This window comes from Triticum urartu, chromosome 4A (genome assembly GCF_056163025.1).
Source record: "Triticum urartu cultivar PI428250 chromosome 4A, HENAU_Tu73, whole genome shotgun sequence".
Taxonomy (NCBI): Eukaryota; Viridiplantae; Streptophyta; class Magnoliopsida; order Poales; family Poaceae; genus Triticum; species Triticum urartu.
This window is the reverse complement of record NC_141876.1, coordinates 448,507,307-448,579,395: the sequence shown is the minus strand read 5'-3', so window position 1 is coordinate 448,579,395 and position 72,089 is coordinate 448,507,307. Positions and strand designations below refer to the sequence as shown.

Sequence of the window (72,089 nt, the reverse complement as noted above, 5' to 3'; positions counted from 1 at the left end):
GTCTTTTAGCTAGCCATAATATATGTGAAATGTGCAATGCCATCCTGTTTAACCAGGCATCATATATTTGAATGATATCTTGCCCATCCTTTTCTTCATTACATTTCCATTTGTCGACAATGTTTGTACATTAAACTACTCTTCCTATGAATCAGCCATTTGGGTGGGAGAAGGAAAAATCTGGAGTGAAAACAAGGCCTTCAGAGCAGACAGTGCTACCTGTCGAAGCATATCTCTTGTTGGGTCCCGATAGCTCCTCGGAGATGGATTCAGAGACAGATGACTAGTCCTATTCCCCCACTGAGGTGTATGCTCTAACTTGGCACGGTTATACTGCTCATATCATGCATACGGTGTCTTGCATTGCATAGTTTAGACATCATATACACAATATTCAACACCATGTTCTTAGTTCAGACATCATATCGAATGCCCTCTGTTTAGCATATAAATCACATATGTGAATTAAATGATGCGATCTTGATTACTCAGATAACATGTAGGTGAATTATGTCATGCGATCCTGTTTAGTTATGCATCATATCTTTGAATTATGTTATGCTATGCTATCCAGTTTAGATAGACATCATATATGTGAAATTATGTCATGTTATCCGTTTTAGTTAAACAATATACATGTCAACTATTTCATGCCCTCTTTTTTCCACACTATCTATTGCATCTGTCTCTCATACAATGTATGTACATTCAACTATGTTTCCTGTTTTTCAGCCATTTGAATTGGAGCGGGTGATGCCAGTATGTAGCGGACTAAAAACACGATCTTCAAATAAAACAGTGCTACCTCTTGGTGGAGATAGCACCTCGGTTGTAGATGCACAAGAACCAGCCCTACCACACATAACCCAAACTCTCGCATATTGTACCCCTACTAAGATGGACAGAGAACCAGCTTCACCCAATCTAACCCCAACCCCAGCCGATAGTAACCCAGTTCCTGTTGACACGGCACCATATCCACCACAGAGCTCCCAAACAAGAGCAAATAGTAAGGCAGCTCCAGTGCCCATAGGTCCAGTACTATCACGGTGAACCCCAACTTCACCAGTTAGTACGCCTATTCCTGTGGAGGAAGCACAACCAACTAGTCGTAGTTTAGCATCTATCGCATTTGATGTTGTTAAATCGTATGTTGCAAGTGTTTGTCCAGGAGTTATGTGTAAGTAATGTTATTCATGGCAATTACTTTGCTTTGTCCCATACATCCTACCTCCATGATGGTTATAATACAACAAATTTTCCCATTTTTCACTATAGAGAAGAACCGATTTGGCAACTCAGGATGAGGTAACCTGTGCTAATACCTCTGCTATCTTCAAGAATGCTTGGTGGCAGTATCGGAATTACCTGAAGAAAACGTACTTCATCGGCAAAGAAACTCATCAAATTCCCTTACGTTCTCCTGAGACACATTTACTGGACGATGACTGGGAACGCCTTGTTCTGTACTGGTCCCGAACCAATAATGTGGTAAGGTCTATGAGCTAATTTTTCTATTTTTAAGTATTATATTCTTGCGTCTTACTGTACTCTGTTAATGTAGAACAAGTACCTAAACCTGAAGAACAACTGTTCTAATTTAAGATTCCATTGCTACCATAGGACATAGATATATGTTTGTTTGATGCTTTTATTATGTACTAGTACTTGGCAATAGAAGACTTGGTAGTTTAATCCTGTCCACCTTACTAATGAACTGGTTCACCAAAATGAGTTTCATATACTAGTACATGCTAAACTTGTTATGTGTCTGCTTGTTTCTTCTTTCAGAATGCTGACAGAATATTTGGGAAGAGTGCCTTATTAAGCAACGGTAAAGGAAGTAATGCGGATAAGTTTCAGGATAGTGACACATCCTGTCTTGGTTTAGTGTTGGAGTTACTGGCCACTACCACTTGCACAAGCTATTCAAACTCACTGTCTAAATCAGTTCGGTTTCTTCAGTCTCAACTACAAGCTGAAAGACATCGATCAGCTATGCTGCGACAAGAAACGGAAGGACTGAGGAAGTCCATGGAGCATTCAGATGCATACTTTCTGGTGCAATAGCAAGCGTTGGAGGATTTTAGCGCCAAACAGGACAAAGCTAATCAGCTTGCTAAACTTATTGCCAGCATGGTGGATACCCAGGATAACGTTTCTTAAGCTCTTCTGAAGTTGTTTCAGTTATGCTCTTGTTTTGCTGCGGCGTTTATTTGCACTGGTGGCCAATTTTGACGGCCAGTGTATATGATATGCTGCTTTGTTCCCTATATTTGCACTGGTGGCGAACTTTGATGCCCAATGGATGTAATATGTGTAATAGCCGTGATAGCCTAGCGTTAGTTGCTTGCTTATTTATTTCCTTGTTGTCTTGTTTATTTGTTTGCTTGTAGTCATTGCAGTTCTTTTTCCACGGTTAACTAGTGGCTGCAATAACCTATTTTTTAAAACTAGGCCACAATAACCATGGGCTAATATTTACTGTAGTGACACTGGGCCTCCTATGGGCCGTGGAAACAGTGGGCCTTCTACGGGCCGTAGAAATAGTAGGCCTTCTACGGGCCGTAGAAACATTGGGCCTTCTACGGGCCGTATCATCAATGGGCCTTATACGGGTCCTATGATCGATTAGCCAAACATGGGCCAATAACAGGCCGCATTATGGCCGTGAACGGGCTAGAGTTGGAATCATCCGTTCATGGGCCGACCGTAACGGGCCATCGTTAATAGGCCGTATTTGATGACGCTATGAAAACGGCCCAACGTATTAACGGACCACAAACAGGCCGACTGTAACCATGGGCTGAATTTGGCCCACAAGTAGAAAATGACAGTAACGGGCCGTAAGTAAACGAATGCTGGAAATGAGACCAAGAATAAATGGGCTCTGAGAAGGCCGAAAAATAACGTGGGCTGGAAACGGCCCAACGGAATAACGGGCCGTTAATGGGTATAAAGTGATACACTGTTCATTACGGGCCAGTTTCACCACGGGCCGTTAATGGGTGTAAAGTGATACATTGTTCATTACGGGCCAGTTTCACCATGGGCCGTTAATAAGCCAAGAGTTACATAGGGCCTCATATGGGCCGAAAGACGTCATGGGCCATACATGGGCCAGAAGTGAAAACGGGCTGGAATCATATTGGATGGCCCAGATGACGCTACTGGGCCTAATTCGGATAGGGCGTAACGGGCCTTGGGTTAGCGGGCTGTAAATGGGCTATATGCGAACAGGCCGTTAACAGGCTTTCCATGGGCCGGCCCACCACCTTTTGACCAAGTCAAACGGGCCAGCCTTTTCACAGGAATGGGCCTCTGTTGGGCCGTGCCACGTGTCGACGTATCATAGGCGCCTTCCCTCCAATGAGTGGTTGACATCTGTCCCAACGATGAGCCGACACGTGTTTCCTCCAGCCAATGATGATTTTACATGTGGAAAATCCCCATTGGTCGGGGCTGTTAACGGGTTATCGGATCCAAAACCCGACCCGATAGCTTAACGGTGTTCCGTTACGGTGGATGCCACGGGTCGGTCACCCTTGACGAAAGCACTTCTGTGATGCGCGATTTATCGTCATGGAAGTGGACACTTCCATGATGATAATTTTGGTAATCTCATGGAACACTTCTACGACAGCACAGGTATGACTATCTTGATTCTATCATAAATTTGTCATGGATGTACATGCACGACAAAAAAGCGACCTACTATGACAAACACGTATCATCACGGAAGTGTATTTTTTTTAGTGTACATACACGTTCGCAACCAGAATGACAATGCTACGCACGCTTCGACCAAGTGGGTCCCGGCTGTCAGGGAGGATGAGGAGGCACTTTCTTACGTATGAAGTTATTGATGGTGGGTCCAGATACGTCTCCAACGTATCTATAATTTTGATTGTTCCATGCTATTATATTATCAACCTTGGTTGTTTTATATGCATTTATATGCTATTTTATATGATTTTTGGGACTAACCTACTTACCTAGAGCCTAGTGCCAGTTTCTGTTTTTTCGTTGATTTTGAGTATCACAGAAAAGGAAAATCAAACGGAGTCCAATTAACCTGAAACTTCAAGAAACTTATTTTTGGACCAGAAGAAGGCCATGGAGTAAAAGAGTAGGGCCAGAAGAGTCCCGAGCTGCCTACGAGGGTGGGGGGCGCGCCCACCCCCTGGGCGCGCCTCCCTACCTCGTGGATAGCCCGGAGACCCCCCTGACTTGTTCCCGACTCCAACACCTCTTATATAACCCAAAACTTCCAGAAAGAAACCTCGATCGGGAGTTCTGCCGCCAGAAGCCTCCGTAGCCACCGAAAATCAATGTAGACCCGTTCTGGCACCCTGCTAGAGGGGGAAACCCTCTCCGGTGGCCATCTTCATCATCCCGACGCTCTCCATGATGAGGAGGGAGTAGTCCACCCTCGGGGCTGAGGGTATGTACCAGAAGCTACGTGTTTGATCTCTCTCTCTCTCTCGTGTTCTTGATTCGGAACGATCTTGATGTATCGCTAGATTTGCTATTATACTTGGATCTTATGATGTTCCTCCCCCTCTACTCTCTTGTGATGAATTGAGTTTTCCCTTTGAAGTTATCTTATCGTATTGAGTCTTTAAGGATTTGAGAAGACTTGATGTATGTCTTGCATGTGCTTATCTGTGGTGACAATGGGATATCACGTGATCCACTTGATGTATGTTTTGGTGATCAACTTGCGAGTACCGTGACCTCATGAACTTATGCATAGGGGTTGGCACACATTTTCGTCTTGACTCTCCGGTAGAAACTTTGGGGCACTCTTTGAAGTTCTTTGTGTTGGTTGAACAGATGAATCTGAGATTGTGTGATGCATATCGTATAATCATACCAACGGATACTTGCGGTGACATTGGATTATCTAGGTGACATTAGGGTTTTGGTTGATTTGTGTCTTAAGGTGTTATTCTAGTATGAACTCTAGGATAGATTGAATGGAAAGAATAGCTTCATGTTATTTTACTACGGACTCTTGAATAGATCGATCAGAAAGAATAACTTTGAGGTGGTTTCGTACCCTACAATAATCTCTTTATTTGTTCTCCGCTATTAGTGACTTCAGAGTGACTCTTTGTTGCATATTGAGGGATAGTTATATGATCCAATTATGTTATTATTGTTGAGAGAACTTGCACTAGTGAAAGTATGAACCCTAGGCCTTGTTTCCTAGCATTGCGATACCGTTTTCGCTCACTTTTAGCATTAGTTACCTTGCTGTTTTTATATTTTCAGATTACAAAAACCTATATCTACCATCCATATTGCACTTGTATCACCATCTCTTTGCCGAACTAGTGCACCTATACAATTTACCATTGTATTGGGTGTGTTGGGGACACAAGAGACTCTTTGTTATTTGGTTGCAGGGTTGCTTGAGAGAGACCATCTTCATCCTACGCCTCCCATGGATTGATAAACCTTACGTCATCCACTTGAGGGAAATTTGCTACTGTCCTACAAACCTCTGCACTTGGAGGCCCAACAACGTCTACAAGAGGAAGGTTGTGTAGTAGACATCAAGCTCTTTTCTGGCGCCATTGACGGGGAGGTTAGTGCTTGAAGGTATATCTTTAGATCTTGCAATCGAATCTTTTTTTCTTGTTTTATCACTAGTTTAGTCTATAAAAGAAAACTAAAAATGGAATTAAGGGTACCTCATATGCTTCATCTTTTTAATGTCTTCCATGAAAATAAGGATTCCGATAATTGTGCCAAAGTGTTAGAAGAAGAATGCATTAGAATGTTTGGCACTAAATCTTTGAATGATGATCATGATTGCAATGTTGTTTGTATGAATTCCTTGAATATCCATGGTACTAATGATGATTGCACTAGTCATGATGAAAACGTCTCTTATAAGCATGTCAATTTTTGTGGAGTGCATAGAGTTTGCAAGTACACACCAAATAGGGAAGATATATTTTGCAAGAGGCATAAGTATTTAGAAAATAAATGGTTGCAAGAAAGGCTAGATGCTTGTGCTGAAGATTTAAAATGTCTTTGCCATCCTTGTGAACTTTGCAATGAATGTGATCATTTAAATATCCAATGCAAATTGTTTCATGAATGAATCGTGTCCAAAAATTGTGATGACTTGATTTCCCTTCCACATCATAATGAACTTAGTTTGCTTTTGGGTATGAAGAAATGAAACGTATAACTAAGGATATTCCAGAATTTGCCCTTAATGAAGTTCTTGATTTTGATCTAGAGGAAATTTATGTGTATTGTGCGGTGAATTTCATTGAGAATCCTTATATTGCCAATTACATAAAGTCTATAAAACAAATAGGAGATGAAGAGAATACTAATGAAAGGGAAGAGATTGTCGAATACCCTCCTATTATTTCTTATGGTGAATCAGGGAAGGATGAAGAGCCTTCTATTGAACCAATCTCATTAATAAGGAGCTCCAAAAAGAGGGATAAACCCATACTTAATGTGAAGAATAAAAATAAAAGACGGAGAAGTAAAGGTAAAGAGGTATCCCTCCCAAATGATGTTGCTCCTTTCACTCATTGTGATGATGATAATTGCTATACTATTGGTGCTATCCATACTGTTAACGATGAGAGTGATTATGCTTATGATACTAAAAGGCACAAGCTTGGGGATGCTATGTTTGATGAAGATGACATGTTTGAGAATTTATTTACTGAAATTAATGTTTGTCCCAAGCTTGGGGATGCTATGTTTTATGAAGATGATATGTTTAACCTCCCAAGTTTTGATATGACAATTCGTTATGATGATAGCATGCCTCCTATTTATGATAGTTATATTGATGAAAGTGGGTTTGGAAGAGTGTCAACTTTAGGAAGTAATGATCCCACTATTTTGGAGGGTGTTGAATCTTATTGTGACAATTATGAAAGTGGATTTGGAGAGGTCATGACTTTATTTAGTAATGATTCCACTATCTTGGAAGAGGTTTCAATTGATTATGATGAGAACAAAGTTGCTACTTATGATGATTATTGTGATGACACGTATGCTATAAAAAGTAGTGATGATTATATTAAAACTTATCATGATTATGATTACCCTTTTCCTGAATATTACTCTTTTAATGTGGAAACAATTTGTAGTATTCGAGTTTCTTATGTTACCCCCACTATTCCGAATGAGAAGAATTTTGCTAATGTGGAGAGTAGTAAATTTTCTATGATTGTAGATCATGAGAGAAATGCTTTATGTGATGGTTATATTGTTGAATTCATTCATGATGCTATTGAAATTTATTATGAGGGAGGAATATATGCTTATAGGAATTGCAATAATATCAAGTTTCCTCTCTATGTGCTTAAAGTTTTAAAGTTATCCTTGTTTTACCCTCCTATGCGAGTTGATTCTTGTTCCCACAAGTTGTTTGCTCAAAAAATCCCTATGCATAGGAATTGTTTTAGGCTTAAATGTGCTAGTCATATTCTTCATGATGCTCTCTTTATGTTACAATTATTATCTTTTATGTGAGCATCTTTGAAATTATCATGCCTAGCTAGGGGCGTTAAACGATAGCGCTTGTTGGGAGGCAACCCAATTTTATTTTTGTTGTTTGATTTTTGCTCCTGTTTAGCAATAAATAATTTATCTAGCCTCTGTTATGGTTGTGTTTTTCGTGTTTAATTAGTGTTTGTGCCAAGTAGAACCTTTGGGAAGACTTGAAGAAAGTCTTTGCGATCTTGCTGTAAAAAACAGAAACTTTAGCGCTCACGAGATTAGCTCCCATTTTTTACTGGGAGTGCTATTTAGTTGATTCTTTTTGAAGATTAATAATAGACAAATTCCTCACGTCCACAAATTTATTTCTGAATTTTATGAATTCCAGAAGTATATGGTTGATACAGATTACTACAGACTGTTCTGTTTTTGACATATTCTATTTTCTATGTGTTGTTTGCTTATTTTGATGAATCTATGAGTAGTATCGGAGGGTATGAACCATAGAGAAGTTGGAATACAGTAGATATTACACCGATATGAATTTAGAATGAGTTCATTACAGTACCTTAAGTGGTGGTTTGTTTTCTTATACTAACGGAGCTTACGAGTTTTCTGTGGAGTTTTGTGTTGTGAAGTTTTCAAGTTTTGGGTAAAGATTCGATGGACTATGGAATAAGGAGTGGCAATAGCCTAAGCTTGGGGATGCCCAAGGCACCCCAAGGTAATAATCAAGGACAACCAAGAGCCTAAGCTTGGGGATGCCCCGGATGGCATCCCCTCTTTCGTCTTCGTTCATCGGTAACTTTACTTGGAGCTATATTTTTATTCACCACATGATATGTGTTTTTCTTGGAGCGTCATTTTATTTTATTTTGCTTTGCTTGCTGTTTGAATAAAATACCAAGATCTGCAATTATTAAATGTTAGAGAGTCTTCACATAGTTACATAATTATTCATCTACTCATTGATCTTCACTTATATCTTTTGGAGTAGTTTGTCGTTTGCTCTAGTGCTTCACTTATATCTTTTTAGAGCATGGCGGTAGTTTTATTTTGAAGAAATTTTTGAACTCTCATGCTTCATTTATATTATTTTGAGAGTCCTTTAGAACAACATGGTACTTTTCTTTGGTTATGAAACTAGTCCTAATATGATGGGCATCCAAGAGGGATATAATAAAAACTTTCATATAAAGTGCATTGAATACTATGAGAAGTTGGATGCTTGATAATTGTTTTGTGATATAAAGATGGTGATATTAGAGTCGTTCTAGTTAAGTAGTTCTCTAAATTTGAGAAATACTTGTGTTGAGGTTTGCAAGTCTCGTAACACGTATGGTAACCGTTGTGTGACAAATTTGAAGCATGAGGTGTTTCTTTGATTGTCTTCCTTATGAGTGGCGGTCGGGGACGAGGGATGGTCTTTTCCTACCAATCTATCCCCCTAGGAGCATGTGTGTAATGCTTGATTTTTGATGACTTGTAGATTTTTGCAATAAGTATGTGAGTTCTTTATGGCTAATGTTAAGTCCATGGATTATACACACTCTCACCCTTCCATCATTGTAGCCTCTTCGGTACCGTGCATTGCCCTTTCTCACCTCGAGAGTTGGTGCAAACTTCGCCGGTGCATCCAAACCCTATGATATGATATGCTCTATCACACATAAACCTCCTTATATCTTCCTCAAAACAGCCACCATACCTACCTATTATGGCATTTCCATAGCCATTCCGCGATATATTGCCATGCAAATTTCCACCGTTTCATTCATGACACGCTTCATCATTGTCATATTGCTTTGAATGATCATGTAGTTGACATCGTATTTGTGGCAAAGACACCATGCATAATTTATCATACATGTCACTCTTGATTCACTGCCCTTCCCGGTACACCGCCGGAGGCATTCATATAGAGTCATATTTTGTTCTAGTATCGAGTTGTAATAATTGAGTTGTAAATAAATAGAAGTGTGATGATCATCATTATTAGAGCATTGTCCCAAATAAAAAAGAGAGAGAAAGGCAAAAAAAGGAAGGCCAAAAAAAGAAATAAAAAGGGACAATGCTACTATCCTTTTTTGTCCACACTTGTTCTACAAAGTAGCACGATGATCTTTATTATATAGAGTCTCTTGTTTTGTCACTTTCATATACTAGTGGGAATTTTTTATTATAGAACTTAGCTTGTATATTCCAACAATGGGCTTCCTCAAATGCCCTAGGTCTTCGTGAGCAAGCAAGTTGGATGCACACCCACTTAGTTTCTTTTGTCGAGGTTTCATACATTTATAGCTCTAGTGCATCCGTTGCATGTCAGTCCCTACTCCTTGCATTGGCATCAATTGATGAGCATCTCCCCAGCCCGTTGATTAGCCGCGTCGATATGAGACTTTCTCCATTTTGTCTTCTCCACATAAGCCCTTATCATTATTCTATTCCACCCATTGTGCTATATCCATGGCTCACGCTCATGTATTGCATGAAAGTTGAAAAAAGTTTGATATTACTAAAGTACGAAACAATTGCTTGGCTTGTCATCGGGGTTGTGCATGATGAGAGCATTTTTGTGTGACGAAAATGGAGCTTGGCCAAACTATCTGATTTTGTAGGGATGAGCTTTCTTTGTCTATGTTATTTTGAGAAGACATAATTGCTTAGTTAGTATGCTTGAAGTATTATTATTTGTATGTCAATATTAAGCTTTTGTCTTGAATCTTATAGGTCAGAATATTCTTGCCACAAAAAAGAGAATTACATGGATAAATATGTTAGGTAGCACTCCACATAAAAAATTCTGTTTTTATCATCTACCTACTCGAGGACGAGCAGGAATTAAGCTTGGGGATGCTTGATACGTCTCCAACGTCTCTATAATTTTTGATTGTTCCATGATATTATATTATCAACCTTGGATGTTTTATATGCTATTTTATATGATATTTGGGACTAACCTATTAACCTAGAGCCCAGTGCCAGTTTCTGTTTTTTCTTTGTTTTTGAGTATCGCAGAAAAGGAAAATCAAACGGAGTCCAATTGACCTGAAACTTCACGGAACTTATTTTTGGACCAGAAGAAGGCCATGGAGTAAAAGAGTTGGGCCAGAAGAGTCCTCGGCAGCCCACGAGGGTGGGGGGCGCGCCCACCCTCTGGGCGCGCCTCCCTACCTCGTGCACAACCCGGAGACCCCCCCTGACTTGCTCCAGACTCCAACACATCTTATACAACCCAAAACTTCCAGAAAGAAACCTAGATCAGGAGTTCCGCCACCAGAAGCCTCCGTAGCCACCGAAAACCAATCTAGACCTGTTCCGGCACCCTGCCGGAGGGGGGAATCCCTCTCCGGTGGCCATGTTCATCATCCCAGCGCTCTCCATGACGAGGAGGGAGTAGTCCACCCTTGGGGCTGAGGGTATGTACCAGTAGCTATGTGTTTGATCTCTCTCTCTCTCTCGTGTTCTTGATTCAGAACGATCTTGATGTATCGCGAGCTTTGCTATTATAGTTGGATCTTATGATGTTCCTCCCCCTCTACTCTCTTGTGATGAATTGAATTTTCCCTTTGAATTTATCTTATCAGATTGAGTCTTTAAGGATTTGAGAACACTTGATGTATGTCTTGCATGTGCTTATCTGTGGTGACAATCGGAGATCACGTGATCCACTTGATGTATGTTTTGGTGATCAACTTGCGAGTACTGTGACCTCGTGAACTTATGCATATGGGTTGGCACACGTTTTCGTCTTGACTCTCCGGTAGAAACTTTGGGGCACTCTTTGAAGTTCTTTGTGTTGGTTGAATAGATGAATCTGAGATTGTGTGATGCATATCGTATAATAATACCCACGGATACTTGAGGTGACATTGGAGTATCTAGGTGACATTAGGGTTTTGGTTGATTTGTGTCTTAAGGTGTTATTCTAGTACAAACTCTAGGATAGATTGAATGGAAAGAATAGCTTCAATTTATTTTACTACGGACTCTTGAATAGATCGATCAGAAAGAATAACTTTGAGGTTGCTTCGTACCCTACAATAATCTCTTCGTTTGTTCTCCACTATTAGTGGCTTTGGAGTGAATCTGTGTTGCATGTTGAGGGATAGTTATATGATCCAATTATGTTATTATTGTTGAGAGAACTTGCACTAGTGAAAGTATGAACCCTAGGCCTTGTTTCCTAGCATTGCAATACCGTTTTCGCTCACTTTTATCTTTAGTTACCTTGCTATTTTTTATATTTTCAGATTACAAAAACCTATATCTACCATCCATATTGCACTTGTATCACCATCTCTTGGCTGAACTAGTGCACCTATACAATTTACCATTGTATTGGGTGTGTTGGGGACACAAGAGACTCTTTGTTATTTGGTTGCAGGGTTGCTTAAGAGAGACCATCTTCATCCTACGCCTCCCACAGATTGATAAACCTTAGGTCATCCACTTGAGGGAAATTTGCTACTGTCCTACAACCCTTTGCACTTGGAGGCCTAACAACATCTATAGGAAGAAGGTTGTGTAGTAGACATCAGGTCTGAGCTGTCAGGGGGAGGATTCATATTTTTCGCGCCTAATATGGAGGCACTTCCTTGCGTCCAAAGATATAGCTGGTGGGTCCCACCTGTCAGGGGGGAAACATTTTTTTTGCAAAATACAGCTAAGCCAAAATACAGAGGCCCTTCCAGTAGGTCCCCGCTGTCAGGTGGAGGAATCATTATTTTGCGTGTAATAAGCAGGCACTTCCTTGTTGCGGCCATGGACCCAACTATCATTATGTCCACGTACATTCCTCTTCCGATGTAAGTTCTTCCTTGACGACATTGACCACGCCACATCGAGAGCACCAAGGCGGTGGAGGACGGCGAGGCCTAGGAAGGGAATGACTCGGAGCCGGGGAAGACATGAAAGTTGTTTCCCACGTGGAGGGGAGTACAAGGGTTTACTGGTTGGGCTGCAGTGTGAGGCTGTCATTGCCGGAGAATAATAGGAGGTTTGGGTGAGTACAAGGATGGCCAAGCCAGCAATGGGAATAGGGTGGGTGGTGAGGCCTGTGCGGCATCAGAGCCGGCCACTGGAGGCAGGAGTAGGCGGAACGACCGACGCTGGTTTGGGCGGCTGGTGCAAGAAGACTAGAGGTTGAGGAAGGACTACAGTTGTTGGATGGACATCGTACGATCACTGGAGCTAGAATCATTCATATTGACTAAGTTGACAAAGCCCTCTGTCCGCGTCAACTTGGTAGGCCCACAACTCAGGCTCCAACTATGGTGGGTCCCAACTAGCAGGGGAGTATTCAATTTTTGTGCGTAATAAGGAGGCACTTCCTTGCGTGCGAAGATATAGCTAGTGGGTCCGAGCTGTCAGCATGAGGAACATTTTGTTCATGAAATACAGAGGCCCTTTCGGTGGGTCCCCGCTATCAGGTGGAGGAATCATTATTTTGCGCATAATAAGGAGGCACTTCCTTGCGTGCGGCCGTGGACCCAACTGTCAGCCTCTCCATATACAGTCATCTTCCAATGGATGTTGTTCGTTGACCACGTTGACCACGCCACGCCGAGAGCACCAGGGCAATGGATGACGACGAGGCCTAGGAAGACAATGACACGGAGCCAGGGAAGACTCGGTAGTTGTTTCCCACGTGGAGGGGAGTACGAGGGTTTACTGGTTCGTCTGTCATCGCCGAAGAATAACAACAGGTGTGGGTGAGTAGAGGGATGGCCAGGCTAGCGATGGGAGTAGGGTGGGGCAATGAGGCCTGTGCGGCAGCATAGCCGGCCACGGGAGGAGGGAGCAGGCAGTCCCGCCGATGCTGGTTTGAACGGCTGGAGCAGGAAGAGCGGAGATTGAAGAAGCATGATGACCGTCTGATGGACATCCAACAGTAATTGCTCTCATGTGTTGACTAAGTTGACAAGGCCTTGCCTGCCCATCATACTTTTTTTAGGAAAGCATACGCGTCAACCTAGTAGGCCCACAAGTCAGCCTCAAATATGTGGAAAACATCATACTACCCATCTGCCATTATTGCTAATAAATGTACAACCCATTGGCTAATTCTTAAGGAATTTTTGAAGACCACATTCTTTTTGTTATCATTACAACCCATATTCTGGCAACGGTTAAAAATTCAACCAAATTTTCATATTTCGGTGCGGTCCAAACTATTTTTAATCCCAAAATTTTGAATCACGTTCAAACAAATTTAAAAATATTAAATTTATATCAATTTAAAATCCAACATTATTTTCCCTGCAAAAAACAATTAAATTCGAAATCTCAAAATAAAAAAACGATATTTGAAAATAATTGCCGGTTTGCTGTGTTTTTAAAATTTACATGCCATTTCTTACTACTTCATTTTCTGGGCAAGTGAATATATCGCTCTCGTCTTGAAAGATTTGTAGTCCAGCAGGGCTGAGAAAGCAAGTAGGCCTCCGTTGGGTATTTCTTTAAAAAAGCAAAACTGGGCTAGCCATTTCCAGGAAGAAAAAAACATAACTGGGCTCATCATGTGGTAAATATAAAATAAAACCCTGGCTAGACGGGCCACAACCTCCGAACAACCCCGTTGTTACCTTGATCTGTCTCTAAAATTAGTAAATAACAACTGCTTGTTCCTAAAAAAGTAAATAACAACTGCGTGACCTGTTGGGTCCCTGGTGTCTACCGCTCGTTGTGTAATTCTCTCGTTTATTGACTACGTTGACAATAGCGTGGGACCCAGATGTCCAACCATTAGGTGGAACCTTTTTTGGTCTTGTAATAACGAGGCACTTGCTTGTGTACTGCCATGACCCTGGTGGGTCCCTACTGTCATCCTCTCCACGTATAGTCCTCTCCTTATTCCTCTCGGTTATTGACCAGGTTGACAACGCCAAACGGCGGCGCACCCCACATAGTGAGAGAACCAAGGCGGAGGACTACGTCGATACCTCGGACAGAATGAACAGGAGTCGTGGAAGATGCGCCAGTCTAGTCGCACGCGGATGGGGGTACAAGGGTTGACTGGTTCAGGTGTGGGTGCATGTTGGGGCTGATGTCGCCGGAGAATAAGAGGACGTGTGGGGGAATAGAGGGATGGACTAGCCAATGTTTGAGGGTATGGTAGGGCGGCAGAGGCGCAACAAGCCGTGGGAGGCAGGAGCATGTGGAACTGACTAGGTGGTTTGGTTTGGGTGGATGGAGGAAGAAGTCGAGAGATAGAAGATACACAACAAATGTTGGATGTCAATCAAACGGCTAGTAGGTAGAATCGTTTGTTGACTAGTAAGTCGACACCACCTTGGATAGGCCTTTTCCTCATGGGTCCCAAATGTCAGAATCCAAATCTGTCATGGCCATGCAGCCTTTCTTATGAAAATTTACAACCCATTTGGTGCGCTCGTTCAAAATAAGTTTGTGGGTGCTGGTGGGGGCTAATCACTTGGGTCCTGTAATGCACAGTGAGGTCAAGCAGCCGGCAAGAGTGATGTTATTTCCCTTGGTTGGGATTTGTTACAATATTTCTCTCTTTAATAAAATAAATGGCAAGCCACTTGCCTTGTTTCAAAGAAAATTTGACAGTCACAGCCGAGTTGAAAAGGGAAACAACATCTAACTCAAGCTTAAAAACGGTACAAAAGCCCAAGGATTAATTGTTCATTAGGTTTAGACAAAACCCAGACTGAACATGCATGGCAATAACATCTAACCCAACCACTGTTTTTGGAAGTCACAAAGAAATGGGTCAGTCTGATCCATAAAATCAACATCCTGTGCCAAAAAGTTTACTGGCATATGATGACAAGTTGTTGTAAATAGAAGCCGAGCATGTACAGAAGCCCATTTGTCGACCTGAAACTTCTTCTTTTTTGTTCAACATATCCATCCGTGAGAAATTTCTTGTTGAAAAACTTAAGCCTCATGGACAATAGTAACCTCGCATTCAATAGGAAGAATGTGAAGAAGTTTCTATTTGCCTGATTGGATGCATAACCTTCCATCGTTATTGTCCTCAAACAAATGTCATGAGTACCGAGAAAATCCCGGTGCTTATTATGCCACCGATTGGTTATATGTTTTTCTCCATGTGTTACTCCCTACGTAGACATGAGGATTGAAAACAGTTAAGGTCTAAAAAATAGTATGTTGATGGAGCGACAACCGAATGGTAATTCTAGTAGAATATATATGGGCTTTCAATGTTCATGAAATAATCACCTCTATATACAAATTATCCAGACATGGAAAGCATCGTAGCAAGCCAATAATTTTGTTTAGATCAATACTAAACATTCCAATATATAAGATCTTGACAGAATCCAACACCATTGATAGGCTATCAATGGACGAACTCTTCATTGAGAATATAACATAATATTAGTAACCAAAGTGTACTCCAAGATGATACAAAACTTATGCACACAAATGAAAAATGCAGTTTGTGATTACAAAAGTGTAGATGATAATATACAGCACTTGAATAAGTGTGGAGTCAAACAGCATGTCGTGATGTTCAAATGGATTACGAATTGCACCCAAGGCCTCAAGTTTAGACGCAGAGACGACAATTGTTTGCGAAGGTTTATAACAATAATCAAGGAGCAAACTTTGAAGTGAAGGGGCATCTTCGATGATGAGCTGCCGTCCTTCAAAATAAATTACAATGCTTTTAAGGTGAGGTGACTTTATTTGGAGACAATGGATACAAATTTCTAATTCGAAAACAAGCAGCAAGCGCTCCAAGGCAGGGCAATCGGATTGGATGATGCTGTGTAGTGAGGCCTTCGACAGATCAACCACCACATGCAAAAGTCTTTTTAGCAATGGGAGTCGAATCATTAGTACCAGATTGTCTGGTAGATGGCACCGGGCTATGGTGAGGGTGTGGAGAGAGGAGGAAAACCATGAGATGGACAGTGGTGGTGTGGGCACAAATACATGGAGTTGGGATCGCGACATATATTTTTCATAGTAATGGTAGAACTCAAGCTGCTGGAGTTTTTCGAATTCAATGGATGTCATCAAGGCATCCACCGTGCAGGGTATGGACAATAGGTAGCATGTCGAGATGCAGAGGCGTTGAACGGCTGGGCCCTATTGGAAGGAGACGATGGCTCTGAGTAGTTCAAATTCAGGAAGGACAAATATCCAATGATAGTCAAGATTAAGAGGCGCAGTGCGCCAGAGTGTGCACCACCAAGATGCGAGGACTTGTGTGCGGAAGCCATCCTTGGTGTGGGGAGAAGGGTGATGATCTCCGCAAGGATGTTGTCCAGGAGATCGCTGATGCAGTCCACCGGAGATTCTATGGGTTCCTCAGATCCAGGTAGGGGGCACGCCGCTTCTCCCCGCGCTGCCGGGTGCGGGATCGACAATCGACATTGCCGCTGGTGGGAGCCCCATTTTCTTGGCGCTGGGGCCAACTGACTCCATTTTCCTTGCGGGCATCGCGTTGAGCTCACGGGTTTGATCAGAGTAGCAAGAGACGAGCCTAGTGCCAGTGTGAGCGGGGAAGAAGGATGGCTGGGGTTTTCTGTAGGAGCGAGGAAGAAGAGGAGCAGGTGCTTTTGTACGAGTGGGGAAGAAGGTGAGCGGGGGTTTTCTGTATGAGTGAGGAAGATGGGGAGCGCGGGCAATTGAGGGGAGACGGAAGCGGGAGAGTCCAACGAGCTGCAGTAAGTGGAGGCGAGGAGGAAGGAGAGTTTTTCTGGGATCGCCGCTCTTCAAGAAATATGGGCTTTTCCTTGCAAAAAACAAAAACAAATGGGCTTTAAGATGGATAGGCTTTTGTATCGACCTATTCGGCTGCCCGTGTTTCGTATTGGACGGCCTTGTACTAGAGGCAGCCCATTAGAGACACTCTCCAGCTTATTTCCCATTCGAAAGAAAAAAAGAGATGCCTCCAACTTATGGCTACTCATGAGTAACCTTTTTTTCAACTTGGAAAAAGGTTCTAGCTCCTTCTCTGGCCGGCTTGGCATCCACCAAATTAGCAGATGCGGTACTGCATGCATAAACTCACATTGGTCGTAGCGCGACAAAATTAGGTGTCAAATAACATGCCTTCAATATACTTACTAGATTGTAAAGGTTCACAGGCTAGTTAACATTCACATTAAACTAAGCTTCACAAGATACAGTTTGCATACTAACATTCACAAGCACAAAAGTTCAACATGTTTATGCATCTCAATGATTCACCGTACTATAACCAATACAAAGGTGTGAGAAGGTGTAGAAATAAAGAAAAACAATCGATGCTTCTCTGAGCAAAGGGCCTCCCTACGCACACATTAATTTCCTGGGCATGCTTGTTTCTTCTCAATGTTGCGAGCACTTTGAGCATGTTGGCAACTCCACAGCTAGCTGGCTGCCTCATCTTGCAATTGATCCTAACACATTTGTAGCAAACATAGGAGGCAATAGAGATGACTCAACATCAGACCATATTGTGCAGTTCCCCTGAAATCATCTGCATTGTCCTGAATCTGAAAAGATTGGAAAACAATAGATACACTTAAATGGTGATGAAAAATAGTAGCACATATCAATAGCTCGGCATGACAAAACATGATCATCTGGATGAAGAGAATACTGACTTGCCTAAGGAGGCATTTCTACCTTCAGGCTAGAGATGAGACTTGTATCGACCTATTCAGCTGCCCGTGGAGGCATTTCTATCCAATCGATCAGTGCAATTCCTTCCGTGTGGATGTAGAAAATTTGTGACACACCCCGATATATTTTTTATGCAGTTCCACTAAAATTATGCACCGTTGTTTGCACGAACCCTACTCGCCGGCCAGGCTGTATATGACTCGAGACTCTTTTATCTTGCGTTGACCTTGCAGCTGCACTGCTTGTTTGCTCCTCCAGACATGACAAGATCATCCCGCACTGCAATCAGCAAGTCAACATACGAATAAGCTTATTTCATCTTGCGGTGGTCATTGTACCTAGTTACGAGTGTAGGAATACCCGGAGCACCATGAAGTTAGCTGACAGCAGGTAGATGCAGCCATATAATTTTGTGCGGTGCTACCAAAATTGAGGTTTGTGTCCCTTCCCCTTCTTATGAGAATTCCTCTTGAAGTTGGTAGAATGTGACAGCTGGTTCTTTGCATCAAACTTGCCTTTCCCCTGAGATTTGTTCTTGTTGTTTTTGGGCTTGTTGGGTAGGAAGTTCTTCTCGTGTACCATGTGGTCACTAGAAGCTCCCTCAGCGACTCGAGCACGTGTTTCTATTGCTCTCTCCTTCTCCTCAAAATCAAGAGTGCTAATGAGATCTGAAAAAAGGAAAAGTCATGTCTCTTTTTTTCAGAGAAGTAGCAAAATTGTTCCACGAAGGTGGAAGCTTGGCAATGATGGTCCCAACAACAAATTTGTCTGGAAACACACAATTAAAGTACTCAAGTTCCTTAGCGAGTGATTGTATCTCATGAGCCTGCTGAACAATAGAGCACTCATCAGTCATCTTGTAATCACATAATTGCTCCATGACGTACAACTCACTGCCAGCGCCCGAGGCCCCAAACATGGCCTCGAGCACAGCCGACATGTCTTTGCCGTTGTCAAATGACATATATGAATCCACAATGGAATTGTCAAGAACACTCAGAAGGGCGGCTTTGAAGAGGGTATCTATGTTCTCAAAAGCTTCTTGCTGTGCAATATTAAGATTGCCCTCAGGCTTGCCTTTAGTGGCGTCATAGTAGTACATGATCTGAAACTAGTATACTGCTCTCGTGCGCCACCTTTTGTATTGCACCCCCTTAAAGGTAGGTGGCTTCAAAAGCGCAGCAAAACCACTCGGAGTAAATTGCCTATAATCAGGTTTTTGGATTGGATTGTTGAATATATGAGTAATTTACTATGAGATTTAATCTGAATCAACAGTAAATAGATCAGCATGACAATTGCATAGATCAAAGTAATGATGCGGACTAAACCAGGAGGACATAATCACCTACTGTGCAGTGGGAGCAAAATCACCGTGGTTGATGTTGTCACTCATGTCGTTGATAAAGAGGTTACCGAGGTAAAGGAAGAAGGTTGTCATTGAGGAAGTCATCGCTAGCAGCAGTCGCACGAGTGTGCTCCCCAAAAACCTGACCTCCTCTCTCCCGTACAGGATCATGAAAGGAGGGGTTCCTGAGGACTGCTGTCCCTTCCAGCGGTGCACGCCGGAAGGAGGGATTGAGAAGACTTGCGTGGTGGCACTATGATATGGAAAGGTGCGAAACCATACGATATAGCAACGGCTAGGGTAAGAGCAAGTATAATAGTAGGCCTTTGGCCCAAACCCCATGTCCAAGTCAATAATAGCCTCACTATCCAAAAGAATCGGAAACGGCTGAGTAATTAAGGCGTCCGTTATAATGACTTAATAAATTTTCCGACCAACAAAAATATAGACCACATACATAGCTTTTGTCCTTGGATAGGCTCATTCCCGAAGAGTGCGCGAGTAGGTTTCCTATTACCATGCTCATGCAAATGCTAGAATAGATCACATTATAAAGTGGTGCAACTCACACTCACCTAGCAGTATGGGACTAAACTTTAGTCCCACTCACACCACACCATGCTCTAAGAGCATGGTTAATAGTACAACCAACATCCGGCTATATGAAGTTGACACATCATCTAGAGCCAACCTAATAGCCTACTAGTACAATAATTAGTCCCTTTAGTATACTATATTATTAATACATGGCCCCACATTTTGTCTCACAAAGTATGTTGGAGCTCGTGCTACAACCGGCTACAAGTTTACAGTCCACTTCTCTTCTCTCTCCTCTTCTCTCTCCTTCAACTAAGCATAAATACTATAGTTTAATCCTTATAGCCTGCTTATGTCACCTTATTGTACTTGCTCTAAAGTTACTCTCCATTGTGAGTAGTCTAAAATGTCGGGCGTGCAGCGGGAGACGCCCTCGGCCGGTGTGCCGCTTCAACGGCGGATGCAGTGAGAGGTCGTGTCTCCTCGACTTGCCATCAATTTGGAGCGGCGGGCTGAGCTGGTGTCGGGCGGGAAGCGCCCGCGAGAGGGGGGAGGGGTTTTTGGTGGACCAAGAAGGTGAGAAGCCAGCTTGGGATCGGTCCAGACGGGGAAATATCAGGTGCTCCCATACTCCAACTGCTAGTACAATAAGTGTGGGCGATGTGGAGGGCGTAGTAAGCAAGCTTCTCATCATTCTGTGAGTTGACTGGACCCATCAAAGTAGTAGTATTTTTTAAAACGTACATCAAAGTACTAGTGTAGCAGTCTCCAAAAAGGCCCAACCATGTCCATGGCTACCGTCCCATCCCGTGCTCTGTCATTGAGTACGTGCACGATTCACGTGTCATTCAAGAAAAAAAACTGTTTATGTGCCATTGAAAAAAAACGCCACTGCATCATGGTCGAACTTTCATTCGTTCATGTGTGGTTCCCGACCCTCCACTAAGTGAACAACTACTACACGCGTCAAATTATCACGTGAGCTGCCTCTTCATCCAGAAATGAGCTCCACCGTGTACCTGCGCGTGCGTGTTAGTGAATGAGGCACAGAGTATGTGCCTCCATGCATGCAATTTTTCTCTTCATGAACATACTCCTTTTTTGCGAGTGATTCGTGCACGTACTCAGCCTACGTTGGTGACCGTTGGTGATTCTCACTTACTCTACATCTCTACATGTACATCTACATCTGCATCTACGTCTACACTACAATACATCTACCTCTACTATAGTACAACAAGTTTTAAACATGAGACCAGCCATTTTCTTGCACGACACGACCAACTGTATCACTTCTTGCTCCTCGTCTCTCTCAAAGTGCATATGCTAGGCGATTTTGCCATCAATTGAGGTCGGTTTGCTCACACTCGTTCCCACATGTTATAAATCTAAAAATAACAGTGATATGACAATAGGAAGCGCTCTGACCGGTGGACCAAACACGACAGGCGTGCCGTGAGTGGGTCCAGTTTCTCGTTAGGTGACTTATGCACCTCGATGGAGGAAGCACCTTGCTCAAATTTGGCACTTTTCCATGCATTCTCTGGACATTTATTAGCCCAGATACTCCCTCCGTTTTTATTTACTCTGCATATTAGATTTGACTGAACTCAAACTTGATAAAGTTTGACCAAGTTTATAGAAAAAATATGAACGTTTACAATAGCGTATCTATATGATGGGAAAGTGTATGCAATGATGAATCTAATCATATTCATTTTTTATTATATATGATAATATTTTTTCTATAAAAACTTTGTCAAAGTTTCCAAAGTTTGACTTTGGCCAAAGCTAATATGCAGAGTAAATAAATATGGAGGGAGTACATCAAAAACCCAGCTACAGCTACACGGGTGTGATGAGAAGGATGTGGATTGTCGTTTGATCGCGGTGCATCCTATGGTGCACACGCGCGATCTGCATGCCTGGGGTTCCGGGCAATCACAATGCAACCCCGGTCGAGTGAGCACACATAGATTCCAGAGGCGAGGGAAATGAAGCGTGTGCAATAGTAAAGGACCAAGATTGTAGGGGAATCCGAATTTCGTGCGTCATTTGTCCTTGAGCTCTAAAAAGCCACCGCGCATGGTTAACCTTCCTCTCTCAACCCCCCTTTCCGGTTTACAATCCTACGAATCAAACGAAGCACATAGGAAAAATTCCTAAGGATTAGAATCCTCCAAAATTCCTTTAAGAATCCTTTGAATCAAAAAAGCCCTTATACAGGGCTCAATTAACAAATCTCACCAACCATTGGCACCGTCTACATATGGTTGCTTCGTCCAAGCAACTTACTCTTGGAATATTGGAGTACGAGCGCATTCAACGAAGAGTGAAATGATGGTTGCTTCGCCTGAGCAACTTTTACTAGTACCGCGGGAAAGGTGGGGCTCTGTGATTTGACCGCTCATTAGTCATTATTACAACGGCGCAATGAGCAGGGTGAGTCTCGCCAGTGGTTGTGCACTCAATATTGGTGCATGGCACGTTCACCCGGATTTTGGCTATCCCACATGTGGGTGAAAGGAAGTTTGAATGATTTGTGGCACTGCTATCAAGCTTCCGGGATATGTTTATGTGTACACATAATTTTCCAGCATAATGAAATTGTGTTGTAATGCTATGAAGCTTTGAACTTCGGTTTCACGTGTCCTCTTGCCTCCAAAGTTGTTTCGTTATATTAATAGTAGCACCAGTAGTGGTTGATGAAACATACACACACAAGTAGAAGCCGGTCACCTTTGCAAAATATCATAAAACTAACCACTTGTTGGAGAAGATTAGGCTCGGAGTTAGATGAGGAGGATAGCAAAACCAATCTCCCTTTGTGCATTCTCACTGAAATGTAGAGACGTTGTCCATGTGACATTGTAGTAGAACTGCACAAGATACTTTTAAGAAAAAAAAGGGATTTGTGCAGTTCACCAAAAGGTCACGATAGCAACAAATTGAAATGGATAGCCCCGTTTGCAAAAAAGAGGTAGAAAGGAAACAATTACTGGCCAGTAACAGTTGATGAGACATACGCCGACCAAAAAAGAAGCACATTCCTTGTCCTAAGGGAAGATAGCAGCACCGTTGTTTATGTAAAACGGTGTGACGACAAGATTGCAACATGGAAAGTACATCGGCCGAGCAACGTTTTGGGCAAAGAAATAGGGAAGATCCACATGCAGGATTTTCCACATGTAGCAACGTGGGAAGATGGGAAGTGGAGCAAGGCCGGAGGAAGCTGTACCTGAGGGTCATTGGGATATAACTAGGAGGGCGCTTGCGGCCGAGATTTGCCCATACTGCGGCAGCGAGCAAGTGGTGAAGGCCCTACCACGCCCGAGCTTCGTCAGAGAGAACGGTGGGTACCGCAGATCGGGACGTGCTACCTCGACACCGTCGAACGGAGGAATGATGCACATTCTCCCTTTTTGCCGGCGGACGGGACGCGATTGAATCAGTGACCAATGGTGAGAGAGAGAGGTCACCGCCTTGTGTGAGATAGTGTGACGAGAGACAAACCCCGGCAGGCAGGCTCCATTGTATATAGTGGAGTCATACGTCTCCAACGTATCTATAATTTTTGATTGTTCCATGCTGTTATATTATCATTCTTGGATGTTTTACAATCATTTTATAGCAACTTTATATCATTTTTGGGACTAACCTATTGACCCAATGCCTAGTGCCAGTTGTTGTTTTTCGTTTGTTTTTTACATCGCAGGAAATTAATATCAAACAGAGTCCAAACACCGTGAAACATTTTGTGGATTTTTTATGGACCAGAAGACCACCAATGGGCCAGAGAAGCACCTGGGGGGTGCCCCGAGGGGGGCACAACCCACCAGGCGCGCCCAGGTGGGTTGCGCCCACCTTGGTGGCCTCCCGCACCCCCTCTTTGCCTTATAAAATCCCAAATATTCCAAAAACCCTAGGGCTAACCCTAGATCAGATGTTCCGCCGCCGCTAGACTCTGTAGCCATGAGAAACCAATCTAGACCCCGTTCCAGCACTTTGCCAGAGGGGGAAATCATCACCGGTGGCCATCTTCATCATCCCGGTGGCCACCGTGATGAGGAGGGAGTAGTCCACCCTCGGAGCTGAGGGTTTGTACCAGTAGCTATGCGTTTAATCTCTCTCTCTCTTTCTTGAGATGTCACGATCTTGATGTTTCACAGATTTGTTAATATAGTTGGATCACATGGTGTTTTCCCCTCTCTATCTTGTTGTGATGAATTGAGTTTTCCCTTTGAGATTTCGTTCTTATCGGACTGAATACTTTTATGGATTTGAGAACACTTGATATATGTCTTGCATATGAATACCCGTGGTGACAATGGGGTATTATATTGATTCACATGAGATATGTTTTGGCAATCAACTCGCGGATTCCCAAGGTGACATTGGGGTAATCTATGCATAGGGGTTGATGCACATTCTCGTCTTTTGTTTCTCTGGTAGAAATCTTGGGGCACTCTTTGAGGTTCTTTGTGTTGGATTGAGTATTATGAATCTGAATTTGCTTTGGTGTTATTTTAGTACGAACTCTTGATAGATCGATTGGAAAGAATAAATTAGTGTTATTTTAGTACGAACTCTTGATGGACCGATCGGAAAGAATAACTTGGTGTTATTTTAGTACGAACTCTTGGATAGATCGATCGAAAAGAATAGCTACAAACAATTTCTTCTAACGTTCCCAGCTAGATAGGAACTTTGGAGTGATTCTTCATCGCACATTGAGGGATGGTTATATGATCGAATTATACTAGCATTGTTGAGAGATTGCACTAGCGAAAGTACGGACCATAGGCCTCATTTTCAAGCATTGCAGTACTTGTGCTCTGTTTTATCAATTACCACCTTGTTGTTTTTTATTATTCTTATTAAAAAATCAATATCAACTATCCATATACACTTGTATCACCATCTCTTCGCCGAACTAGTGCACCTATACAAATTACCATTGTATTTGGTGTGTTGGGGACACAAGAGACTTTTTATTATTTGGTTGCAGGATTGTTTGAGAGAGACCATCTTCATCCTATGCCTCCCTCGGCTTGATAAATCTTAGGTCATCCACTTGAGGGAAAATTGCTACTGTCCTACAAAACAGTGCGCTTGGAGGCCCAAAATGTGTACAAGAATAAAGTTGCGTAGTAAACATCAAGCTCTTTTCTGGCGCCATTGCTGGGGAGGCTAGGTAAGCGGCACTCACACCCCGTCAACGAAGCTCTTTTCTGGCGCCGTTGCCGGGGAGGTGAGTATTTGAAGGTATATCTTTAGATCTTGCAATCGAATCATTTAGTTTCTTGTTTATCACTAGTTTGGTTTATAAAAGAAACTACAAAAAATGGAATTAAGGTTGCATCATATTATTCATCTTTATAATGTCTTTCGTGAAAATGATGGAAAGGAAAATTGTGCACAATTGATAGAAGAAGAATTCAATATAATGTTTGGTGTAAATTATGAGCATGATTGCAATGTTGTTATTATGAATTCTTTGAATATCCATGATGCTAATGATATGCAAAGCCATAAGCATGGGGATGCTATGTTTGATGAAGATGATATTTTTAGTCACCCAAGATTTGATGTGCAAATTTGTTAGAATGATTGCATGCCTCCTATTTATGATGATTATAATGATGAGAGTGGATTTGGAGAGGTCATGACCTTATTTAGTGATGAATCCACCAATTTGGATGAGGCTTCAATTGACTATGACAAAGTTTCTATCTATGATGATTATGGTGATGACATGTATTCTATAAAGAATAATGATAACCATGAAACTTGTCATCATGATTTTAATTTTCACTCTCATGATAGTTATTTTGTTGAGTTTCCTCCCACTACTATTGTTGAGAAAAAATTGCTTATGTGGAGAGTAATAAGTTTTCTATGCTTTTGTGTCATGAAAATAATGCTTTATGTGATGGTTATATTATTGAATTTCTTCATGATGCTACAGAAAATTATTATGAGGGAGGAACTTATGCTTGTAGGAATTGCAATAATATCAAGTTTCCTCTCTATGCATTGAATGTTTTGAAGTTGCACTTGTTTTGCCTTCCTATGCTAGTAGATTCTTGTTCCCATATATTGTTTGCTCACAAAATCCCCATGCATAGGAAGTGGGTTAGGCTTAAATGTGCTTGCCATATGTTTCATGATGCTCCTGTTGTGTTTCAAATCTTATCTTTTATGCGAGCATCATTGAAATAATCATGCCTAGCTAAAAAGGCATTAAAGAAAAGCGCTTGTTCGGAGACAACCCAACACTTTTACCTACTGTTTTTGTGTGTTCACATGATTATGCTACATTATTAATCATGTTTTATAGCTTATGTTTCAATAAAGTGCCAAGCAAGACCTTTGGGATGGATTACGATGATAGTTGATTTGATCTTGCCGAAAAAACAGAAACTTTTGTGCTCAGAAAAACAATTCTCATTTTTAACAGAAGCGTGATAAAATGCTGAATCTTTTTGTAGAATATTAATAGACAAATTGCCCAGGCTGTCGTAATTTTTCAGAATTTTTGGTGTAGCCTAAGTATGGTTGGAGTACGGATTACTACAGACTGTTCTGTTTTTTTAGGGGAAGGACAGTAGGAGAGGCTGAGATTCTGTTTTCAATGCATAGTTTTCTTGTTTCCTAGTTTCTATGGCTTATATTGCTCAATATAAATTGTGGAAAATATATGCTATAGTAGGCATTGTGTGGAAATAATTATGTATCTTGTCTTTGATAGTACCAAAGTGTCGGTGGGAACGACACCTATGGGATCACTGGGATCGCTTCTACGGTTGGCGGGCGCGGAGTTGTGCAAAGAGCGGGTCTAGTAGCCAGCACAAAGATCGTTTACCCAGGTTCGGGCCACAAGGATGCGTAATACCCTAGTCCTGCTTTGGTGTATATTTGAGTGTTCTTGAGCTTCCGAACTAGCTGCGGTGCGTGCGTAGTCCAAAAGATCCGAATCCTTCTCCAGTACGCCTCGGGCCTCCTTTTATAGTCAAAAGGGGTCGCCACAGTGGCACACAGGAGGTGGAAAGGTAAATAGTTTACAAGCTTATCGCCTGTCATTATGGGACAAGGCGCATTAAATGCACTTCTTAGGTGTCCCGTTGCTTTATTGGGGACGGTAACGAGGCCCGTCCCATCCGTTGTCGTTCCGTCTCGCTCCGCCGCGCGTCCGGGCCAACGAGGCATGCAGCGCCAGGTAAGCTGGCAGGCTGCTGAGATGGCGTGGTGGTAGGGTCTTCACAAAGATCTGCATGCCACCACATAGGTTCTTGCTGAGTTGGCCTGGAGGCTGCGCGTCGCCATGCAGGTGCCTGCCTAGCTGGTTAGGCTGGCAGCTGCATGGGAACGGCAGTGCGGTCTTGGCAGGCATGGGCCTGGCTGTGGCCCCGCAGGTGTCCTCGGCAAGGGTCTTGCCGGGCCCCCGACAAGGGTCTTGCCGTGGCATCGCGGTCTTCCCCAGCAAGATCATGGATTTCCTCGGCAAGGATCTTGCCGAGGATCATCGTCTTCTGGTCGTCATCCGATCTTGTGCGCCTATGATCTTCTCGAAGATCTGCATGCCACCATGGAGGTGCCTCCCGAGGCTTGGTTCCAATGTGGTTGATGGTGTTGGAACCCTTGGGCTCAAGGGTAGTGCACTCTGTTGGCATTGGGCAAGTTGCCCCGGCAAGGCTCCTACCAGGGCTGCGGAGGCCGCCCTGGCAAGGGTCTTGCCGGGGGAGTCCACCTCGCCCTCTTGCTCTTTGTGTCTTCTAGTCTAGGCATTGTTCTGGTTGCCTTGTGCTTTTGCTTCCTCTGCCCCGCTAGGTATGGCCGTAGGCGCCGCTCTAACTATCCACGCACAAGTAAAGGGGTAGAAAAGAGAGCCCTTACTTTTGTGCACCGACAGGAGCCCCCGGGCATGGGCCATACATAAGCACGGCGCATTGTTGGGCTAGGCCCAAAACGGCGCACGGGCATGCGGGGCAGTGTTTTACTGCTCTAACTTCCTCGCCCGCTGCACTTCCCCATGACCCGTGTTAAATGTGTGACATGGCGGTCATGTGTGACGTGGGGGTCATGTGTGGGGCGGTTGCTGCCCTCATGCATCACATCGTAGTAAAGAGGCAGCTCGCGCTTTCCACTTAAGAAAAAGGGGAAACTGCGGGCGTGCTGCTCATTTACCCTACGCATCTCTCCAATTTCGGAACCGCCGTCCCCCCTCCTTCTTCCTCAAGCGAAAAAGCCCAAACCCCCGCCTCCATTTGCCGCTGCCATGCCCCCTATTGCCCCAATATCTAGCTGCTCCAGATTCTTCACCTCTTTCCCGGCCGCCATGGCACCCAAAACCAGTAAGGGCAAGGGAGTGGCCAAGGACGCGGAGGAGAAGGAGATGTCGGAGAGCGAGTTGGTGGCGCTTCGGATGCAGCTTGCCTTCTTCCCATCGATGGTTGGTGCAGACCACCTCAGGGACTACTTCAAGCCTCTATGGGGGGGGGGGTGAATGCGACGGGGCATCCGGCTACGCACATCATCCCCGCCGATTTTGCCAAGGCCGGCCCGAATCGGTATCCTTTCTTCGTTGACTACTTCTCCTGCGGGCTTTGCCCCCCTTTCTCCGACTTTTTCAATGATAACATGCACATCTTTGGCTTCCATCTTCTTGATTTCACGCTGAATGCCGTGGCGTGTATGTCCCTCTTCGCCAACCTCTGCGAGGGCTTTGCCAAATTCTTCCCAGCATGGCGCTTTTCCGCCACTATTTCTTTCCCATATCCAGGCGGGGGGTGCCATCTCCGGCTGCGTCACATGGATCCCACAGACCCAGGAGAAAGGCACGTATCCAGAGGGTGCCTAGAAGGAGAGGTGGGAAGAGTGGCGGGGCCGGTGGCTATGGATCGAGGAGGAGGATCCATAGGAGTTCTGTCATGTTCATCAGAGCCCACCAGTCCACTGCAAGGATTGGAGCGACGCCGACGTCAATGACAAGAAGCATGATATTTCTACCACTAGGATCCATCGGCTCACTATGGCCGGGCTCACCCTTGAGATGATTGGGGCCGATTTCATCCGCCGCCGCATCGCCCCACTACGTAACAAGGGGGGGTCGGCCTGGCTCTTCAAGAACGCGCCGATGTCATGAGGCTTCGCCCCGGCTTGCAGCACAACTTCACGGTGATGGACACGCTCATTTTTGTCAGTGGCTTTTCCAGCTCGATGTGGGTGACGACGGCAGGGCTGAGAGAGCCGGCAAGGCCGCAAAGGCCAGCAAGGTAGTCAAGGGGCCTCTGTTCGGGTTGCCGGTGGGAGTGGTCCCACTGAGAAACAATTCTTGCCAAGCCGACATCATCGCCATGATGTTGGACTTCAACACGCATGGCCTTGACCCAAGGTGGGCAGAGCCGGAGGAGGAGCGGGTGCAGGAGTTCTTTCACAACTATCGGAGAGGTATGTCCGCGATGAGCCACTTCTTATCAAGGACACCACTAGGGAGGAGCTAGACTACATCGTCGCTAGGGCGGTGGAGATGGCGCTTGCCAGGGAAGCTAGCAGCGTCGGCCACGTGGAGAACCAGGACGAGGTGGCCGCGGAGGAGGAGCAGCTTGCCGGATGGGCAGAGTCTACTGGGGAGGCCAGCAATGCTGGCACCGAGGCCCCTCTCATCAAAGACGTGGTCGAGGAGTCGACCAAGGGAGAGGCCGGGGCTGACGACCCTCCGGCAACGGGGAGAAAGCATGTCCTCCAGCGAGCCAGCTCTAGTGAGCCAGTCCGGCCCGGCAGGATAGTGCAGTGGCAAGAGGCCCAGGAGGAGTCCGTGCGCCTGACGAGGGCCGTGGCAGCAAGGAAGGTGGTGGAGGCCGAGGTGGTGAAGAAGAAAGCGACCACCTCTTCTTCGTCCAAGCGTCGCTGGACTCCATCCCCTTCCCCTCCTCCTGCAGACGTCGATACACAGGTCACCTTAGATCTAGGGTCTCTCAGCCCAAGGAGGAAGTGGAAGGCGGCGGAAGAGGAGGTGGAGGATGAGTAAGCATCTGGCCTTTCATCATCTCCGTTCCCTCAGACTGCGCCGGTTTTGTTGACTTGTTTTTACTCTTTGCAGGGACACAGAGACGCTGGCCTAGAGGGTGGCGAAGAGGGCCAGGGCCTCGACGGGCGGCCTGCCCCCGACGGGCACCTCGAGTACGCCGCCGGTGGTGGAGATCAGCCCATATAGCAGCCCTCGGTGCAGTCCCTAGCGTGAGCTCACCACTCGCTCCCCATCAACATGTGTTGGGGTACGATCCCTTGGCACTGACCTTGCCATGGTTGCAGGAGGAGGACGGCAGCGGGAGGAGCCGCTGAGGGCCACCCACAACACGCCGCCCCCATCGACCACGCCGCCCGAAGGGGCGTCCCTGGCAAGGGTGCCATGTACCGAGCCCATGCGCACGGAGGAGGAGGAGGAGGTGATCCCGGGCGCCGATGGCTCAGTCCCGGCACCAAATATCGGCGAGGAGGGAGCCACTTCTTCCCAGCCCGGCGCGGGTAAGTTAATTGCCCTATGTCCCTGTTCTTGCTTTCTCTTTTCAAACCTTGGTCTTGGAATTGCCTCATTCCCCTCCACGGTATCCAGACCCTTCCCCGGTGGACCGGGAGGACATTGACATCGTCATTGAGGAGGTCGCCAGGGACGCTGAGGCCGAGGCCGCCAAGATCGCCGCCGAGGAGTGTAATGCCCGGATAATTAAGCGACAGTAAAACTCTGCTAATGATGCCACGTCACCTTTGTTATTGTTGCTAATCTCTCGTTAGTTCAAAACCCGTTTAAAATTCATATTTAAAAATATGGCAAATGATAGAAGTTTACAAACGTTGAAATAAAAATGTTCGGGTAGTGCCTAATATTACATAGGTAATTATAGTGAAGAGAACTCATTTTTAGAAAATGCCTAAATATTTTAAAATAATTTTAAACAGAAAAAAACAAAAACAAAAACAAAAACTAAAAGAAAATAAAAGAGAAAGCAACCCCCCACTGGGCTCCGGCCCAACTGGGCCACGACCCACTAGGCCGGCACAACCGTCCACTCACCCGCTCCCCCATTCCCCATATCCCCCCCGTAACCCTAACCCAGCACCCACTCCCCCCCACTTGCGCCCCCATGTTCTCCTCCTCCTCCCCGATCCAAATCTGGATTGGGGGAACGACCGCTCGGCGCCGCCGAACGCCGTTGCCCCGACGCCGTGTTGCCTCCCCGTCGTCCTCTACGTCGTCGGTCTGCCTCCTCTCCGTCGCGTCGTCACCTTCCTGCCCCTCGACAATCGCTGCCCGTCCCTACACCATCCCGTGAGGCCCCCCTTCCTCCTTTCCCCGCGGTCACCGCCGCTCACGCGTGCGCGCTCACCGCGCCCGCTGCTCACCGGCCCCCGCGCCCACAACCCCCTTCTCGCTCGCGTGTGACACCGCATGCTCCCGCTCCACCGTGGCCTCCCCCTGCCACACGTGCCCGAGCCCCGCCTCGCCCTGTCGGTGCCAAGCGAGGCCGCCGTCGCCTTAGCCCCCTGCTCGCCATGCCCGACCTCCCTCCTCGGCGTCCATCGCACCGCTCCGGCCTCCCCGCGTGGCTGCCCGCTGCTCCGGCGCCGTCCTCACCCGGCCGCGCCACCGCGGCCTCCTCCCGCTCGCGCCTGCTGCAATGGCCGCGCGCGCCCTGCGCCGCGCGTGCCTGCCCCCGACGCCCCTGCACCTCGCGCCGTCGCCCACCTAGCGTCGTCCTGCTTCCGCCGCCACTGCTCGTCCGCGCCGGCCCAGCCTGTTGCTACCCCGCACCCCGGCGCCGCCCCGCCGTGACCTTGCCACTACCGCCTCTGGCGGTTGGCCTCGCTGCGCCTATGGCCGACCCCTCTGTCGATCTAGGCGAGTGCCGTCTCGGGCTGGCGCCCAACGCCCGTCGCCCGCGCCCGTTTGGCCCCATGGGCCAATGACATGGGGGACCCACACCCCCTGAGAACGATTAAAAAAGAAATTAAAAGTAAATAAATAAATAATAAGTAAATAAAAATGTTAATTAATTAATTAAATTAAATTAATTAAGTTAATTAATCCTATTTAATGAAACTAATTAAACATTAGGTACCTAATTAACTAATTAAACTGATTAATATGTTAATTGGGTTATTCTACCTATGACGAACGGGACCCACACGTCAGTTTAACCAGTCAACACCCTTGTTGACTGCTGACGTCATGCTGGCGTCAGCACGCTCTGTTCTGGATAATGTGGAATTAAAATAATTAAATAAATCCTAAAAATGTCTTAAATTTTCTAAAATTAATATAAAATAAACCATAGCTCGGATGGAAAAACTTTGTACATGAAAGTTGCTCAGAACGACGAGACGAATCCGGATACGCAGCCCGTTCATCCGCCACGCATCCGTAGCATCGCGAACACGCAACTTTCGTCCTCCGATTCATCTGTCCGAAAACGCGAAACACCGGAGATATTTTCCCGGGTGTTTCCCCCCTTCACCGGTATCACCTCATACCGCGTTAGGGCACACTTGCCACCGCTACTTGTCATGTTATGCATCATTATGCATCTGTTTGCATTGTATTCATTGTTTCTTCCCCCTCTTCTCTCCAGTAGACTATGAGACTGACAGCGCTGCTGGTGCCCCGTCCGACTACGTTGTTGACGACCCCTACTTGCCGGAGCAACCAGGCAAGCCCCCCCTTGATCACCAGGTATTGCCTACTCTTCTCTATACTGCTTGCATTAGTGTAGTGTAGCATGTTACTGCTTTCCGTTAACCCTATCCTGATGCATAGCCTATCATTGCTGCTATAGTTATTGATACCTTACCTGCAATCCTAAATGCCAAGTATAGGATGCTAGTTACCATCAGTGGACCTATGTTCTTGTCCGTCTGCCATGCTATACTATCGGGCCGTGATCACTCGGGATCACAGGTATATACATATATACATTTTATATGATACTTGTGGTGACTAAAGTCGGGTCGGCTCGTAGAGTACCCGCAAGTGATTCACGGATTGGGTCCGAAAGGACGTTTGTCCCGACGGCCCTCTGAGTGGATCTTTATGGCGGAGCAACATGGTAGGTTGAGACGACCTAGGAGAGAGGTGGGCTTGGCCCTGGTCGGCGTCCGTGGTTATTTCAAAATAACACGCTTAACGAGATTTGGGTATTTGATCTGAGTCTGGCCATTGGCCTATACGCACTAACCAACTATGCGGGAACAGTTACGGGCACTCGACGTCGTGGTATCAGCCAAAGCCTTCGTGACGTCACCGACTGAGCGGCGCATGCCAGATTGGACTAGAATGCCTGCTCTTGTATTAGGGAGGCTAGGTCTGTTTCTGGCCGCCCACGCAACGTGCAGGTGTGCAATGGGCGATGGGCCCGGACCCCTGCGCCATAGGATTTAGACCGGCGTGCTGACCTCTCTGTTGTGCCTAGGTGGGGCTGCGACGTGTTGATCTTTCGAGGCCAGGCATGACCCAGGAAAGTGTGTCTGGACAAAGGGGATCGAGCGTGTTGGGAAATGTGGTGCATCCCTGCCGGGAAGTTTATCTATTTGAATAGCCGTGTCCCTCGGTAAAAGGACGACCCGGAGTTGTACCTTGACCTTATGACAACTAGAACCGGATACTTAATAAAACGCACCCTTCCAGGTGCCAGATACAACCGGTGATCGCTCTCTCACAGGGTGACGAGGATCTCAATAAAAATGCCAAGGATAGCCTTTTCCATGCTTGTTTTGCAAGTCTACATGTTGCTGTTTCAAAACAGAAAGTTTATTGCTGTTGCAAAAATTCTCTAGAAAAGTCAGAAAGTTATAAAATGTTGAAACTTTTTGCAAAATAAGCTCTGATAAATTTTCGACAGCGTGGTAAATTTTCATAATTTTTGGAGTTTAAGAAGTATTGATAATCTTGCATTCTTTACAGACTGTATTGTTTTGGCAGATTGCTGTTATGTTTGCATTGTTTGCATATGTTTGCTTGTTTAGTGATTCTATTTGAGGATAGGAGTATTTATGACAGCATGGTTTTTGCCCTCTTCTGTTTGCCTGATTTTCATTTGGTTTGATTTTGAAATTTCGAGTTTCGAATCTTTTCAAGTGGACTTAAACACTTGGGTACCCCTTGAATTTCACCCAAGTGCCTCATTTCCCTCCCTAACTATCATTTCCTCTCTGGTTCACCACAAAATAATATTATGAATATTTTTCTTAAATGAAAAATATTCATTTCCCTCTCTCCGTAGCTAGCTCAATGTGCTCCAAAGCAACCCCAATTTTTCTTGCCCGCAAAAATTTGAGAAAATTCCCAAAGATTCTTTGAACCCTAGGGCACCTTCCTGAGGAAAAATATTTCATGACTTTTTGAAATATTTTTGCTACAGAAAATATTTTATGTTCTGGACAGAAATGGTGGTTTCTACAGCAACTACCATTTTACTTGCTCCATTATGGATGATTTTTCTTGCGCAGCATCACCTTAGTAGATGATCGCTAACCTCCAAAGCCCAGCTCCCAACTCTCAGTAGTTTGACCACAGTAAGCTCTCAAAGTTACTGACCAGAAACTTACCAGGGAGTTGAAATCCATTCTACTGCGTCTGAGCTCAAACCAAAGCGTGGTAACCACTCAATCTACCACGAACTACACGCCAAACATGAATTTTAGGCTTAGGTCAGCCTGATGTCAGAGTTCACGCGATGACCACGCGTGTGCACGGTGCCAACCTGCATGTCGCCGCGCTCTGAGTGGCGCCGAGCGCTCTGTTGCGCGCGTGCTCGCTTCCCCGATTGCCAAACCGCGCCACGATCATCGTCCCGACCCTCTTAACTCCCTCGTGGCACTCGTCGACACCGGAGCTTGCCAAAGCGAGCACAGGCGCGATCCGGCAAACGCAATAGTGCGATGTGCACTGTGTTCGTCGCCACCCCCTCGCCCATGTGCTCGTCTCCACTCGCCCACAGTGCCCGCGTGAGCTGCATCACCTTCCCCCTCGCTCGCTGATGCCGTTCGTCAACGGGCGCCATGTCCAAGTGTCCTCTGGCGAAGCTCGAACCCCCCTCGTCGCTCGGCTATAAATAGAGCCCTCCCCAGCCTCCTCGAGCATCATCCACTCCTCACACACAGTCCACGATCTCGTAGAAAGCCGTAGCCCGGCCGGGCAGGCCGCGGGCCGCTGTCCCCGAGCTCGAGCTCGCCGGCGATCTCCTTGGGTCGTCTCCGCGGTTCCAGTCCCTCCCAGGCTCGGGCCACCCTTCCAGGGCCTCCGCCGTGCCTCGGTGGTGCCGTTCCGCCCAGTTGGAGCCCCTGGTGTCACCTCTAGTCGCCGTTGTCTTCAACTCCGACGACCTTTGCGTTCTGTCGCCGCTAGAGAGGCCATTTTCTACGCCGTCCGACCACCCGTACCTAACCTACTGGTACTGGCAGGTGCACCTCCGTCTTCTCTTTCGATCCCTCCCTCTAGTTCTGGCCAAGGAGCTCTCCTCGCCAGCGTGTGCTCCGGCGGAGCCACGCCGCTCTCTGTTTCCCTCCTCCCCTCCCTCTGACCTGACTAGCGGGAACCGCTAGTCCATCACTCTGTACGCGCCCGAAGCGGTTTGAGTGGTGGCGCCCGTGAGGTTTTACGCCTTCGACATCCCCCCCAGTTCTGTTTATTTAAATTCAAATTGTAGAGAGCTTCAAACAGCCAAGACTTTTTAACCATAAGTCCAAATGAATTGATTCTTTTTTGCATTGTGTTCTTTGTGAAGAAATCTAGCAGCTCACCAAAAATGAGAATTTTCTCTGCTGCCTAGATTTTCTGTTTGTGTTTTTAATTGCTTTCAGATAGTGAAGCTTGTCTTGAGGATCACCACACTACTGGAATTAGCTTATTTGCCGTCTGTCAGTTCTTTGCCGTCCGCTGGCGGACAGCAAAGAAGGTCTTTTCCGTCAGCTTAAGGAAAACGGACGGCAAAGAACTGGCAGACGGCAAATAAGGTCTTTGCCATCAGCCTGTTCTTTGCTGTCCGCTGGCTAACAGCAAAGAGAGAGCTGGCCCCACTAAACGAGTTAATTGAGGAAAACTTAACGGCCCCCTCTTTGCCGTCTGCTAGCAGACAACAAAGAGGAAACAAAGGGACGACAAAGGGTGGGCGGACGGCAAAGATTCTTCCTAACTAACGGCCCAGCCCCACCCCGCCCCTTCTCTCTGTTTCCCTCCCTCTCTCCTCAATGACGCCCGCCACCGCCCCCACTACCCGCCGCCGCCCCCGCCACCCACCGCCGCTTGCCCCGTCGACCCACCACCGCGCCGCCCCCACGCGCCGACGCCTCGTCGCCCCACCACCCCGCCGCCCCGGTGCCCCACCACGTCGCCGCCCGACCGCCCCGGTGCCCCCACCACCCCGGCGCCCCCTCCACCCGCCCACCACCCAGCGCCACCGTGACCCCATCGCCCCCGCCTCCCTGCCGGCTCGGCGCCGCTGCTCACTGCCCCGGCGTCACCGTCGCCCCCGTCGCCGCCGCTCGATCCGGTGAGTTATTTTTTTCCTTTTTCTTCCTTTTTTTGCTGTTAGATTTGGTTTAGTTTTAGTGTTAGATTTAGTGTTAGATTCAGTATAGTTTTAGTGCTAGAATATGTAGAAGGAGAAGAAGAAGAAGAAGAGGGGAGAAGGGAGGAAGAGGAGGAGGGAGAAGAAGAAAGAAAAGATGAGGAAGAGGAAACCCTAAACCCTAGTTTTAGTTATAGTTTTACTTTAGTTTTAGTTTTAGTTTCAGTTTACTTTTAGTTTTTATTTTTAGTTTAGTTTATTTTAGATTAGTTTTAGTTTTAAGAAGAGGGGAGGGAGGAAGAGGAGGAGGGAGAAGAAGAAAGAAAAGAAGAAGAAGAAAGAAGAAGAAGAAGAAGAAGAAGAAGAAGAAGAAGAAGAGGAGGAGGAGGAGGAGGGAGGAAGAGGAGGAGGAGAAGAAGAGAAGAAGAAAAGGTTGTCACGTGCCCCGACCCCGGCCGCGACCCACATCCCGACCCCGACCCCGACACCCCGACCCCCTGACACCCCGACCCCGACCCCTGACCCCCGACACCCTGACACCACACCCCAACCCCGACACCCTGACACCCCGACCCCCGACACCCAGACCCCGAAACAGCACCCCGACCCCGACATGGCACCCCGAACCCGACACGCCACTCCGACACCATATATATTTTTTGATTTTGTTATGAAAAACATCATATATTATTATTCATGTTGGTATTTTTTTATGTTGTATTAATTTCGTTTACTCTTTGTCATGGCATGTGTTGAAACATGGTGGGCGCTGGTCCGGAGCGCTCCGAGGCCCCTTCTTCGTCGGCGCGTGGTGGGAGGTCTTCCATTCCACACGCACAAATCCAACGAGCGTTGCTGGACAGTATGGCAACACCGCCGGGCCCTTCTTCATCAACCGCGGTGCCCAGCAGGGGACGAGGAAAGGGAGGGAAGAAGAGAGGAGCTGGAGCACGTGGTCGCGGGAGAGGAGGTAGGGTGACTACTAGGGTGCCTTCCTTGCCGCCACCCCCAGCTGTTTCACCCGAGCACGTGACTGCTAGGGTACCTTCCTTGCCGCCACCTCCAGCTGTTTCACCCGAGCACGTAACTGCTAGGGTGGACACATCCGAGGAGGAGGCTACACAGACTCCGGTCCACGAGCCTTGGGTCCATGGGCCTTCGGCCCATGATAGTTGGGCCCACGAAACCCAGGACGAGCACACGTCTGGATGGGGTACCTGGCCGGATCAGCCTGAGGGGCCGAGTGGCCATGCTGATGATGGCAGGGAGCCGACTGATACTGAGGAGGAGGGGGGCACCGTCTACCAGCGTGATTGTATACGGCTCCTGTCTGTGCCGGCGACCCGCGAGCAGAGGTGGTTGATTTTTCCTGATGGGGAGAGGTAAGTGCATTTAATATTTTTGTACCTTCTGCATTCACGTTTCTTCAAATATCTAATGCGTTATCCTTGTCATGCTGCAGGGGTTGGGACCACCATGAGAAGGTCCGCCGGCCCAACTCCGTCCTTGGAGTGCTTTGCCGGCAAAACTTCTCGGGGTTTGTCACATTGCCTGGTGAGGGTCGGCTTCCAGAGCTTGGGCAGAGCTGGGAGTACTACTTGGCTGCCCCGGCCCCACCGGGTGAGATTGTCGACGGTGTCTTGTGCAACACGAGGCAGACGTGGTGATCAGAAAGTTCTGGGTAATTTCTCCTTTACACAATTAAAAATCTTCAACTAGCTAGTTATTAATTGTACTAATCAATATTGTCTCATTTGATTGCAGACATTCTACAAGTTTGAGGAGGGATACGAGGAGGAGGCGGCAAATGTTATCGAGAACGTCTGCAAGCGCCTACTATAGAACTTACGGCATGAGGCTCGGGTGCAGGTTGTTCGAGACTACTACGCCTTGTGTGGTATCAAGAAGCCCAAGCCGGCGTGCCGCGAGAAGTTCCTGAGTAAGGAGCAATACATGAAGGTAATTCTTAAGGACTTGTACTTACTTCCTTCATTTATTAATTCATAGCCGTAGTGCTCAAGTTTCTATTTGCTAACTTAGGCGCCTCCGAGATGGTGTGCGGATCGGATGGATTGTTGGGAGGTGTTGGTCAATGAGTGATGCTCAAAAGAATGGCTAGCCGTCCACAACACGGCCAAGGACAAACGTGCCCAAATGGAAGGTGTTCCACACCATCAAGGCAGCTCCAACTTATATCAGTTCGGGCGGAACTGGGTATGTGGTTTGCTTCATGATTCATACAATTCATTCATCATTCTAGCTTTAGCCCTTTAATTACTAATTTACGTTGTTTCTCTCTTTCAGGCACGCTATAATAAGGCGGATAAGGTGCCAGAGGTGTACGACCTCTATGCCATGGCCCATACTGCCTCTTACAAGAAAGTCAAGGCATTCTCTCCATCTAACCTCGATGATGCAAACAACTTCACCAACATCTCCTCCCAAGACAAGCTCATGAAATATAGAGATGAAGGGAAGGCGATGAAAGGGGAGTACTTTAACCCGAGCCAGGGTCCCATTGATCCAGAGCTGGTGATGGTAGCTGGTGGCGGGAGGACCCATGGCTCGATAGCCATTGGATATGGACTTATCCGTTGTCCTAGCACTCTCCCGGAGATCAAGGCGCGCCAGTCGAGATCTGCTCCTGAGATAAGGCCTTGTGAATGATCCATTTTACCTAAGTTAGATCTAAAATGACCCATTTTACCTTACTTAGCTCATAAATGATCCATTTTACCCAAGTTAGCTCTAAAATGACCCATCTTACCTAGGTTAGCTCCAAAATGATCCATCTTACCTAGATTAGCTCTAAAATGATGCATTTTACCAAAGTTAGCTCATAAGCGATCCATTTCACCTAGGTTAGCTCATAAACGATCCATTTCACCTATGTTAGCTCACAAACGATCAATTTCACCTAAATTAGCTGATAAATGTCATATATTCTTCTTCTTCTTCATTTTCTTCATCTTCTTCTTCTTCTTCTTCTTCTAACTTTCTTATTTCCCATTTTGCAGAATTCATTTGCTTCACGGAAGCTTGCATACACGGAGTGCTTGTTTGGATGAACTATGTTTCTTTTGTATCGATGAACTATGCATGTATGCTTTGATGACACTATTGTAATATGTATGGTTGGATGGATGTATGTGGAACTTGCTATGTATGGTTGATGGAACTATACATTTATGATGAAATTATATGTGTTGGATATCTCATATGTTTGTTGTGAACTTGCCATGTGAAGAATATATATGTATCATCTATTTGTTGTGAAAATGGTTGAGTATAAGAAAAAAAAGAAAAAGAGGCAATGCAGGCTCTTTCCCGTCTGCCAGCGGTGGCAACGGGCTCTTTGTCGTCCGCCGTGGACGGCAAAGAAGCCACGTGGCAACCACCTGTGTTTTCTGGCAGCTGACCATTTGGTCAATTTGCCTACAGTGGCAGACGGCAAAGGCCTGATGCTCTTTGCCGTCAGCCACGGATGGCAAAGACTGTCGTTAGCCACCTAATGGACTAACAACGAGTTTATTGCTGTCTACTTTCTTTGTCGTCCGCCACTGATGGCAAAGGCTCCTTTGCCGTCCGCGTCAGGAAGCAGACATCAAAGAAGGTCTTTGCCGATCCTTTCTTTGCCTGCACCTTTTGCCGTCCGCGGCAGACGGCAAAGGCCTTTGCCATCCTCCTTCCATGCCTTTGCTGTCTTCCTTGGCAGACGGCAAAGTAGCTGATTCCTGTAGTGCCAGGAGGGTTGTGACCCTCATCTGCACTAAGGCAAGCCAGAACAACATTTTCATGGTGCCATTACAATATTTATGATTTTTTTCAACTTGAATTAATGGATTAATCCATGCATTTAAATCACTAGAATATTATTTATATTCTGTTGGTTGTCTGTTTAAATGGATATGCTTAATTTACAGATGTTTGAAGCTAACTAAGTTGGTTAAGTAACTAGAAGTAATACTTGTTATGAAGAAGTAATATGGTTGTGGATATAAGTATTATTTTGAGTATTTTGTTGGATTAGAAAAATAATAAATTTGCTAGTAATGATTCTGTTTAAAGTGAGGATTAATCATAACCAAAGGAGTGTTATGAGTTGTTGTTGATTATGCTTAGTGTGGATATAGTTGACCCAGTTATTTCCGTTGAGATATGATGCATATGTTAGTGATGCATTTCATGTCATATTATGGCACCGGTTACATTCACTTTAAGTTGAACCTGATAATAACTCAACTTGAAAATAGCGTTGACCAGGTCATGGTGCCACTGAATCGAGTTTTTCCCAGTGCAACCACATTTGGCTTTATGGGAAGGCCTTTATTCGGTCCGTTGTCATGCCTCTGGTCGGTGCCTCCAATGAGGGAAGGTTATGGGCATGCGGTACCCTAGCCCGGTAAGAAGACATAACCTTGTGTGCCCGTTGTTGTTATGGTACCTTATCCCTATTTGGACCATTTATGTTTTGCCACGACGGTGGCACTGGTGTCTTTCGTAGACACAGGGCCACCCAGGACTAGCCCAGTGGGGAGTGAGTCGGAGTGGCCGGGAGAGTGTCATGGCAATGGTGGGGTTTCATCGGAACGCCATTGGTCCACCGGAATGGGAGTGCGAGGCCATGGCTTCCGTGGTGTGGGTACAGTGCACTACGTCTGCAGAGTGTATTCAATCTATCGATAGCCGAGTCCACGGTCACGGACACACTCCAAAGTAGGTCACACCATGGGTCAATGTTTAATTAATTTTGCACACTAAGTTATGAACTTTGCACTGTTGAGAGGATGATGGTGGGAAAATCATCTTGATGTTGGCGACCAAGTGTTGGTCATGGTTGTGATCGCCGAAAAGATCGCCGTTTGGTTACGAGGTAACCCGATCAAAGACCACGAGGTTGGTCCGTTTGTGATCCGAAAACGATCACCGTTGGTAAGCAAGTACGAGGGACTTATTTCACAAGAGTATGATCACAACATGTATGATATGATGCTGCATTAGTAAATCAATTGGTTAAATATCATGATGTTGTTTGTCATTATGTTTATGTTTGTTGTGAGCTTGCAAGTACATTCAATGTACCGACCTGGCGTGTCATGCCAGCTTTCAGGTAAGTCTCGTTGGAAGGGAGTGCTGTCCGAGTCTAGATCATGTCCACATCGGTGTCCCTGTGCTATGGAGTTCCACTACGACGTTGTTCCGCTGCCGCGTAGTTGCTATGAGCGAGGCCCCTTTATGTTCACTAAATAATGTACATATTGTTCAGCCGCACCGTGTGTGCCGCTTGGCCTCGTCACCTGTTGTAATATGAACTATGATCCGCTAACATTAATAAAGCGGCTGTCTTCTGTACCAAGATGTTGTGTGTTGCCAGAAGACATGGTCTCTGGGCTGGCAATGCATGGTAAACCGGTTGCTCTGAGCCGGGGTACCACAACGCTTGGTATCAGAGCCGCGCTGACTGTAGTCCATGCTAGACTACGACGTGTTAACTGGACGTTAGTTACAAGTTTAAGTTGAGTGCCGGTAGTATTTGTAGCTGGTTGTTGCATTGTATGCGCTTGTTTTATTTTTATGCTAACCTGCTAATGGTTGTGAGTGTAGATGGCTCTAGTACCGTATCCGTGCCACTTGCAGCTGATGCCGTACACGTCGCCGCATCTCCTTTGTAACTTGTGGCATCAGCTGTACCCCCTCGGTGACGACCCAGTCTATCGTGTGTACCGGGAGTATCTAGCAAACTCATTGTATGAGTATCATGCAGTGGTTACTCTGTGCACCAATTCCGATTCCAGCACTTACACTCGTACCTCTCGGAGAAGTTTTGCCTCTACCACTTCTCAGGCTGTCAAATTTGCTACATTCGAGGTCCTCGTCGAGCTCCGTTATAACGAGGTCCGGATGCAGAACCTCCAAGGTTTCCACTACTATCCCTCTCCGCACGACACTGGTCGTGTCCGCTTTCCCATCATTGATCCGGAGTCTGATAGTGTTGCTAGTCACCTTTCTCTTTATATCACTTCTAGCTACCTTATGATCCACGAGGTGGCTCGAGAGCTGACTCCTGCTCATACTTCTTTAGCCACTACTAGATCTTTCACTACTCCATCCTCTACGTGATTTACCCCTTATATTCCATCCAGTTCTAGTTCACCTATTTCACTTGTTACTCCTCCGAGTAGCTCGGGCACCTCGACCGTAAATCCTCTCAGTGCTCCTGCTGAGTGGGTTTCCCATCTCACTACTCCTGTAGCCCCGATGCTTCACCCTACACCTGCCACGGAAGGAGAGCCCTCGAGGCAGCGTCGTCATGTTACCTTTAACCCGGATGTTTCAGTTAACGTCGTCAGTTCGGGATCCGAGTCCGCTTCAGGAGAGGACCGCGCAACACCAGCAGAGCAGTAGAGCGTTTGAGTATCCGCGATTGTCAGGATGATGTACGGATGTAGTCATGATGCTCCGTTCCATGTATGAGAGTAGTTGAACCTGGCATGTTGTTTGTCTTTCATGTATGAGGCTATGTATAATTATGTTGGAACTCTGTTTTATTCGTTGTGTTTTCTCCGCTATTTCGTTTTCTCTCGGGATTTGTTCCTGGATTTTCCCCAATTTATTTTGGATGTTTCTCATCTCGGTTGCGTTGTCTTGGGAAAAATCCACTCTAGGATGACGCGGAGAGGCAACAGTAGGAACGCTCGTGAGGACGCTCCTGTTCATCGTTCCGCACGACAGGCAAGACACTCCCCCGAGCCGTACGTTCCACCACCGCCTCCAGCGCCAAATCCGCCTCCACCGAACAAATTCTGCGTATGTTTGAGGAAAGGATTAACAATGATCTGATTGAAATATAAAGGAGTGTGCAAGCTATGGTTGGACAGAATGGAAATCAGAACGGTCACCACTCCAAGCTGTCAGATTTTCAGAGAACCAAGCCTCCCAATTTCAGTCAGGTTATTGACCCCTTGGATGCAGATGATTGGTTACGAACCATTGAGAGGAAGCTTGAGATTGCTCGTACTGAAGTAAATGATAAAGTTCCATTTGCAACTCATTATCTTGAAGGCGCTGCCGCCATATGGTGGGAAAACGCAAAAGCCATGTGGCCTACTGATGAAGAAATCACCTGGGCAAAATTCAAGGATCAGTTCTGGAAATATCATATTCCTACTGGAAGGATGAAGGTTAAGCAGCATGAATTTCTCAAGTTCCTTCAAGGAAATCAGTCTGTGGGTGAATATTTGCAAAAGTTCAATCATCTGGCTCATTATTCCCTTTATGACGTGGCCACCGAAGAAAGAAAGATTGACTGGTTTCTTGGGGGATTAAACCCGCAACGCCGATGTATCCTCAGTATGTTTGATTTCCCAGATTTCCAAACTATGGTATACAAGGCTTTCATTGCTGAAAGGGAACACAAGCTTGTATCGGACAATAGGCCTGCTAATAAAAATCACAAGCGCAAGTTCGAGCCAAGGAAGGAAGTGCAGCCAGTACAAAAGGCTCGTACCTGGTAGCATACTCAGGTGGAATACAAGCCCAATTTGTAGGAGAACGTTAACAAGACCACCACACAAGTCAAGAATGTCGTGACCAACCCGGTGTGAGAAGAGTGCCAGTGCAACAATTCTTGCTTCAATTGTGGGAAAACCGGACATTATGCCAGACAATGTCCCAAGAGCAGCAAGGCAAATGCTCTATTCAGCCATAAGTCAACCTTATGGAGTCATGCCCTACCCGGCAAAACATCACTGGGCACGTTCATCACCTCTCCGCAGACGAAGCTCAAGAGAACCCCGAAGTTGTCATTGCAATGTTCTCTGTTAATAACATACATGCCGTAATTTTATTTGATTCTGGGGATTCAACTCTTTTATTTTGTGGAGTTTTGTTGCCCAAATTTTTTTCCTTGTTCCCTTTTGGGCAAGAATATGCTGGTGCGTTGATCAGGAGCAATTTGGTCTGCCGTAATCTGGAATTCAATATCAACGGAGCCTGTTTTCCAACATCCTTGATAATCATTCAGTCTATAAAGTTGGATGTTATCTTGGGTATGAATTGGCTGACCCAATATCAAGTATGCATAAACAGTGCGGCCCGAGAAGTCACTTTGACCAGTCAAGAGGGGCAGACTACCAAATTTTATGCTCAGAGGAGCATACCCAAGAAAGAGATGGTCTTCACCGTTGTGACTGGTGAGTTGGAATTAATTCTTGTGGTCAGTGAGTTTCCTGATATATTTCCAGAAGAACTGCTAGGCATGCCACCAGATCGAGAGCTTGAATTTTCAATAGATCTTGTGCCCGGAACCACACCATTATACAAGAAGTATTACCAGATGCCTTCATCAGAATTAGTGGAGCTAAAGAAACCACTTGATGAAATGCTCCAGAAAAGATATATCCGTCCCAGCTCTTCACCTTGGGGATCACCTGCTATCTTCGTGGATAAGAAGGATGGCAGCCTCCGCATGTGTGTGGATTACTGTCAGTTGAATGATGTCACCATCAAAAATAAATATCCACTGCCCAAGATTGATGACTTGTCTAATTTAAGGATATGATATCATCAACTCAAGATTAAAAAGGAAGATATTCCTAAGACCGCATTCACTACTCGGTACGGTCTTTATGAATATACAGTTATGTCCTTTGGTCTCACCAATGCCTTGCCTTCTTCATGCATATGATGAACAAAGTATTCATGGACTTCCTCGATAAATTCGTGGTAGTCTTCATCGATGACATACTTATATACTCAAAAAGTGAAGAAGAGCACAAAGAACACCTTAGAGCTGTGTTACAACGACTCCGTGACCATCTGCTATACGCCAAATTTAGTAAATGCGAGTTTTGGCTCAAGAAAGTTGGATTTCTTGGACATGTGCTATCCGCCGAAGGCATAGCCGTGGACCCGAGCAAAGTAAATGATGTGCTCGATTGGTTGCCACCCACAACCATATCGCAAATCTGGAGTTTTCTTGGATTAGCCGGATACTACCGTCGTTTCATTTTGCTTGCTGTTTTAATAAAATACTAAGATCTGAAAGTTTTAAATAAGACAGAGTCCTCACATATCTATCTACTTACCTAACTACTCGTTTGATCTTCGCTTATATCTTTTTGGAGTAGCTTGTCATTTGCTCTAGTGCTTCACTTATATCTTTTTGAGCACGGTGTGCTTTAGTTTTTTTAAGAAATTATCTCTTGCTTCACTTAAATTAATTTGAGACAAATAAATATTATGCTCATGATCTTCACTTATATTTGATTGAGCTTATGAAAAGCAACACATGAAAATTAGTTCCAAAGTGTTAGATATCCAATAAGGATATAATAAAAACTTTCATGAAGATCATTGGAAAAAAATAAACTTGATCAGTTGTAAGAGTTTTGAGATATGATGATGTGATATGTGAGTCATGTTGATGAGTAATTATACTTTAGTAATAATATTGGTGTTAAGGTTTGTGATTCCCTATGCAAGCACGAAAGTCAATAGTTGTGCAATGAAATTACATCCTACTTTTGGTGCATTATTCAGTGTTAATTATGCTCAATGCTCTCTTATGAGAATATTCGTTTCTTGGTTGGTCGCTTCTCAATCTTTTGCTAGTCTTCATTTTGCACTAGGTATGATCACTACTTGTGCATCCAAAATCATTTAAACCAATTTTGCCACATGAGTCCACTATACCTACCTATATGCGGCATTCTTTTTCCGTGCTAAGAAAATTTGTGTGTGTCATCTCTAATTTTTAAAATAAATTTCTCTTTTGTGTGATCGTACCGCTCTCGGGGCGGTGAGGGGTGGCCAATATTTTCCATGCTAGACGTGTTATTCTCACAATGAGAGTTTATTCAATTGTCATTGCACGAGAGTAAGGCAATGGATTTAGGGATGCCAAGTCCCGAAATGAAAAATGAATTTACTTTATGTTGTCAAGTAATAAATTCCTTGGAAAGTGTTGGTATGGAGGGCACCCGTGGACACGGTTAGCCATGGAAAGTGAAAGTATGGTGGAAAGAGGAATATATCTAGCATGGAAAGTGTTTGGAGCTCTAAGTCGTTTTCGTTGGGGGGGGGGAGTATGCCTCTCAAAATGTTTTTATCTCTCAACTTTCGCTTTGAGCTCTAGCACCTCTACAAATCCCTACTTCCCTCAGCGAAGGGCCTTTCTTTTTTGCTTTATGCAATTTTTGCTTTTAATTTGAGTCTCCATATTCTCTTATAAAGCACCAACTAGGCGGCACTATGATCATACTTGAGCATTGGCTGTAGCTAATATGTGAGTGTTCTTCATGAATGGATCATTGATTGAGCATGATGGGCTAGGGATAACTTATTTTAGCGTTGATATTTTGAAAGACATGGTTACCTGTTGGTATGCTTGAGTATTTAAGTCCTCATGTCAAAACTAGACTATTGCTTTGAACCATATAAAAGTCCCAATGTCCATGCTATAAAGAAAAGAATATGAGATGACATGTTACGCAACATTCCAAATCAAAAATTTTGTCTTTATCATTTACCTACTCGAGGACGAGCAGGAATTAAGCTTGGCGATGCTGATACGTCTCCAACGTATCTATAATTTTTGATCATTCCATGTTGTTATATTATCATTCTTGGATGCTTTACAATCATTTTATTGCAACTTTATATCATATTTTGGGACTAACCTATTGACCCAGTGCCCAGTGCCTGTTGCTGTTTTTTGCTTGTTTTTTACATCGCAGGAAATCAATATCAAACGGAGTCCAAACATTGCGAAACTTTTTGTGGATTTTTTATCCACCAGAAGACCACCAATGGGCCAGAGCAGCACCTCGGGGGTGCCCCGAGGGGGGCACAACCCACCAGGGCGCACCTGGGGGCCCACGCGCGCCCAGGTGGGTTGTTCCTACCTTGGTAGCCTCCCGCACCCCCTCTTTGCCCTATATAATCCCAAATATTCCAAAAAACCCACTGGGTAACCCGAGATCAGAAGTTCCACCACCGCAAGACTCTGTAGCCACGAGAAAGCAATCAAGACCCCGTTCCGGCACTCCGCCAGAGGGGAAATCATCACCGATGGCCATCTTCATTATCCCGGTGGCCACCATGATGAGGAGGGAGTAGTCCACCCTCGGGGCTAACGGTTTGTACCAGTAGCTATGTGTTTAATCTCTCTCTCTCTCTCTCTCTCATTTTCTTGAGATGTCACGACCTTGATGTATCGCGGGCTTTGTTAATATAGTTGGATCATATGGTGTTTTCCCCTCTCTATGTTGTTGTGATGAATTGAGTTTTCCCTTTGAGATTTCGTTCTTATCGGATTGAATACTTTTATGGATTTGAGAGAATTTGATATATGTCCTGCATATGAATACCTATGGTGACAATGGGGTATTATATTGATTGACTTGAGATATGTTTTGGCACTCAACTCGTGGATTCCTGAGGTGACATTGGGGTAATCTATGCATAGGGGTTGATGCACGTTCTCGTCTTTTATTTCTCTGGTAGAAATCTTGGGGCACTCTTTGAGGTTCTTTGTGTTGGATTGAGTATTATGAATCTGAATTTGCTTTGGCGTTATTTTAGTACGAACTCTTGATAGATCGATCAGAAAGAATAACTTGATGTTATTTTAGTACGAACTCCTAGATAGATCGATTGGAAAGAATAGCTACAAGCAATTTCTTCTTATGTTCTCCACTAGATAGGAACCTTGGAGTGATTCTTCATCGCACGTTGAGGGATGGTTATATGATCCAATTATACCAGTACGAAAAAAGACACATCCGTGACATTTTGGGCTGAACGAATTTTTTTCCTGTCATGCTTATGACACTTCTATGACGATAATTATGACAAAACCCGGTATCATCATAGATGTGGTGGAATCGTACTTCTATGACAAAAAATCATGATGGAAAATGGGCTTTTTGTCCTGGGCGGGCCGGAAACGCAGCTGCAAGACATTCTTTGGGCCGTCCATCACGGAAAAAACCGTGGTAGAAGCGAGGGCAAGGAAAATATCGGGGGAGTTCCCGGTTACGGTGAGTGGTCGGGGGTCGAGCAATGCGCGTTTCTCTTGTAAGTACGCGCGTGTGTGCGAGGAGTTGCGCTCTAAATGAACCCGAGTGAGGCGTTGGGCTCTAACTGAACCCGAGCAGTTGCGCTGCAGGCTACGCGTTACTGAACCCGAGCGATCGATCGATGGATGTTAACTGAACCCGATCGAGCGATTTCTTCGCTACTGCTGTCGGTGTCAAAACCGGCGGATCTCGGGTAGGGGGTACCGAACTGTGCGTCTAGGATTTATGGTAACAGGAGACAGGGGACACAATGTTTACCGAGGTTCGGGCCCTCTCTATGGAGGTAATACCCTACTTCCTGCTTGATTGATCTTGATGAATATGAGTATTACAAGAGTTGATCTACCACGAGATCGTAATGGCTAAACCCTAAAAGTCCAGCCGGACTATGATTATGAGGATATATCTACGGACCTAGCCCTCCGGTTTATATAGACATAGGAGGGATCTAGGGTTACACAAGGTCAGTTACAGAGAAAGGAATATTCATATTTGGTCGCCAAGCTTGCCTTCCACGCCAAGGAGAGTCCCATCCGGACACGGGTAGAGTTTTCGGTCTTCATATCTTCACGGCCCATCAGTCCGGCCCATATCCAATAGGTCGAACACCCGAGGACCCCTTAGTCCAGGACTCCCTGAGTAGCCCCCGAACAAGACTTCAGTGACGAGGTGTTCGGTCTGCAGATAGTCTTCGGCATTGCAAGGCGGGTTCCTCCTCCTATGACTTTAAAGTGATGTATTCAGCTTTCCATTCAATGTTGTACCCCTCGGCTTCCATGCCTTCCTGACTTCAGCTTCCACGTGTCGAGTGAATACAAGAGGTCGGGGTATTTTTAGATATACCACCCTGAACGTATGATACATCTCCGTCGTACCTACTTTTCCAAACACTTTTGCCCTTGTTTTGGACTCTAACTTGCATGAATAGAATTGAACTAACCCGGAGTGACGCTGTTTTCAGAAGAATTGCCATGGTGTTATTTTTGTGCAAAAATAGAAGTTCTCGGAATGACCTAAAAATCAATTGAGATTATTTTTGGAATATATAAAAAATACTGGCGAAAAGATCCATGTTAGGGGGCCCACACCTTGTCCACGAGGGTGGGGGGCGCGCCCCCTGCCTCGTGGGACACCTGAAGCTCCACAGACGACCACATTGACTCCATATATTCACTTTCAGGTAGAAAAAAAATCAGAAAGAAGGATTCATCACGTTTTACGATACGGAGCCGCCGCCAAGCCCTAAACTCTCTCGGGAGGGCTGATCTGGAGTCCATTCGGGGCTCCGGAGAGGGGAATCCGTCGCCATCGTCATCATCAACCTTCCTCCATCACCAATTTCATGATGCTCACTGTCGTGCGTTAGTAATTCCATCATGGGCTTGCTGGACGGTGATGGGTCGGATGAGATTTATCATGTAAACAAGTTAGTTTTGTTAGGGTTTGATCCCCACTATCCACTATGTTCTGAGATTGATGTTGACATGACTTTGCTATGCTTAATGCTTGTCACTAGGGCCCGAGTGGCATGATTTCAGATCTGAACCTATTATGTTTGAGGAGTTCATGTACTCACTATGTGTTAATGCTTTTGTCCGGTACTCTATTAAAAGGAGGCCTTAATATCCCTTAGTTTCCAATAGGACCCCGCTGCCACGGGAGGGTAGGACAAAAGATGTCATGCAAGTTCTTTTCCATAAGCACGTAGGACTATATTCAGAATACATGCCTACATTACATTGATGAACTGGAGCTAGTTTTGTGTCACCCTATGTTATAACTGTTGCATGATTGATTGCATCCGACATAATTATCCATCACCGATCCAATGCCTATGAGATTTTCACATACTGTTCTTCGCTTATTTACTTTTCCATTGCTACTGTTACAATCACTATAAAATAAAAAATATTACTTTTGCCACTGTTACCACTAGTATCATATTACTGTGCTACTAAATACTTTGCTGCAGATATTAAGTTTCCAGGTGTGGTTGAATTGACAACTCAGCTCCTAATACTTGAGAATATTCTTTGGCTCCCCTTGTGTCGAATCAATAATTTCGGTTGAATACTCTAACCTCGAAAACTGTTGCGATCCCCTACACTTGTGGGTGATCAATACTATTTTCTGGCGCCATTTCCGGGGAGCATAGCTCTATTCTTTGAGTCACTTGGGATTTATATCTTCTGGTCACTATGAAGAACTTGAAAGATCAAAGAACCAAGATTTTTCCCTCAACTACAAGGGGAGGTAATTAAGGAACTGCCATCTAGCTCTGCACTTGATTCACCTTATGTTTTGAGTAAACCTGTGACACATACGCATGCTATTGATTCTGATAGGTCGCATGTTATTGATGATGCCATTTATGCTATGCATGATGCTTATGATGAAACTACTTCTATGCTTGATAATACTATGCCACTAGGCAAATTTCTTGATAAACAACTGGCTAGGGCTAGAGAGAATGAAATTATTGAAACTGATAATATTGATGAAAGTGATGATGAAGATTCTCCCCCTAGATATGAATTGCCTGTCGTTCCTGAGGGTTATGTTATGGATGAAGAAACTGCTAGAGACTTCTTAACTTGAAATGATAGATCTGATCTTAAGAAATTATTAGCTAAGCTTAAAGAAAAGTCTTTGAATGCTCGAATGAAATATGACCCTGCTTTTGCTACTTCACCTATCTTTATTACTGATAAGGATTATGGTTTCTCTGTCGATCCTGAGTTAATTACTTTGGTTGAATTTGATTCTTTCTATGGCTATGAATCTGAAACTGTTGTGGCACATCTTACTAAATTAAATATAGCCACCCTATTCACTCATGATGAGAAAACTTGCTATTACTTTATCCTTCAGTTGTTTCCGTTCTCATTAAAGGGTGATGCTAAAACATTGTTTAATTCTCTTGATCTTGGTTGTGTGCGTAGTCCCCATGATATGATTTATTACTTCTCTATAACCCTAGCGTCACCGAACCTTAAGTGTGTAGACCCTACGGGTTCGGGAGACATGCAGACATGACCGAGACGTTCTCCGGTCAATAACCAACAGCGGGATCTGGATACCCATGATGGCTCCCACATGTTCCACGATGATCTCATCGGATGAACCACGATGTCAAGGACTTAATCAATCCCGTATACAATTCCCTTTGTCTAGCGGTATTGTACTTGCCCGAGATTCGATCGTCGGAATCCAATACCTAGTTCAATCTCGTTATCGGCAAGTCTCTTTACTCGTTCCTTAACACATCATCCCGTGATCAACTCTTTGGTCACATTGCGCATATGATGATGTCCTACCGAGTGGGCCCAGAGATACCTCTCCGCTTACACGGAGTGACAAATCCCAGTCTCGATTCGTGCCAACCCAACAGACACTTTCGGAGATACCTGTAATGCACCTTTATAGTCACCTAGTTACGTTGTGACGTTTGATACACCCAAAGCATTCCTACGGTATCCGGGAGTTGCACAATCTCATGGTCTAAGGAAATGATACTTGACATTAGAAAAGCTATAGCATACGAACTACACGATCTAGTGCTATGCTTAGGATTGGGTCTTGTCCATCACATCATTCTCCTAATGATGTGATCTCGTTATCAACGACATCCAATGTCCATGGTTAGGAAACCGTAACCATCTATTGATCAACGAGCTAGTCAACTAGAGGCTTACTAGGGACATGGTGTTGTCTATGTATCCACACATGTATCTGAGTTTCCTATCAATACAATTATACCATAGATAATAAACGATTATCATGAACATGGAAATATAATAATAACCAATTTATTATTGCCTCTAGGGCATATTTCCAACAGTCTCCCACTTGCACTAGAGTCAATAATCTAGTTCACATCGCCATGTGATTAACACTCACATGTCGCATCGCCATGTGACCAACATCCAAAGAGTTTACTAGAGTCAATAATCTAGTTCACATCACTATGTGATTAACACTCAATGAGTTCTGGGTTTGATCATGTTGCTTGTGAGAGAGGTTTTAGTCAACGGGTCTGAACCTTTCAGATCCGTGTGTGCTTTACAAATCTCTATGTTATCTCCAAGATGTAGCTATCACGCTCTATTTGGAGCTATTCCAAATAACTGTTCTACTTGGAGCTATTCTAAATTGTTGCTCCATTATACGTATCCGGTATCTCTATCGGAGCTATCCGGATAGGTGTCAAGCTTGCATCGACGTAACCCTTTACGACAAACTCTTTTACCACCTCCATAATCGAGAAAAATTCCTTAGTCCACTAGTTACTAAGGATAACTTTGACCGCTGTACTGTGATCCATTCATGGATCACTCTTGTACCCCTTGACTGACTCATGGCAAGGCACACTTCAGGTGCGGTACACAGCATAGCATACTGTAGAGCATATGTCTTAAGCATAGGGGACGACCTTCGTCTTTTCTCTCTATTCTGCCGTGGTCGAGCTTTTAAGTCTTAACTTCATACCTTATAACTCAGGCAAGAACTCCTTCTTTGACTGATCCATCTTGAACACCTTCAAGATCATGTCAAGGTATGTGCTCATTTGAAAGTACCATTAAGCGTTTTGATCTATCCTTATAGATCTTGATGCTCAATGTTCAAATAGCTTAATCCAGGTTTTCCATTGAAAACACTTTCCAAATAACCCTATATGCTTTCCAGAAATTCTACGTCATTTCCGATCAACAACATGTTAAAACATATACTCATCAGAAATTCTATAGCGCTCCCACTCACTTCTTTGGAAATACAAGTTTCTCATAAACTTTGTATAAACCCAAAATCTTTGATCATCTCATCAAAGCGTACATTCCAACTCCGAGATGCTTACTCCAGTCCTTAGAAGGATAGCTGGAGCTTTGCATACTTATTAGCATCTTTCAGGATTGACAAAACCTTCCGGTTGTATCACATACAACCTTTCCTCAAGAAAATCGTCGAGAAACAATGTTTTGACATCCTATCTGCAAGATTTCATAAATAATGCAGTAATCGCTAATATAATTCCAACAGACTCTTAGCATCGCTATGAGTGAGAAAGTCTCACCGTAGTCAACTCCTTGAACTTGTCGGAAACTTCTTAACGATAAGTCGAGCTTTCTTAATGGTGACATTTACCATCATTGTCCATCTTCCTTTTAAAATCCATCTGTACTCAACAGCCTTACGACCATCGAGTTGTTCTGCCAAAGTCTATACTTTGTTTTCATATATGGATCCTCTCTCGGATTTTATGGCCTCGAGCCATTTATCGGAATCCGGGCCCATCATCGCTTCTCCATAGCTTGTAGGCTCATTGTTGTCTAGCAACATGACTTTCAAGACAGGATTACGTACCACTCTGAAGTAGTACGCATCCTTGTCATCCTACGAGGTTTGGGAGTGACTTGATCCGAAGTCTCATGATCAATATCATAAGCTTCCACTTCAATTGGTGTAGGTGCCACAGGAACAACTCTTTGTGCCCTGCTATACACTAGTTGAAGTGACGGTTCAATAACCTCATCAAGTCTCCACCATCCTCCCACTCAATTCTTTCGAGAGAAACTTTTCCTCGAGAAAGGACCCGATTCTAGAAACAATCCTTTATTGCTTTCGGATCTGAGACAGGAGGTATACCCAACTGTTTTTGGGTTGTCCTATGAAGATGCATTTATCCGCTTTGGGTTCGAGCTTATCGGCCTGAAACTTTTCCACATAAGCGTCGCAGCCCCAAACTTTTAAGAAATGACAGCTTAGGTTTCTCTAAACCATAGTTCATACGGTGTCATCTCATCGGAATTACGTGGTGCCCTATTTAAAGTGAATGTGGATGTCTCTAATGCTTAACCCATAAACTATTGTGGTAATTCGATAAGAGACATCATGGTATGCATCATATCCAATAGGGTGCAGTTATGATGTTCGGACACACCATCACACTATGGTGTTCCAGGCTGTATTAGTTGTGAAACAATTTCCACAATGTCTTAATTTTGTGCCAAACTCGTAATTCAGATATTCATCTCTATGATCATATCATAGATCTTTTATCCTCTTGTCACGACGATCTTTCAACTTCACACTGAAATTACTTGAACCTTTCAATAATTCAGACTCGTGATTCATCAAGTAAATGTACTCAACATCTACTCAAATCATCTGTGAAGAAAGAACATAACGATATCCACTACATGCCTCAGCACTCATTGGACTGCACACACCAAAATGTATTACTTCCAACAATTTGCTTTCTAGTTCCATTTTACTGAAACCGAGGCTTTCAGTCATCTTGCCCATGTGGTATGATTTGCATGCCTCAAGTGATTCAAAATCAAGTGAGTCCAAACGATCCATCTGCATGGAGTTTCTTCATGCATATACACCACTAGACATGGTTCGCATGTCTCAAACCTTTCAAAAATGAGTGAGTCCAAAGATCCATCAACATGGAGCTTCTTCATGCATATACACCACTAGACATGGTTCGCATGTCTCAAACCTTTCAAAAATGAGTGAGTCCAAGGATCCATCAACATGGAGCTTCTTCATGCGTTTTATACCGATATGACTTAAGTGGCAGTGCCACAAGTAGGTGGTACTATCATTACTATCTTTTGGCATGAACATGTGTATCACTACGATCGAGATTCAATAAACCATTCATTTCAAGTGTAAGACCATTTGAAGGTATTATTCAAATAAACAGAGTAACCATTATTCTTCTTAAATGAATAATCGTATTGCGATAGGCATAATCCAATCATGTCTATGCTTAACGCAAACACTAAATAACAATTATTTAGGTTTAACACCAATCTCGATGGTAGAGGGAGCGTGCGTTGCTTGATCATATCTACATTGGAAACACTTCCAACACATATCGTCAGCTCACCTTTAGCTAGTCTCCGTTTATTTCGTAGCTTTTATTTCGAGTTACTAACACTTAGCAACCGAACCGGTATCTAATACCCTGGTGCTACTAGGAGTACTAGTAAAGTACACATCAACACAATGTATATCCAATATACTTCTATCGACCTTGCCAGCCTTCTTATCTACCAAGTATCTAGGGTAATTCTGCTCCAGTGGCTATTCCCCTTATTACAGAAGCACTTAGTCTCGGGTTTGGGTTCAACCTTGGGTTTCTTCACTAGAGCAGCAACTGATTTGCTGTTTCATGAAGTATCCCTTCTTGCCCTTGCCCTTCTTGAAACTAGTGGTTTCACCAACCATCAACAATTGATGCTCCTTCTTGATTTCTACTTTCGCGGTGTCAAACATCGCGAATATCTCAAGGATCATCATATATATCCCTGATATATTATAGTTCATCACGAAGCTCTAGCAGCTTGGTGGTAATGACTTCAGAGAAACATCACTATCTCATCTGGAAGATCAACTCCCACTTGATTCAAGTGATTGTTGTACTCAGACAATCTGAGTACAAGCTCAACAATTGAGCTTTTCTCCCTTAGTTTGCAGGCTAAGAAAATCGTCGGAGGTCTTATACCTCTTGACGTGGGCACGAGCTTGAAATCCCAATTTCAGCCCTCAAAACATCTCATATGTTTTGCGACGTTTCCAAAATGTCTTTGGTGCCTCAACTCTATACCGTTCAACTGAACTATCATGTAGTTATCAAAACGTGTATGTCAGATGTTCGCAACATCTACAGACAACGTTCGAGGTTCAGCACACTGAGTGGTGCATTAAGGGCATAAGCCTTCTAAGAAGCAATGAGGACAATCCTCAGTTTACGGACCTAGTCCGCATAATTGCTACTATCAACTTTCAACTAATTTTTCTCTAGGAACATAACTAAACAGTAGAACTAAAGCGCGAGCTATGACATAATTTGCAAAATCCTTTTGACTATGTTCAAGATAATTAAGTTCATCTTATGAACTCCCACTTAGATAGACATCCCTCTAGTCATCTAAGTGATTACATGATCCGAGTCAACTAGGCCGTGTCCGATCTGTGCGTGAGACGGACTAGTCAACGTCGGTGAACATCTTTATGTTGATCGTATCTTCTATACGACTCATGCTCGACCTTTCGGTCTTTTGTGTTCCTAGGCCATGTCTGTACATGCTAGGCTCGTCAAGTTAACCCTAAGTGTTTTTGCATGTGTAAAACTGTCTTACACCCGTTGTATGTGAACGTAAGGATCCATCACACCCGATTAACACGTGGTGCTTAGAAACGACGAACTGTAGCAACGGTGCACAGTTAGGGGAGAACACTTCTTGAAATTGTTGTAAGGGATCATCTTATTTACTACCGTCGTTATAAGAAAATAAGATGTATAAATATGATAAACATCATATGCAATCAAATAATAGTGACATGATATGGCCAATATCATATAGCTCCTTTGATCTCCATCTTGGGGCTCCATGATCATCTTGTCACCGGTATGACACCATGATCTCCATCATCGTGTCTTCTTGAAGTTGTCTCGTCATCGACATGCAAGTCGTGATTCCCTTGACAAGAACATGATCAATCTCATACATCACATATATCATTCATCACATCCTTTTGCCATATCACATCACATGGCATACCCTGCAAAAACAAGTTAGACGTCCTCTAATTGTTGTTTGCATGTTTTACGTGGCTGCTATGGGTTTCTAGCAAGAACGGTTCTTACCTACGCAAATACCACAACGTGATATGCCAATTGCTATTTACCCTTCATAAGGACCCTTTTCATCGAATCCGATCCGACTAAAGTGGGAGAGACAGACACCCGCCAGCCACCTTATGCAACTGGTGCATGTTTGTCGGTGGAACCGGTCTCACGTAAGAGTACGTGTAAGGTTGGTCCGGGCCGCTTCATCCCACGATGCCGCCGAATCAAGATAGGACTAGTAACGTTAAGCATATTGAACAAAATCAACGCCCACAACTACTTTGTGTTCTACTCGTGCATAGAAACTACGCATAAACCTAGCTCATGATGCCACTGTTGGGTAACGTAGCATAAATTCAAAATTTTCCTATGTGTCACCAAGATCAATCTATGGTGTCATCTAGCAACGAGGGAGGAGTGGATCTACATACCCTTGTAGATCGCGCGCGGAAGCGTTCAAGAGAACGGGGTTGATGGAGTCGTACTCGTCGTGATTCAAATCACCGATGATCCTAGTGCCGAACGGACGGCACCTCCGCGTTCAACACACGTACGGAACGGAGACGTCTCCCACGCCTTGATCCAGCAAGGAGGAGGGAGAGGTTGATGGAGATCCAGCAGCACGACGGCGTGGTGGAAGTAGCGGGATTCCAACAGGGCTTCGCTAAGCACTGCGGGAGGAGGGAGATGTGTCACGGGAGGGAGAGGGAGGCGCCAGGCCTTAGGTGTGATTGCTCCTCCTTTTCCCCACTATATATAGGGCCAAGGGAGAGGGGGGAGGCGCAGCCCTTGCCCCTTCCTCCAAGGAAGGGTGCGGCCAAGGGGGGGAGGAGTCCATCCTCCCCAAGGCACCTCGGAGGTGCCTTCCCCTTTTAGGACTCTCCCCTTTTTTCTCTCTCTTGGCGCATGGGCCTCTTGGGGCTGGTGCCCTTGGCCCATATAGGCCAAGGCACACCTCCTACAGCCCATGTGGCCCCCCGGGGCAGGTGGCCCCACCCGGTGGACCCCCGGGACCCTTCCGGTGGTCCCGGTACAATACCGGTGACCCCGAAACTTGTCCCGATGGCCGAAATAGCACTTCCTATATATAATTCTTTACCTCCGAACCATTCCGGAACTCCTCGTGACGTCCGGGATCTCATCCGGGACTCCGAACAACTTTCGGGTTACCGCATACTAATATCTCTATAACCCTAGCGTCACCGAACCTTAAGTGTGTAGACCCTACGGGTTCGGGAGACAAGCAGACATGACCGAGATGTTCTCCGGTCAATAACCAACAGCGGGATCTGGATACCCATGTTGGCTCCCACATGTTCCATGATGATCTCATTGGATGAACCACGATGTCAAGGACTTAAATCAATCCCGTATACAATTCCCTTTGTCTATCGGTATGTTACTTGCCCGAGATTCGATCGTCGGAATCCAATACCTAGTTCAATCTGGTTACCGGCAAGTCTCTTTACTCGTTCCGTAACACATCATCCCGTGATCAACTCTTTGGTCACATTGCGCATATGATGATGTCCTACCGAGTGGGCCCAGAGATACCTCTCCGCTTACACGGAGTGACAAATCCCAGTCTCGATTCGTGCCAACCCAACAGACACTTTCGGAGATACCTGTAATGCACCTTTATAGTCACCCAATTACGTTGTGACGTTTGATACACCCAAAGCATTCCTACGGTATCCGGGAGTTGCACAATCTCATGGTCTAAGGAAATGATACTTGACATTAGAAAAGCTATAGCATACGAACTACACGATCTAGTGCTATGCTTAGGATTGGGTCTTGTCCATCACATCATTCTCCTAATGATGTGATCCCGTTATCAACGACATCCAATGTCCATGGTTAGGAAACCGTAACCATCTATTGATCAACGAGCTAGTCAACTAGAGGCTTACTAGGGACATGGTGTTGTCTATGTATCCACACATGTATCTGAGTTTCCTATCAATACAATTATACCATAGATAATAAACGATTATCATGAACAAGGAAATATAATAATAACCAATTTATTATTGCCTCTAGGGCATATTTCCAACAGTCTCCCACTTGCACTAGAGTCAATAATCTAGTTCACATCGCCATGTGATTAACACTCACATGTCGCATCGCCATGTGACCAACATCCAAAGAGTTTACTAGAGTCAATAATCTAGTTCACATCACTATGTGATTAACACTCAATGAGTTCTGGGTTTGATCATGTTGCTTGTGAGAGAGGTTTTAGTCAACGGGTCTGAACCATTCAGATCCGTGTGTGCTTTACAAATCTCTATGTTATCTCCTAGATGTAGCTATCACGCTCTATTTGGAGCTATTCCAAATAACTGTTCTACTTGGAGCTATTCTAAATTGTTGCTCCATTATACGTATCCGGTATCTCTATCGGAGCTATCCGGATAGGTGTCAAGCTTGCATCGACGTAACCCTTTACGACGAACTCTTTTACCACCTCCATAATCGAGAAAAATTCCTTAGTACACTAGTTACTAAGGATAACTTTGACCGCTGTACTGTGATCCATTCATGGATCACTCTTGTACCCCTTGACTGACTCATGGCAAGGCACACTTCAAGTGCGGTACACAACATAGCATACTGTAGAGCATACGTCTTAAGCATAGGGGACGACCTTCGTCTTTTCTCTCTATTCTGCCGTGGTCGAGCTTTTAAGTCTTAACTTCATACCTTATAACTCAGGCAAGAACTCCTTCTTTGACTGATCCATCTTGAACACCTTCAAGATCATGTCAAGGTATGTGCTCATTTGAAAGTACCATTAAGCGTTTTGATCTATCCTTATAGATCTTGATGCTCAATGTTCAAATAGCTTAATCCAGGTTTTCCATTGAAAACACTTTCCAAATAACCCTATATGCTTTCCAGAAATTCTACGTCATTTCCGATCAACAACATGTTAAAACATATACTCATCAGAAATTCTATAGCGCTCCCACTCAGTTCTTTGGAAATACAAGTTTCTCATAAACTTTGTATAAACCCAAAATCTTTGATCATCTCATCAAAGCGTACATTCCAACTCCGAGATGCTTACTCCAGTCCTTAGAAGGATAGCTGGAGCTTTGCATACTTATTAGCATCTTTCAGGATTGACAAAACCTTCCGGTTGTATCACATACAACCTTTCCTCAAGAAAATCGTCGAGAAACAATGTTTTGACATCCTATCTGCAAGATTTCATAAATAATGCAGTAATCGCTAATATAATTCCAACAGACTCTTAGCATCGCTATGAGTGAGAAAGTCTCACCGTAGTCAACTCCTTGAACTTGTCGGAAACTTCTTAACGATAAGTCGAGCTTTCTTAATGGTGACATTTACCATCATTGTCCGTCTTCCTTTTAAAATCCATCTGTACTCAACAGCCTTACGACCATCGAGTTGTTCTGCCAAAGTCTATACTTTGTTTTCATATATGGATCCTCTCTCGGATTTTATGGCCTCGAGCCATTTATCGGAATCCGGGCCCACCATCGCTTCTCCATAGCTCATAGGCTCATTGTTGTCTAGCAACATGACTTTCAAGACATGATTATGTACCACTCTGAAGTAGTACGCATCCTTGTCATCCTACGAGGTTTGGGAGTGACTTGATCCGAAGTCTCATGATCAATATCATAAGCTTCCACTTCAATTGGTGTAGGTGCCACAGGAACAACTCTTTGTGCCCTGCTATACACTAGTTGAAGTGACGGTTCAATAACCTCATCAAGTCTCCACCATCCTCCCACTCAATTCTTTTGAGAGAAACTTTTCCTCGAGAAAGGACCCGATTCTAGAAACAATCCTTTATTGCTTTCGGATCTGAGACAGGAGGTATACCCAACTGTTTTTGGGTTGTCCTATGAAGATGCATTTATCCGCTTTGGGTTCGAGCTTATCGGCCTGAAACTTTTCCACATAAGCGTCGCAGCCCCAAACTTTTAAGAAATGACAGCTTAGGTTTCTCTAAACCATAGTTCATACGGTGTCATCTCATCGGAATTACATGGTGCCCTATTTAAAGTGAATGTGGATGTCTCTAATGCTTAACCCATAAACTATTGTGGTAATTCGATAAGAGACATCATGGTATGCATCATATCCAATAGGGTGCAGTTATGATGTTCGGACACACCATCACACTATGGTGTTCCAGGCTGTATTAGTTGTGAAACGATTTCCACAATGTCTTAATTTTGTGCCAAACTCGTAATTCAGATATTCATCTCTATGATCATATCATAGATCTTTTATCCTCTTGTCACGATGATCTTTCAACTTCACACTGAAATTACTTGAACCTTTCAATAATTCAGACTCATGATTCATGAAGTAACTGTACTCAACATCTAATCAAATCATCTGTGAAGAAAGAACATAACGATATCCACTACATGCCTCAGCACTCATTGGACTGCACACATCAAAATGTATTACTTGCAACAATTTGCTTTCTAGTTCCATTTTACTGAAACCGAGGCGTTCAGTCATCTTGCCCATGTGGTATGATTTTCATGCCTCAAGTGATTCAAAATCAAGTGAGTCCAAACGATCCATCTGCATGGAGTTTCTTCATGCATATACACCACTAGACATGGTTCGCATGTCTCAAACCTTTCAAAAATGGGTGAGTCCAAAGATCCATCAACATGGAGCTTTTTCATGCATATACACCACTAGACATGGTTCGCATGTCTCAAACCTTTCAAAAATGAGTGAGTCCAAAGATCCATCAACATGGAGCTTCTTCATGCGTTTTATACCGATATGACTTAAGTGGCAGTGCCACAAGTAGGTGGTACTATCATTACTATCTTTTGGCATGAACATGTGTATCACTACGATCGAGATTCAATAAACCATTCATTTCAGGTGTAAGACCATTTGAAGGTATTATTCAAATAAACAGAGTAACCATTATTCTTCTTAAATGAATAATCGTATTGCGATAGGCATAATCCAATCATGTCTATGCTTAACGCAAACACCAAATAACAATTATTTAGGTTTAACACCAATCTCGATGGTAGAGGGAGCGTGCGTTGCTTGATCATATCAACATTGGAAACACTTCCAACACATATCGTCAGCTCACCTTTAGCTAGTCTCCGTTTATTTCATAGCTTTTATTTCGAGTTACTAACACTTAGCAACCGAACCGGTATCTAATACCCTGGTGCTACTAGGAGTACTAGTAAAGTACACATCAACACAATGTATATCCAATATACTTCTATCGACCTTGCCAGCCTTCTTATCTACCAAGTATCTAGGGTAATTCTGCTCCAGTGGCTATTCCCCTTATTACAGAAGCACTTAGTCTCGGGTTTGGGTTCAACCTTGGGTTTCTTCACTAGAGCAGCAACTGATTTGCTGTTTCATGAAGTATCCCTTCTTACCCTTGCCCTTCTTGAAACTAGTGGTTTCACCAACCATCAACAATTGATGCTCCTTCTTGATTTCTACTTTCGCGGTGTCAAACATCGCGAATATCTCAAGGATCATCATATATATCCCTGATATATTATAGTTCATCACGAAGCTCTAGCAGCTTGGTGGTAATGACTTCGGAGAAACATCACTATCTCATCTGGAAGATCAACTCCCACTTGATTCAAGCGATTGTTGTACTCAGACAATCTGAGTACAAGCTCAACAATTGAGCTTTTCTCCCTTAGTTTGCAGGCTAAGAAAATCGTCGGAGGTCTTATACCTCTTGACGTGGGGACGAGCTTGAAATCCCAATTTCAGCCCTCAAAACATCTCATATGTTTTGCGACGTTTCCAAAACATCTTTGGTGCCTCAACTCTATACCGTTCAACTGAACTATCATGTAGTTATCAAAACGTGTATGTCAGATGTTCGCAACATCTACAGACAACGTTCGAGGTTCAGCACACTGAGCGGTGCATTAAGGACATAAGCCTTCTAAGAAGCAATGAGGACAATCCTCAGTTTACGGACCTAGTCCGCATAATTGCTACTATCAACTTTCAACTAATTTTTCTCTAGGAACATAACTAAACAGTAGAACTAAATCGCGAGCTATGACATAATTTGCAAAATCCTTTTGACTATGTTCAAGATAATTAAGTTCATCTTATGAACTCCCACTTAGATAGACATCCCTCTAGTCATCTAAGCGATTACATGATCCGAGTCAACTAGGCCGTGTCCGATCTGTGCGTGAGACGGACTAGTCAACGTCGGTGAACATCTTTATGTTGATCGTATCTTCTATACGACTCAGGCTCGACCTTTCGGTCTTCTGTGTTCCGAGGCCATGTCTGTACATGCTAGGCTCGTCAAGTTAACCCTAAGTGTTTTTGCATGTGTAAAACTGTCTTACACCCGTTGTATGTGAACGTAAGGATCCATCACACCCGATTAACACGTGGTGCTTAGAAACGACGAACTGTAGCAACGGTGCACAGTTAGGGGAGAACACTTCTTGAAATTGTTGTAAGGGATCATCTTATTTACTACCGTCGTTCTAAGAAAATAAGATGTATAAATATGATAAACATCATATGCAATCAAATAATAGTGACATGATATGGCCAATATCATATAGCTCCTTTGATCTCCATCTTGGGGCTCCATGATCATCTTGTCACCGGTATGACACCATGATCTCCATCATCGTGTCTTCTTGAAGTTGTCTCGTCATCGACATGCAAGTCGTGATTCCCTTGACAAGAACATGATCAATCTCATACATCACATATATCATTCATCACATCCTTTTGCCATATCACATCACATGGCATACCCTGCAAAAACAAGTTAGACGTCCTCTAATTGTTGTTTGCATGTTTTACGTGGCTGCTATGGGTTTCTAGCAAGAACGGTTCTTACCTACGCAAATACCACAACGTGATATGCCAATTGCTATTTACCCTTCATAAGGACCCTTTTCATCGAATCCGATCCGACTAAAGTGGGAGAGACAGACACCCGCCAGCCACCTTATGCAACTAGTGCATGTTTGTCGGTGGAACCGGTCTCACGTAAGAGTACGTGTAAGGTTGGTCCGGGCCGCTTCATCCCACGATGCCGCCGAATCAAGATAGGACTAGTAACGGTAAGCATATTGAACAAAATCAACGCCCACAACTACTTTGTGTTCTACTCATGCATAGAAACTACGCATAAACCTAGCTCATGATGCCACTGTTGGGTAACGTAGCATAAATTCAAAATTTTCCTACGTGTCACCAAGATCAATCTATGGTGTCATCTAGCAACGAGGGAGGAGTGGATCTACATACCCTTGTAGATCGCGCGCAGAAGCGTTCAAGAGAACGGGGTTGATGGAGTCGTACTCGTCGTGATTCAAATCACCGATGATCCTAGTGCCGAACGAACGGCACCTCCGCGTTCAACACACGTACGGAACGGAGACGTCTCCCATGCCTTGATCCAGCAAGGAGGAGGGAGAGGTTGATGGAGATCCAGCAGCACGACGGCGTGGTGGAAGTAGCGGGATTCCAACAGGGCTTCGCTAAGCACTGCGGGAGGAGGGAGATGTGTCACGGGAGGGAGAGGGAGGCGCCAGGCCTTAGGTGTGATTGCTCCTCCTTTTCCCCACTATATATAGGGCCAAGGGAGAGGGGGGAGGCGCAGCCCTTGCCCCTTCCTCCAAGGAAGGGTGCGTCCAAGGGGGGGAGGAGTCCATCCTCCCCAAGGCACCTCGGAGGTGCCTTCCCCTTTTAGGACTCTCCCCTTTTTTCTCTCTCTTGGCGCATGGCCTCTTGGGGCTGGTGCCCTTGGCCCATATAGGCCAAGGCACACCCCCTACAGCCCATGTGGCCCCCCGGGGCAGGTGGCCCCACCCGGTGGACCCCCGGGACCCTTCCGGTGGTCCCACATGTTCCACGATGATCTCATTGGATGAACCACGATGTCAAGGACTTTAATCAATCCCGTATACAATTCCCTTTGTCTATCGGTATGTTACTTGCCCGAGATTCGATCGTCGGAATCCAATACCTAGTTCAATATCGTTTCCGGCAAGTCTCTTTACTCGTTCTGTAACACATCATCCCGTGATCAACTCTTTGGTCACATTGCGCATATGATGATGTCCTACCGAGTGGGCCCAGAGATACCTCTCCGCTTACACGGAGTGACAAATCCCAGTCTCGATTCGTGCCAACCCAACAGACACTTTCGGAGATACCTGTAATGCACCTTTATAGTCACCCAGTTACGTTGTGACGTTTGATACACCCAAAGCATTCCTACGGTATCCGGGAGTTGCACAATCTCACGGTCTAAGGAAATGATACTTGACATTAGAAAAGCTATAGCATACGAACTACACGATCTAGTGCTATGCTTAGGATTGGGTCTTGTCCATCACATCATTCTCCTAATGATGTGATCCCGTTATCAACGACATCCAATGTCCATGGTTAGGAAACCGTAACCATCTATTGATCAACGAGCTAGTCAACTAGAGGCTTACTAGGGACATGGTGTTGTCTATGTATCCACACATGTATCTGAGTTTCCTATCAATACAATTATAGCATAGATAATAAACGATTATCATGAACAAGGAAATATAATAATAACCAATTTATTATTGCCTCTAGGGCATATTTCCAACAGTTGTTATGGTACCTTATCCCTATTTGGACCGTTTATGTTTTGCCACGACGGTGGCATTGTGTCTTTCGTAGACACGGGGCCACCCAGGACTAGCCCAGTGGGGAGTGAGTCGGAGTGGCCGGGAGAGTGTCATGGCAATGGTGGGGTTTCGTCGGAATGCCATTGGTCCACCGGAATGGGAGTGCGAGGCCATGGCTTCCGTGGTGTGGTTACAGTGCACTACGTCTGCAGAGTGTATTCAATCTATCGATAGCCGAGTCCACGGTCACGGACACACTCCAAAGTAGGTCACACCATGGGTCAATGTTTAATTAATTTTGCACACTAAGTTATGAACTTTGCACTGTTGAGAGGATGATGGTGGGAAAATCATCTTGATGTTGGCGACCAAGTGTTGGTCATGGTTGTGATTGCCGAAAAGATCGCCGTTTGGTTACGAGGTAACCCGATCAAAGACCACGAGGTTGGTCCGTTTGTGATCCGAAAATGATCACCGTTGGTAAGCAAGTCCAAGGGACTTATTTCACAAGAGTATGATCACAACATGTATGATATGATGCTGCATTAGTAAATCAATTGGTTAAATATCATGATGTTGTTTGTCATTATGTTTATGTTTGTTGTGAGCTTGCAAGTACATTCAATGTACCGACCTGGCGTGTCATGCCAGCTTTCATGTAAGTCTCGTTGGAAGGGAGTGCTGACCGAGTCTAGATCATGTCCACATCGGTGTCCCTGTGCTATGGAGTTCCACTACGATGTTGTTCCGTTGCCGCGTAGTTGCTATGAGCGAGGCCCCTTTATGTTCACTAAATAATGTACATATTGTTCAGCCGCACCGTGTGTGCCGCTTGGCCTCGTCACCTGTTGTAATATGAACTATGATCCGCTAACATTAATAAAGCGGCTGTCTTCTGTACCAAGATGTTGTGTGTTGCCAGAAGACATGGTCTCTGGGCTGGCAATGCATGGTAAACCGGTTGCTCTGAGCCGGGGTGCCACAACGCTTGGTATCAGAGCCGCGCTGACTGTAGTCCATGCTAGACTATGACGTGTTAACTGGACGTTAGTTACAAGTTTAAGTTGAGTGCCGGTAGTATTTGTAGCTGGTTGTTGCATTGTATGCGCTTGTTTTATTTTTATGCTAACCTGCTAATGGTTGTGAGTGTAGATGGCTCTAGTACCGTATCCGTGCCACTTGTAGCTGATGCCGTACACGTCGCCGCATCTCCTTTGTAACTTGTGGCATCAGCTGTACCCCCTCGGTGATGACCCAGTCTATCGTGTGTACCGGGAGCATCTAGCAGACTCATTGTATGAGTATCATGTAGTGGTTACTCTGCGCACCAATTCCGATTCCAGCACTTACACTCGTACCTCTCGGAGAAGTTTTGCCTCTACCGCTTCTCAGGCTGTCAAATTTGCTGCATTCGAGGTCCTCGTCGAGCTCCGTTATAACGAGGTCCGGATGCAGAACCTCCAAGGTTTCCACTACTATCCCTCTCCGCACGACACTGGTCGTGTCCGCTTTCCCATCATTGATCCGGAGTCTGATAGTGTTGCTAGTCACCTTTCTCTTTATATCACTTCTAGCTACCTTATGATCCACGAGGTGGCTCGAGAGCTGACTCCTGCTCGTACTTCTTTAGCCACTACTAGATCTTTCACTACTCCATCCTCTACGTGATTTACCCCTTATATTCCATCTAGTTCTAGTTCACCTATTTCACCTGTTACTCCTCCGAGTAGCTCGGGCACCTCGACCGTAAATCCTCTCAGTGCTCCTGCTGAGTGGGTTTCCCTTCTCACTACTCCTGTAGCCCTGATGCTTCACCCTACACCTGCCACGGAAGGAGAGCCCTCGAGGCAGCGTCGTCATGTTACCTTTAACCCGGATGTTTCAGTTAACGTCGTCAGTTCGGGATCCGAGTCTGCTTCAGGAGAGGACCTCGCAGCACCAGCAGAGCAGTAGAGCGTTTGAGTATCCGCGATTGTCAGGATGATGTACAGATGTAGTCATGATGCTCCGTTCCATGTATGAGAGTAGTTGAACCTGGCATGCTGTTTGTCTTTCATGTATGAGGCTATGTATAATTATGTTGGAACTTTGTTTTATTCGTTGTGTTTTCTCCGCTATTTCGTTTTCTCTCGGGATTTGTTCCTGGATTTTCCCCAATTTATTTTGGATGTTTCTCATCTCGGTTGTGTTGTCTTGGGAAAAATCCACTCTAGGATGACGCGGAGAGGCAACAGTAGGAACGCTCGTGAGGACGCTCCTGTTCATCGTTCCGCACGACAGGCAAGACACTCCCCCGAGCCGTACGTTCCACCACCGCCTCCAGCGCCAAATCCGCCTCCACCGAACAAATTCTGCGTATGTTTGAGGAAAGGATTAACAATGATCTGATTGAAATATTAAGGAGTGTGCAAGCTATGGTTGGACAGAATGGAAATCAGAACAGTCACCACTCCAAGCTGTCAGATTTTCAGAGAACCAAGCCTCCCAATTTCAGTCAGGTTATTGACCCCTTGGATGCAGATGATTGGTTACGAACCATTGAGAGGAAGCTTGAGATTGCTCGTACTGAAGTAAATGATAAAGTTCCATTTGCAACTCATTATCTTGAAGGCGCTGCCGCCATATGGTGGGAAAACGCAAAAGCCATGTGGCCTACTGATGAAGAAATCACCTGGGCAAAATTCAAGGATCAGTTCCGGAAATATCATATTCCTACTGGAAGGATGAAGGTTAAGCAGCATGAATTTCTCAAGCTCCTTCAAGGAAATCAGTCTGTGGGTGAATATTTGCAAAAGTTCAATCATCTGGCTCATTATTCCCTTTATGACGTGGCCACCGAAGAAAGAAAGATTGACAGGTTTCTTGGGGGATTAAACCCGCAACGCCGATGTACCCTCAGTATGTTTGATTTCCCAGATTTCCAAACTATGGTATACAAGGCTTTCATTGCTGAAAGGGAACACAAGCTTGTATCGGACAATAGGCCTGCTAATAACAATCACAAGCGCAAGTTCGAGCCAAGGAAGGAAGTGCAGCCAGTACAAAAGGCTCATACCTGGTAGCATACTCAGGTGGAATACAAGCCCAATTTGTAGGAGAACGTTAACAAGACCACCACACAAGTCAAGAATGTCGTGACCAACCCGGTGCGAGAAGAGTGCCAACGCAACAATTCTTGCTTCAATTGTGGGAAAACCGGACATTATGCCAGACAATGTCCCAAGAGCAGCAAGGCAAATGCTCTATTCAGCCATAAGTCAACTTTATGGAGTCATGCCCTACCCGGCAAAACATCACTGGGCACGTTCATCACCTCTCCGCAGACGAAGCTCAAGAAAACCTCGAAGTTGTCATTGCAATGTTCTCTGTTAATAACATACATGCCGTAATTTTATTTGATTCTGGGGATTCAACTCTTTTATTTTGTGGAGTTTTGTTACCCAAATTTTTTTTCCTTGTTCCCTTTTGGGCAAGAATATGCTGGTACAATCCCCGAGATCGTTGATGAGGAGCAATTTGGTCTGCCGTAATCTGGAATTCAATATCAACGGAGTCTGTTTTCCAACATCCTTGATAATCATTCAGTTTATAAAGTTGGATGTTATCTTGGGTATGAATTGGCTGACCCAATATCAAGTATGCATAAACAGTGCGGCCCGAGAAGTCACTTTGACCAGTCAAGAGGGGCAGACTACCAAATTTTATGCTCAGAGGAGCATACCCAAGAAAGAGATGGTCTTCACCGTTGTGACTGGTGAGTTGGAATTAATTCTTGTGGTCAGTGAGTTTCCTGATATATTTCCAGAAGAACTGCTAGGCATGCCACCAGATCGAGAGCTTGAATTTTCAATAGATCTTGTGCCCGGAACCACACCATTATACAAGAAGTATTACCAGATGCCTTCATCAGAATTAGTGGAGCTAAAGAAACCACTTGATGAAATGCTCCAGAAAAGATATATCCGTCCCAGCTCTTCACCTTGGGGATCACCTGCTATCTTCGTGGATAAGAAGGATGGCAGCCTCCGCATGTGTGTTGATTACTGTCAGTTGAATGATGTCACCATCAAAAATAAATATCCACTGCCCAAGATTGATGACTTGTCTGATTTAAGGATATGATATCATCAACTCAAGATTAAAAAGGAAGATATTCCTAAGACCGCATTCACTACTCGGTACGGTCTTTATGAATATACAGTTATGTCCTTTGGTCTCACCAATGCCTTGCCTTCTTCATGCATATGATGAACAAAGTATTCATGGACTTCCTCGATAAATTCGTGGTAGTCTTCATCGATGACATACTTATATACTCAAAAAGTGAAGAAGAGCACAAAGAACACCTTAGAGCTGTGTTACAACGACTCCGTGACCATCTGCTATACGCCAAATTTAGTAAATGCGAGTTTTGGCTCAAGAAAGTTGGATTTCTTGGACATGTGCTATCCGCCGAAGGCATAGCCGTGGACCCGAGCAAAGTAAATGATGTGCTCGATTGGTTGCCACCCACAACCGTATCGCAAATCTGGAGTTTTCTTGGATTAGCCGGATACTACCGTCGTTTCATTTTGCTTGCTGTTTTAATAAAATACTAAGATCTGAAAGTTTTAAATAAGACAGAGTCCTCACATAGCTATCTACTTACCTAACTACTCGTTTGATCTTCGCTTATATCTTTTTGGAGTAGCTTGTCATTTGCTCTAGTGCTTCACTTATATCTTTTTGAGCACGGTGTGCTTTAGTTTTTTTAAGAAATTATCTCTTGCTTCACTTAAATTAATTTGAGACAAATAAATATTATGCTCATGATCTTCACTTATATTTTATTGAGCATATGAAAAGCAACACATGAAAATTAGTTCCAAAGTGTTAGATATCCAAGAAGGATATAATAAAAACTTTCATGAAGATCATTGGAAAAAATAAACTTGATCAGTTGTAAGAGTTTTGAGATATGATGATGTGATATGTGAGTCATGTTGATGAGTAATTATACTTTAGTAAGAATATTGGTGTTAAGGTTTGTGATTCCCTATGCAAGCACGAAAGTCAATAGTTGTGCAATGAAATTACATCCTACTTTTGGTGCATTATTCAGTGTTAATTATGCTCAATGCTCTCTTATGAGAATATTCGTTTCTTGGTTGGTCGCTTCTCAATCTTTTGCTACTCTTCATTTTTTACTAGGTATGATCACTACTTGTGCATCCAAAATCATTTAAACCAATTTTGCCACATGAGTCCACTATACCTACCTATATGCGGCATTCTTTTGCCGTGCTAAGAAAATTTGTGTGTGTCATCTCTAATTTTTGAAATAAATTTCTCTTTTGTGTGATCGTACCGCTCTCGGGGCGGTGAGGGGTGGCCAATATTTTCCATGCTAGACGTGTTATTCTCACGATGAGAGTTTATTCAATTGTCATTGCACGAGAGTAAGGCAATGGATTTAGGGATGCCAAGTCCCGAAATGAAAAATGAACTTACTTTATGTTGTCAAGTAATAAATTCCGTGGAAAGTGTTGGTATGGAGGGCACCCGTGGACACGGTTAGCCATGGAAAGTGAAAGTATGGTGGAAAGAGGAATATATCTAGCATGGAAAGTGTTTGGAGCTCTAAGTCGTTTTCGTTGGGGGGGGAGTATGCCTCTCAAAATGTTTTTATCTCTCAACTTTCGCTTTGAGCTCTAGCACCTCTACAAATCCCTACTTCCCTCAGCGAAGGGCCTTTCTTTTTTGCTTTATGCAATTTTTGCTTTTAATTTGAGTCTCCATATTCTCTTATAAAGCACCAACTAGGCGGCACTATGATCATACTTGAGCATTGGCTGTAGCTAATATGTGAGTGTTCTTCATGAATGGATCATTGATTGAGCATGCTGGGCTAGGGATAACTTATTTTAGCGTTGATATTTTGAAAGACATGGTTACCTGTTGGTATGCTTGAGTATTTAAGTCCTCATGTCAAAACTAGACTATTGCTTTGAACCATATAAAAGTCCCAATGTCCATGCTATAAAGAAAAGAATATGAGATGACATGTTACGCAACATTCCAAATCAAAAATTTTGTCTTTATCATTTACCTACTCGAGGACGAGCAGGAATTAAGCTTGGCGATGCTGATACGTCTCCAACGTATCTATAATTTTTGATCATTCCA

General features: G+C 44.6%; 2 protein-coding genes across 2 annotated transcripts; both read left to right on the top strand.

Annotated features, from left to right (window-relative positions):
- The first annotated feature begins 43,409 nt into the window (after positions 1-43,409).
- LOC147976131 (uncharacterized) lies at positions 43,410-44,057 on the top strand. The gene has a single exon (XM_087520744.1). The coding sequence runs from the start codon at positions 43,410-43,412 to the stop codon at positions 44,055-44,057; it is 648 nt and encodes a 215-aa protein (XP_087376870.1).
- Positions 44,058-68,338: 24,281 nt separating this feature from the next.
- LOC147976130 (uncharacterized) lies at positions 68,339-68,986 on the top strand. Its single transcript, XM_087520743.1, has one exon. It carries the CDS (start codon positions 68,339-68,341, stop codon positions 68,984-68,986), a length of 648 nt encoding a protein of 215 aa, XP_087376869.1.
- Positions 68,987-72,089: the final 3,103 nt, after the last annotated feature.

Bases quoted from the DNA above. Each gene is read 5' to 3' on its own strand.
- LOC147976131 (XM_087520744.1), top strand. From the start codon at position 43,410: ATGGTTGGACAGAATGGAAATCAGAACGGTCACCACTCCAAGCTGTCA.
- LOC147976130 (XM_087520743.1), top strand. From the start codon at position 68,339: ATGGTTGGACAGAATGGAAATCAGAACAGTCACCACTCCAAGCTGTCA.